This window comes from Triticum aestivum, chromosome 5A (genome assembly GCF_018294505.1).
Source record: "Triticum aestivum cultivar Chinese Spring chromosome 5A, IWGSC CS RefSeq v2.1, whole genome shotgun sequence".
In the NCBI taxonomy this organism is placed as follows: domain Eukaryota; kingdom Viridiplantae; phylum Streptophyta; class Magnoliopsida; order Poales; family Poaceae; genus Triticum; species Triticum aestivum.
Genome location: NC_057806.1, coordinates 43,752,344 through 43,824,432, shown reverse-complemented (window position 1 = coordinate 43,824,432; position 72,089 = coordinate 43,752,344). Strand labels below are relative to the sequence as shown.

The window sequence follows — 72,089 nt, the reverse complement described above, 5'->3', positions numbered from 1 at the left end:
CGCAGGAGGAGGAAGCTGTCTGGCATCATGGTGGCGTTGATAGGCCTGGCAAGGTCGGTGCATCAGTTCTGCTCTGAGGATGGACAGAGGGAAGATGGAGGTGGCGGCCCTTGTAGCGTGCGGTGCTCACTGGGAGTGTGTCAGACCGGTGTGGGACCCAATCCAGATAGTGGCTTCGATGGGACACCCGGTTTTAAATGTTAGGGCATCTCCACTCGTTGCGCCCCCCAGGAGGCGTTTTTTCGCCGTCCTGGGGTTGCCCCGGCAACAGTTTTTACTCTGGGGGGCAAACTCTCCCAGCCATCCCCCCAGGCGATAGCCTTTTTTCCTTTCTTTTGGTCTTCTCTTGCCTGTCATTCAACCAAACAGGTTGTGGGCGTGGTGGTGCTTCAACGATGGTCGAGCTGGACGGTCGCCGGCGAGGAGAGCAGCGGCGGAAGTGCGAGGATCCGCCGGCGGGAGCACGGTGGCCCTGATCTACGCGACGGCCTCCTCCCTGGTCGCACATAGAGGAGCTTCTGGTGGCGCATCACGCGGTCGTCTGATGCCCACAGCATGAACTCCGCGAGCTTGTGCAGGTCCGCGCAAGCGCCGGAGCGCCCCGTTCGCCGTTGGCGAAGGGCCACGGCTGTAGGCAGTGTCGGAGGCGACGTCGTCGACGTCGACCAAGAGGAAGAGCCACCGCTGGAGCTGCACCTGCGTGCTTCTCCTGCTCTCCGCGTGGCCCAGCTCCCCCTGCTGCAGCTTGCAGGAGGCCGTCCTCTGGCGTGTTCGCGCAGCCTAGTGGTGGCTCCACGGCAGGGCCGACGAGGAGCTCGTCCAGCGCCGGTGGAGACACCACGGCCTTCACCGGCACCGGCACCGGCACCTGCATTTGCCCGAGGTGGAGGCCGCGGAGCTGCTCGGCCAGCGCGACGGTGAAGGCCTGGTTGCCGCCGAGCATGGCGAAGCGGCCGGCGAGGTCGTTGTTGACGTTGCGGAGCTCGGAGTTCTCGAGGCGGAACGCGGCGGCCTCGCCCGCCGCATCGGTGCGGTGGCTGAGGCAGAGCTCGCCGGCGTCCTGGTACTGGAGCGCGGCGTCCTGGTACTGCAGCGCGGACGGGGGAGCGGAGGAGGCTGCCCGCAGCGAGCACGCTATTCCGCCAGCGTCCATCCGGCCCGGCCGTGGCCAGCTGCATCTTCGACTGCAGCACTGCCCCGGCTCCGCGGCTGCATCTCCGTGGCCTCCGCGCCCGGTGCCGGGGCCGCACGTGGCCTCCGCGCCCGGTGCCGAGGCCGCACGTAGAATGGGACTTGTCACGGCGGCGGATCGACGACGGGTGGCTCTGCTCCTTCCTCGTGCGGCCATGCTTGCTTGTTTCTCCACCCCCTGATGTTCTTGGCCGCCGAGTGCACGTGGTGGGCCTGTGAGGAAAAGAGGAGAGGGAGTGAGGACAGAGGCCGACATGTGGGGTTTTGCATGCAAAAAATAGTGCCGGCGCCCCCGGCTGACCCCAGCTTTTTGGGTTTCTCTTGCGAGCGCCGGCTATAGTTTTCGCTAATACCAGCGCAAGACGAGCCCGTGGGGGTGTGGCTGGGACCGCTTTTGACCGCCGGCGCTGAAAAAAAGCTCCTGGGGGTCTTCTTGGGGGCCTAGTGTGATGTCTATTTGGTATTACGCCCGGACATTCGGCACGCCTTCATTAAAGGGGATAGAAGTAGCAATAGCGTTGCCAAGATGGTGGCTTCAGACTTATTGATGTATCACCTTGTATGGTCTTTATGAATAATTAATAATAGTAGTCGATAACCCGTGCATTTGCACGGCTAGATTATTTTCTGGTTTTAATTCATAACATTTGTACTAATCATAATTCGTAGAGGCGTGGAATTAGAAAGGAAAAATGTAGTGGTATATGCCCTATTCTTTTAAATAAGCTGCATGAATGTTGCGATGTTGAATGAGAATGGATTGTTATGATGTAAAAACGGTACGCATCATATATAGGATTCAGAAAACAGAAAGCTCAAGAAAATATTCCGGCAATGAACTCATGACTTTACATAGATGCTTAATTACTGATTTATATGACACAGCTGGCTGTATCAAACAACGTAAAAATAATCTTCTATAAGTACATCAAATGACTGTAGCTTGGAAAGATGAAGCAACACAAAACCCATATAAGGAAAAATTGCCTTTTGCAGAACAAAGAACTGATTATTTGCAGATATTGTACCTTTGCAGAACATATCGGAAAGACACAACCAAACCTGAGTATACATACAGATTTCTTAGGACTCAAAAACTCATCAATCCATTTTATATGGATCAAAAACCATTAGGGCTTGCTGAACCTAAAAAAGTGGATGGTTGGGCTGGCAATTAGAGACCTAATTTAAAATACCGCAACAGTGTGACTTTAGATGTCGAGTCATCAAATGTTTTGAAAAACTATCATCAGATAATAAAGAGTGATCTAAATTTGCCACCTACGGAACCTTACAAACTTTAAAATTGGTTGTAACGTTATTTTATCTTTGATCATAATGATAGCATTATTCAGTGCGACGTTGGTAATCTTCTTGAAAACTACCTTACAGATATTCCGAATAAAGTCAAAATGGCAAATTAATAAGTAATATATAAACACACAAAAATCTCATTTGTAAGAAAGAGACCAATAATTTTAGTGTGCATAATAGGACGTCAAATTCAAGAATCATGAGATGCAATCAGACTTTGAGTGGCTCCATGGTCAAACTAATGTACGATATATGCTCATGGGTGAAGCAAGACAACACAAAGGTAAGAGGAAACAATAATCAGAGCTCAAAAGAAGTGGTAATAATATGTAGGTTAGGATCCAAGCTGATGAATTGTGTATTATGTTGCACTCGCAACCTGGTTTTATGAAGCACAACGTGCCATCGACAGTGCATCAGCTAAATAAATATCCATAACTTATGAAGATGTAGAGCATCTCTAGCAAATACCTGAATTTAGCGACACAAAACTCAATGTAATAGCAAAAACTATGGTATTTTTTTCTATCAATATGCCTGCAGAAACGTCGAGCTAATTATATATTTTTGGACAAAAAGAGCTACTCATAATTACTGTTAGTTTGGTAAGGTATATATACTTAAAGCTCATCTCCCATGTGACCATCCCTCCATATTTCTTAGACTTATGGTTCTTCTTTGTAAAATTAACCTGTTTGCAAAAGTGAAGGAAATGCAAAATCATGAACTGAACTGGAGGTCTAGAATATTTAGAAAAATATATATGATAACGAAAGCATGAGCCAAAAATGCTTCTAAGGCCCTCTCATGAAAATATAAACACATAGTTGATATCTAAAGATCACTAATCTGAATGGTAGCTCCGAACTATGACGACCAACGCATCAGATACAAATGCTTTTAAGGTGCTTATTACATTGTAGCACTACGAAATTATTATAAAGTACAGTGCCACTTTTATTTGCTTTGCAGCAGCTTTGAGGTCACAAACACCCGTATTAGAGTGTGGATAACTTAACAGAAACGTTGACCAAAATACCAGTTGGGCTGACCAGACCAGGCCATATGGAAAGGAGTAATTTCTTCTGAAACTTGCACTTGGCAACATGCATGGGCAGACTACAGCACTACCCCTCATGGTTTTTGGACAAATGAACCTGTGAGTCTGGTCTCTGGTGATCATGGTGTACGCCTGCTGTAATTATAAAAGCAGCACCAGTCTTGTCTCCATGTAATCAACGACCAATTCAAAAATCATAGTTATAATCGGCTCTGCCTTTTCATGAACAGAAAAAACATACAAATATTTTATATGAGAAAGAAGGGAGTAGGAAACATGATTAGATTGTGAGAGGTAATGCTTAGATTGAATCCTGCACATCAATCTACGTACAATCAAATTCATGTACATCAGTGCAGATGACCCATACCTCCACATGTATGTACAATAATCATGACTTGCATTCCGTAATGAACTGGATGGAAGCAGGTTGTGCAAACCATCATGTACGACAGCACTGACTGAAGCTATCCCAGGTTTTCATCATGGTCATGGTGTCGACTGTCGTCAAGACCGCCTTGCCGCTGGAAGCTTGTTGTATTACTTCCTTGGGGCCTAACTCTTCATCTGGCCTAAACTGCAGCATGGACTGGTACAAAAAATTTACTGCTGATGCATTAGTGTGTGCCTTATGGCCATCCATGCTGGCAATTCCGCGCCTGCGCTTCCAACTTCAATCTGATATGCCGACAACAGTGTCCGACACGACTGCATGCATACCCATGACATTGATCATGGCTGGGCACATCATTGAAAAAGAGAGGGAACAGGAGGGCGGCTAGGACATGTAAAACGAAAAATATTAATCAATGGCATTGCATGGCGCCATGGCCGTCCGCCGTTGTAATTCGCCGTCGCATGTTGCAGAGCGCTTGGAGGCAGCAGATGGAATACTACATCGATGGTGTTCTTTTCAACCTGCCTTTTCCTGGACAAAATCAGAACACACAAAGATGCTAACGAACAGCCTTGCCATGGCATAACAGGAATCGACCAGAGGAGGATCAACGAACAGCCTTGCCATGACAAAACAGGAATCGACCGGAGGAGGATCTGAGAGACGTGATTCGCCGCCAGATCAAAATCAGAACACACGGGGAGGCAAACAATCAGCCTTGTCTTGCCATAACAGGAACTGACTGGAGGAGGATTTAGGAGGCAAGATTCGCCGCCCATTGTGAGAGGTAACGCTTAGATTGCATCCTGTAGTGGTGGAATTGACAGAAGAAAATACTGGGGCCAAGGGAAGAGAGGTGATTTGTGGCTACCAAATCAAATTTGAAGGCTAAATTTAGTTTCCTTTGCTGAGTCCTGAGATATTAGAAGAGGGGCTGCCTATGGTAATTTAGTTTCCTTTGCTGAGTCCTGAGATATTAGAAGAGGGGCTGCCTATAGTTCTTGAGAACATGAGATTTTTCTGTTAGGTTAACGAAGATGAAGGAGAGTCGTGCGAGGCTAGGACGCAGGCAAAGAGCATCTTCGATCTGCTTTTTCTAATAGTTATAACGATCTTCAGTTTTTTCTTTTGATAAACTAACAATCTTCAGTTTTTTTATAAACTAAATCTTCAGATCTGCTACATCACACGGCTCATAATTTGGAGTTTATTTTTTTTCAACGTGGGTACTTTGAAGGAGTCATCGAAAGATCTAGACTGTAATAATTTGGCCCCACCAGATTAACGGCTCCTAATTACTGATTAACGTGAGAATTTCTTGGGAGTCTGTAATTAGTAGAGGTATAGATATAAATAGATATAGATAGATAGATAGATAGATAGATAGATAGATATAGATATAGATAGATAGATAGATAGATATAGATGGCTGCATGCATCATCTAGATACATAGGCCGGAGGTACATCCTCCTTTTTTTAAAAATAAAAAAATGTTTGGGCTTTTGTTTAAGATCCGGGGAGCGTCGCGGGCTCAGGGCTGAGGAGTGTGACGCTGCTCGCGAGGGTAATGAATACCACTTAAAAAAAGGGCTTGGTGAATCACTAAAGACACACATATTAATTCGGTCTAATCTGTCCGTGCCTATGCAAACGGCAGGCTCTAGCTGTCCTCAGTCTGCCACCTCCTGCTACTTCAGCCCCTTCTTGTCGTCAGTGGCATTGATGCAGATGATTGAGCCTTGACACGCTTCTCCATTGACCAACATGTCCACAAGAACTCTCGTCACATTCTTCTTCATCCACCTCTTAATAGGCCTTGCGCCATACACCTGCAATACATAGCCCATGCATGCATCGTAAGCGGGACATACAAACGACTAAGCAAATTTGTATGATTTGATTTGGTAAAAATAACATGTACTTACCGTATCGTGAGATTCTGACCAAATGATGTCCAAGGCGGCATCTGTTGCAAACAGAGAGATGCCTTTCTTAGCGGCCATAGCAACGACACTCTTCATCTGGATTTTCACGATCTCCCTCAGTTCGTCATGAGAAAGTGCCTCAAATATCACAATTTCACTCAGTTTGTTGATAAAATCAGGCTTAAGGCGTTTCTCAACCTGTTTCATGAGAAGATCCCACTGGTAAATATGTTGGTCGTGCCCACAGGTACTTTACAAGGGACAGTTTGGGATACACATACCTGTTTCATGAGAAGATCCCGTGCAGTGGCTATGTTTTCTCCAGCCGTTCCAGCTGATAGGTTCTCGGCTCCAAGATTAGAGCTCATGATTATGATAGTGTCCTTGAAATATACGTTCCGATCCTTTCCATCAATCAACGTGCCATCATCGAGGAGTTGAATGAGAACCTTGAAAATTGAGGGATGTGCCTTATCCACCTCGTCAAAAAGAACGACACTATATGGTTGTCTCCTGACTTTCTCGGTAAGTTGTCCATCTTCCTCATAGCTTCAGAAAGTCAAATAGAAAAGTGAGGCACAACAAGGAAGTTTGGGAAAGAAATACAAGTGCAAAGAGTGTACAAGTTAAACCTTCCAAGTCCTCCAACGAGACGCGACACGGATCCACTATCAGCATATTCTGACATGTCAAAGCGGACTAACGTCTTCTCGTTGTCAAAAAGCTTCTCGGCGAGTGCTTTTGCAAGCTCTGTCTTTCCAACACCAATCGGGCCCAAAAAGAGGAATGCACCAATTGGTTGGCCAGATTCGTCAAAGCCGACCCTGGAACGTAGAACTTCTTGCGCAACTAAATTAACTGCTTCATATTGTCCAACAACTCTCTCATGCAATCTGTCTACTAGGTGGCTGAACTTCTCCTCCTCGCGGCCAAGTGCAGTGATCGGAATTTTAGTCCATCAGCCCACAACCTTCATATAACAATAGAACATGTCATGAACCAAATGAAACTTACTCACATGGATACGGTTTGCAAAGAATGCTAATTTACCTGTGCAATATGACATGGACCAACGGTTATCTCCTCCACTGCATTTATAGTGCTAGTTTTCTTATTTTTCACCTTTTTTGGTTGATGCAACTTCACAGCAGTGCATGCCTCGTCCATTAGATCAATTGCTTTGTCAGGAAATTGGCGGCCTGATAACAATAAAAATCCACGATCTCTTCAATATGCAGAAACCTATAGGGAAGTAAATCGAACTAGTTATGAATCACATGACGAACATACCTGTAATATAACGGTCAGCGAGCTGGGCAGCAGAAACAAGAGCGTCGTCCTGAATTATCAGGCCATGGTGATCTTGGTACCGCTGCTTCAACCCCTGCAGGATGGCAAGGGTCGCCTGGACGCTCGGCTCATCGACGTCAACCCTTTGGAACCGTCGCTCCAGTGCCACATCCCTTTCTATGTATTTTCGGTACTCTTTCGACGTGGTAGCACCTATGCAACGGATGCGACCACGGGCCAACGCCAGCTTGAGGATGTTGGCAGCGTCCACAGTGCCGCCTCTGTCACCAGCACCAACAAGCATGTGCATCTCGTCTATGAAGAGGATCAGTTTTCCGGCCGCATCCTCCGCCTACTTGATGGCATTCTTCAAGCGCTGCTCGAACATGCCGCGCCACTGGGTCCCCGCGACCATCGCCCCGACATCGAGCTCCACCACGCGGGCCCCGGCGAGCGCGTCGGGACCATCCCAGCAGCGATGCGCTGGGCCAGGCCTTCGACGATGGCCGTCTTGCCGACACCGGCCGCTCCGACGAGCGCTGCGCAGTTCTTGGTCCGGCGGCAGAGGATGCAGATGATGCGGTCAATCTCGTCGTCGCGGCCGATGACAGGATCAGACGCGCCGGCGGCCAAGGTCTTGAGGGTGCCCGTCTTCGTGGAGGAGGGCTTCATCTCTCTCTCGTACAGCTTCCATGCTGTCCAGGACAAACCAACACTAGTGAGGGCCGATACGCCGATTAGGGCCAGCTCCACCATCCCTTTTATCAAGGCCATGTTTGTCATGGCTTTCGATCGATAAGCTACGTATTCGAAGAAGAGCGGCCTGGTTTGAGCTGGCCTGGCTTTGATCGATTTCTTGCTTTGTTTCTCATGGGGACGGGGGTACACGTATATTTATACAGAGCTGGCGCACCTGGTAAACTACCACTTTTAGTGACTAGTCATACTTGGACACACCTCATGGTGATTGTTCCTAATATAACCGATAACAATGTCGGAGTAGTAGCCAAAATAACAGGAATTGCTATATTTCTCAACCTATCTATCATCTTAAAAGGAAATTTTTATATGGAGCATACATGTGCAAGGAAGTCTTGCCTTGCTGCTACGCCCCAATGGGTTTTCCATTTATAGCAAAAGCACACGCAAGGAGGTGCTGCAGGGGAGCATACCGGCGACGCGCTAGGTTTCCCAAGTAGCCCAAGCAGAGGGACGAGGGGGTTTGAGTGGGCGTCGAGGCTCCGAGTTTCATGATTACGTATTGATGAAAACCACATCAGAATTCATAGAATGACTCACTCCTCGGTCGCTCCCGCAGGTGGCCAGGAGCGAACCCTAGCTGCCGCCAGAGCCACACCCGGTCATCGCCCACCCCCTCGCTGCTGTCGGTAGGACTCGCCGGGCAAAACCCATGTGGCTCGGCGGCGGCGGGGTCCTTTCCGCTCAGGGTGGTGTGGCGCAAGCCGCTCTGGAGGGAGCTCGGGCGCGCTGGTGCTTGGACGGAGCTTGAAAGTACAAATGCAACGAAATGAATGTCTTCCTTGAAGAAGCAACATAGCATTTGACAGTCTGCCTAATTATAATGGTATACTAGGAGTTAATTTGCTTATCCCTAAAAAAGAAAGGTCCATTTGTTAAAATTAGTTGTTGTATAGGGATAGAATTCTCTTTAAATTGTAAACCTATTCTATCTCTTCTTCTGTTTCAACCTCTCCCGAATATCTCTCTGTAAACCGATCGATCTAGTCTCGATCCAAACTTGTAAGCCACGGCATATGTTCCATATAATGCAGTGCGGCCCGAGCAAAGGGTTCTACGCTTCCCATAATATTTGACATGGTAACAGAGCCTCTTCCTCAACAAAAACGCATCTAGCTACCTTCCTCCATCGAGAGCATGTCTACCACCTCCGCCGCCATGTTGCCCAGCACCATGGGTGCACTTTCCACCACCTCCTCCACCACCTTCGCCTCCTCATCCACCACCACCACCGCATCCCTTGGACCACCACCACAGGAGAAGCTGACGAGGGGGAATTTTCTTCTCTGGAAGGCCGTCGTGCTGCCGCAGATCAAAGGAGCACAGATGGAGCATCACCTCGACGAGAAGAGCCCGGCACCGCCGCCCACCCTCACCATCACCAAGGACGGCAAAGAAGAGCAGATCGCCAACTTTGCAAGAACCCTCTGGTATGCACAACAGCAGCAACTTCAAGGATATTTGATGGGCTCTCTTTCCCGCGATATCCTTGCACAGGTCGCCACGTTCCAGACGCCGGCCGAAGTTTGGCGTGCCATTCATGCCATGTTTGCTGCTCAGAGTCAAGCTCAAGCCATAAACACCCGCATCGAGCTGACCAATCTTCAGAAAGGTAATATGACAATGGCTGAGTACCTTGGCAAGATTAAAAGTCTTACAGATGAAGTTGCCTGCACCGCCGCCGCGCTCTCCGATCCGGGGATCATCTCCAAAATTCTCGCCGGACTGGACATGGAATATAATCCCGTCGTCTCGGCGCTTGCTGCTCGGGTGGAACCGATCACGGTTCAGGAGCTCTACAGCCAGCTCCTGAGCTTTGATGCCCGCCTCAGTCTTCTTCACGGCACCAACCTTCGCCAATCTTCTGCCAATGCTGTCTCTCATGGTCGCGGCCGTGGGCGCGGTCACCAGGGGCAGCCCCGCACCGGTGGGCGCGGGCGTGGCCACTTTCAGGGAGATGGCGGCTACAACAGCTCTGGTGGCGGCGGCTACAATAACTCCAGCAACTACACCAACAAACCAGCAGGCGGCGGCTTCAACAACAACTCCGGCCGCCGCTCCTCTTCCTCCCGGGGGCGCCCTCAGTGCCAACTCTGCAAAAAGGCAGGACATGAAGTTCTGGATTGCTGGCATAGGTGTGATGAGGATTTTGTCCCCGACGCACGTCTTGTTGCTGCAGCTATGCGCGAGCAAGGGGGCGATGGTGTGTGGTACGTAGACTCTGGTGCAACCGACCACGTTACTGCTGAACTAGAGCAACTCGCTCTCCGGGAGAAATACCTTGGCAACGATCAGATTCACACTGCAAGTGGTGGAGGTATGGATATTCAACACATCGGTCAAGCTTTTATTAATTCTCCTACTCTTAAACGTGATCTTGTTCTAAACGATGTTCTTCATGTTCCACAAGCTGATAAAAACCTTGCCTCTATGTCTCGCTTAGCCACTGATAATAATGTCTTCTTTGAAACTCACCCTCGTTACTTTTTTATAAAGGATCGGGCAACGAGGGAACTTCTACATCATGATAGATGCATTGGAGGGCTCTACCCCATCTCATCCGGAGTTTTCAACCACAGGCGTCGTCATGCTTATTCTGTCATCAAGCCCTCTTTGGCACGGTGTCATCAAAGATTAGGACACCCATCATCAATCATAGTCAAACAAGTAGTTAATAGAGGCAATTTGCCCTTGTCATATAGTCAATCCAGTGAGTCCATTTGTGAAGCTTGTCAGTGTGCCAAGAGTCATCAACTCCCTTATCCTAGGTCAAACAGTGTGTCTCATGCTCCTTTAGAGCTTATTTACAGTGATGTATGGGGTCATGCTAGAGATTCTTTTGGAAGAAAAAAATATTATGTCAGTTTCATTGATGATTTTAGCAAGTTTACTTGGATTTACTTGTTAAAGCACAAATCTGAAGTTTTTTCTGTGTTTCAAGAATTCCAAAAGCTTGTTGAAAGGCACTTTAACAGGAAAATTTTGGCAGTCCAAAGTGACTGGGGAGGGGAGTATGAAAAGCTCAACTCTTTCTTCCGTAGCATAGGCATTGAACATCATGTCTCTTTCCCTCATGCTCATCAGCAAAACGGCTCTGCTGAGAGAAAACATTGCCACATTGTTGAAGTTGGTCTTTCCCTCCTTGCACATGCCTCCATGCCTCTCAAATATTGGGATGAAGCATTTATCGCAGCCACCTATCTTATCAATCGTCTTCCGAGTAAGGTCATTGGTAATTCCACTCCATTAGAGCGATTATATCATCAAACACCTGATTATAACTCTCTTAAATTTTTGGGTGTGCTTGCTACCCAAATTTGCGTCCATATAATCGCCACAAGCTCGAGTTTCGATCCACCCAATGTGTTTTTCTTGGCTATAGTAATCTCCACAAAGGGTACAAATGCTTAGAGATTGCAACTGGCCGTATCTATATCTCTAGAGACGTTGTTTTTGATGAAACCCTTTTTCCGTTTGCCAAACTTCACCCAAATGCTGGAGCTCTCCTACGTGCTGAAATAGCCCTTCTTCCAGATCACGGGGGAGAATTATATAAAGCTGATCCTGTGAAGAATTCCATAAAAAATTCAGATTCTAGTGATATTTGTGCATATTCGGGTCATGATTTCATGTATGCAGAAACAGACAAAGAAGGCACTGGATCCCATGCAGATTCAGGTGGCAGCGGCGCAGATTTGGGTGGCAACGGCGTTCGATCCGAGGCAGATCCCTGCGCCAGTCCCGCTATCTCCAGCGCCGCGCGATCCAAGGACGATCGCGGGCATCCGCATGCAGCCAATCGCGTTGGGGCGGCTGACAGGCCCGTCCGCGTGGAGCCCACCATCTCAGCCGCGCTGGTGGCCGACAGCCCGCATGCAGCGGGGCCCGATGCTGAGCCCACCTCGTCAGGAGCGGACGGGGGCGAATCCCCTCGCGCCACCAGCCCGTGGGCCGACCCAGGAGCCGACAGTAGGATGCCTGACACGCCTGCATCGCGATCCACCTCGAATCGGGAGCCGGATCGGGAACCTGCGGCTGGCGCGGTTGCAGCTGATCTTGCAGGATCTTCTGTGGCGCAACCAACAGCGACTGCCACACCGGGATCTTCTGTGGTAAGCTTCACCAGCAGCAGCTCCGCGACGCCATACACGATCTCAGTCAGGTATTATCAAGGCAAAAGAATATACTGATGGTACTGTAAGGTATGACAGGGTCAAAAGAGCTTTCCTTAGTAGTTTTTGTGAACCAACCCACTTGCATGATGCACTTAATCATAAAGAATGGAAGGAGGCTATGGATAGTGAATACAATGCACTCATGAAAAACAAAACTTGGCACTTAGTACCACCAAGGAAGGGAAATAATGTTATAGATTGTAAATGGGTATACAAGATCAAGTGAAAATATGATGGAAGTATAGACATGTACAAGGCTAGATTAGTTACTAAAGGATTTAAACAAAGGTTTGGCATTGATTATGAAGATACCTTTAGTCATGTTGTTAAGGAAGCTACTTTTCGGCTTGTGTTGTCTATTGCTATTTCCAGAGGTTGGAGCCTACGGCAGCTAGACGTTCAGAACGCGTTTCTTCATGGTGTTCTTGAGGAAGAAGTGTTCATGCGGCAACCACCGGGATATGAGAATCAAAGCACACCACATTATGTCTGTAAGTTGGATAAAGCTTTATATGGTTTGAAACAGGCCCCTAGAGCTTGGTACTCAAGATTGAGCATGCAGTTACAACAACTTGGGTTTACACCATCAAAAGCAGATACCTCTTTGTTCTTTTACAATAAAGGCAATATCACCATATTTGTGCTTGTTTATGTTGATGATATAATTGTTGCTAGTTCAAGTTCATATGCCACCACCTGTTTGCTTAAGGATCTGAAATTGGAGTTTGCTCTTAAGGATCTAGGTGATCTTCACTATTTCTTGGTATAGAGGTTAAACAGGTAAAGGATGGCATACTTCTCACACAGGACAAATATACTACTGATATTCTCAGGAGAGTGGGATTGGAACATTGTAAACCTGTGAGTACACCAATCTCAACCTCAGAAAAACTTACAGTTGAAAGTGGAGAAGTGCTTGGACCAGAGGATGCAACAAATTACAGAAGTGTTGTAGGTGCTTTACAATATTTAACTCTTACACGTCCTGACATTTCTTACTCTGTGAACAAAGTATGTCAATATTTACATGCACCTAGAACTACTCATTGGACTGCAGTCAAGAGAATTTTGAGATATCTTAAGTTTTCAGAGGGACTTGGGCTTCATATTACCAGGTCTTCATCCATGCTTGTTACTGCATATTATGATGCAGACTGGGCAGGTTGTCCTGATGACAGAAGGTCCACAGGTGGTTTTGCTGTGTTTCTGGGAACAAACCTTGTATCATGGAGTGCAAGGAAACATGCTACAGTTTCAAGGTCTAGCACTGAGGCTGAGTATAAAGCTTTGGCTAATGCAACAGCTGAAGTAATGTGGATACAGACTTTACTTTATGAGCTTGGAATTAAAGCTCCACAAGCTGCTAGGTTATGGTGTGATAACATTGGTGCCACCTATCTTTCAGCTAATCCTATTTTCCATGCACGAACCAAACATATTGAAGTTGATTTTCACTTTGTCAGAGAAAGAGTAGCTCGAAAGCTACTTAACATTCGGTTCATACCCACAGGAGATCAACTTCCTGTTGGCTTTACAAAACCACTCACCGTGAGACGGCTAGATGAGTTCAAGTACAATCTTAACCTTGGCAAAGCTTCATGAGGTTTAGATTGAGGGGGAGTGTTAGAATTAGTTGCTGTATAGGGATAGAATTCTCTTTAAATTGTAAACCTATTCTACCTCTTCTTCTGTTTCAACCTCTCCCGAATATCTCTCTATAAACCGATCGATCTAGCCTCGATCCAAACTTGTAAGCCACGGCATATGTTCCATATAATGCAATGCGGCCTGAGCAAAGGGTTCTACGCTTCCCATAATATTTGACACCATTTACTTGTCAAATTTCAAAACAAAACCAAATAGCCAATCGGGATAGTAAAAAGATCATGATAAAGGGCATCCATATTAAAGACTAAAACCACTGACCTAGTTTTCTCATGGGTGTGCATTTCTCGTGAAAATTGGAGGAAGCAAAGAGGAGAGGAACAAACCTCGAACGAAGCCTCGACCACAGCGGTCGGCAACTGGTGGTCCTGCTACTTGTAGCCATGGTTGCCTCCTCCCCTCCTAGGGCATCGTCTCCTCCAGTGCTCGCGGGTGAGTGCCTTGGGGCCCTCATCTGGATCATCGCAGGTACATGTTGCCATGGTTCGCCGGAACTCTAGGGTTTCAAAGGGAGGAGAGAGGGGTGCTGTGTGTGGACTTCCTCTTCTGTCAAGCGGAGGTTGATCGTAGGATGGGTGGCAACTAAGGCATTGAGATCAGAGGAGCGGTGATGCAGCAGCGTCCTCCTTGTTGGTGGTGGAGTGATGGACATGAATGAATACCTGGCATTGGGGAATGACTCCGATATGCAAGCAGCGAAGGTGGTGGCGCGCACACTGATCCTCACCATCGCATTGGATCAAAAGGGCCTGGTCCTCCACGCTGCTGCAGAGTAGGCATGGGTCGCCATGGGGGTCGCTCGCCATCCATGGTGGAAGAAGGGCCAGCCACGGGTAGTCCTGGAGGAAGGGGAAAGGGGATGGGGAATTGAGCGGCAGCACGCAACCTCTATCAGGAGGAGAGCTGGCCAAACGGGCCGGCACGACACAACACAACCCGACACGTGCTAATCGTGCATGGCATGGCACGGCCCACTGGGTCACGATTAGTAAATGGTCCATGTTTTGTTGGCCCACGTGCTGCGCCGAGGCACGGCCCCTCGGCAAATCTGGCTAGCCCGCCGGCCCACCAGGCACGATAGGCCCACATGTTGTTTGGCCTGCTAGGCTATTTTTTTGGCCTATTGGGCTGTTTAATTCCATATATATAAAGATAAAATAAATAAACGGGTCATATGTCGTGCCGGCCCATGTGCTCAACCTTGTGGCCTAAGCACGGTGCACCGCGTGACTAGCACGGCCCGATTAGCCCGTGCTGGGCCTGGCCCGTCATGTATCGTGCCAGCGTGCTCGCGGGCTGGCATGCTAGGCACGGCCCGTTTGGCCAGCTCTGATCCCAAGGAACCCTGCGTGAGGGGAAATCGAGCACCAAGAGATGCAGATGAGGAGGGGAGCGGTTCGTGCAGCGTCGGATGGCTGTCTCGGGATAGAAAGAATCGGTAAAAACTAGTGCAAGAGTGAATTACGTAAGAAAAAATCGGCGGGTTGTTCCTTCGATGGATGGGAGGCTGTGTCAATGAATGACTACGTACACATTCACCTTTAATAGTACATGTATGAACTTAATTTATTCCCTTTTGTGGGTGAACTTAATTTTGAACACAATGTGAAATATTCAGATACAACATAGCATAAACTCCAAACACACATTACCAAACATGACTGCATGACTGGGTGAACTTGTTTTAGCGAAACAAACATAAATAAAACTATGTAATCGAACGTAAATCGACAAATACATGGAAGAAACTAATTCTCCCGCGCCTTCAACTCGAACTGAGCGTAGTACCTCCTGATCTCCTCGATAGTGCACGGTTCAATCACATTTGCTATCGACTACCTCCCTCTCTACCCTCTGGGGATCCTGAATGTATAATTGGGGTCGTTGGCAACTTGGCATCATCGCAATTATCAGAGGAAATCAACATGGCAGCCTTGACTTTCTCCTCGGCCACGACAACCAGCTCCTCAGTAATCTCGACCTCTATCTCGGCCAAGGCCTCCTCCGCACCCATCCTTCTTTCCTTGGCACCAACCCTTGCAGTTTCCTCAGCCAAGGAGGCAACAATGGCGGTGTTTGTTTGTAATCCAAATTCAGATAAGGCTAACTTCTGACGGAGCAGAGCGGAGGCCTGTTGTCAGGAGGCTTGGGCCATAGCAGATCAGTGTGTGTGTGTATCCTTTGTAAGCCGCCACATGTGATAAGATCATCGTTGTAAATCCCTCGTGTTTGTAATGTCTCCCGATATAGTGAAGTTTCACTGGCTACGCTGTGGTTTTTACCCTTCTCATTGGGGGGGGGGGGGGGGGGTCTTGCATCCGGGTTCTGATCTTTCAGGTACACCACTGCCACCCCCCTGAAATACAATGTTAAAACACCTAGGTGCAATGTCACATCTGACCACGCCCACGGCCATATCCTTCATGACTAGTGCATCTACATCCTCCTAGAAGCCATCATTAGATCCCCAACCTCCTCCAAACTCCTCCAAAACTATGACCACTACCCCTGTCGGGACCTCTACCTCGTCCTCCATCGGCTAAAATAAAGTCACCCTATTCAAGTTTTGATTCATCATGAATTCCATCACCACATTCCTGGTGCCAGTGTCCCATCAATTCACAATCACCATAGAAGATTGGCAATTTCTCATACTTAACATGGTACCACTCCTTCTCCCCTCCATTTGTAATGTACGCAAACCTAGTGATTATTTTGTTAACATTCATCTTTACACGAAGGCAAAAGTCTCCTACGAAACCAGACGACAACATATGTTCTACATATGCCACATATGTTCTTTCCATGGATGAAATTATTCAGCAACATATGCACTTGCGCCCAGACAAATATCTTGTCAAGGACTATCGATCTAGGATTCCGAAAATCCGTCATACTCTTCAATCAATAGAGCTTGGTTTTAAAGAGCCAGGGACCCATGAACATAGCTTTGTTCCAGTCCCCTAAACACTTGGATTTAATCGTAAAGAGGTTATCTTCAATCCTTCTCCAAATTACATCTTATGCATGATTCCAAGCCAATCTTATGTTGAAGAACAGCGCACTAGGCTAAACCCCTCGTGTCGTGTGCACTATCATGATCGCCAGCCACTTGGCCTGTTGCGGGAGTTCCATGACTTCATCTTCCCACACAACGTGATTATTGTTCTCCTCGTGCAGATGGAATCGGCCCAATAGATCATCAACACAGCTCTTGCTTGTTCTCCATGGACGGAACAAACCGCGGATCTTAGGAAGAGAGATCGACAATCAACGGGGACAATCTCACAGTCGACTGAGGAAACTCTTGGCGACGTACGCGCACTGACAAAGGACAAAGAAACCCTATGTTTTTTGCTAGGGAAAAGAATCGGTATATGCTAAATGTAGTTTTTGCTAGTTTCTATCAGAGGACAGCCTCATGGCCTTGAATGGAGTTTTCATCTGGTTTTATCAAATTAGCCGAGTAATTTTACCTTCTTAAGGAATGTGGACCATCCATTCTTGTGATCCAAGGGACATGATCCATCAGTGCTAGTGGGCAATCTTTGTGACATTCTTCCATTTAAGGAGCAAAATCAAAGAAGAAATGGGAGACCTAAATAGGCACTCGAGGCCATGGACCTCTCACAGCCTTGGGTCCGTGCCGTCGAGCTTCCACCCCCCCTCGTCGGGTCCTCTCTCCACAACCTCGCTAAGCTCGCTGCCACCATGCACATCGGTCGACATTGATTGAGCGCGAGCTCCGAGGTAAGCAATGTATTGACTGTTCTTCTTCTTCCAACTATTACACCAACATCTCAAAGTCTTATTCAAGTCCGCCACCTCCCCAAGCGAGTTTTTAGAGAGATGGCACAATTACAATGTGCCGCCGATGCATACCACCGACATGGCGGCTGCCAAATCGGGGAAGCATCGGGGGCTCAGGGCTGAGGAGGGCGCGGCTGCTGGAGAGGGAAAATGGGTCACAAAGTCAGCTCAAGCCGAGGCTTAGTTTTCAAGTTGTCAGATGTATGCCCTTTTACGCCGAGTTTGGTATGGTAGTGTGGCTCTCGAGGCCGTTGACCTCTAGCAGCCACAGCTCGTCGCCATCGAGCTTTCACACCCTCGCCGGGTCCTATCTCCGTGACGTCCAAGCTCGATGCTGTCGTTCCCACCGGTCGACATTGATTGGCCACAAGCTCCTAGGTAAGCGATGTACCGACCGTCCTTCTTCTTCAAATATTACAATGGCATCTCAAATTCAGACAGGCTAATTCAAGCCCGCCACCTCCCCGAGCGAGGCCCAATGGCTGGTTGTCAGAGAGATGGCCGATGCGCACCTTTGACAAGGGGGGCACCAGATCGGAGGAGCATCGGTGGCTCCGGCTAAGGAGGGTGCGCCGGCTGAGAGGGAGAAAGGTTTCCACGTAGAAAATCAGAGTCAGCTCAAGCCGAGGCTTAGTTTTCATATAGAAGATCTAAAGTCAGTAGCAGTCAGTCATAGGTTTTCCCTTTCCTCGGTGGGCACATCGTGAAGTACAAGTCCCACCAAGCAAGATTAATTACCCACAAACCTGGAACTTGTACTGACCGTTTTGTTACAGATACAGATATAGCACGCAAAACTAATTGCTGGCCACGTAGATCTGCCACCTCCGGCATGCTACTTCTGTACCTGGTATTTCAGCTCCTTATTATCGTCAGCGGCATCGATGGAGATGGTCGAGCCTTGACATGCTTCTCCATTGACCAGCATGTCCACAAGAACTCTTGTCACATTTTTCTTCATCCACCTTTTAATAGGCCTTGCGCCATACACCTGCAATACATAGTACATGTATGCATAGTAAGCAGGATATGTACAAATAACTACCCAAATAAGTATGATTTCGTTTGGTAAAAATAACATGCACTTACCGTGTCGTGTGCTTCTGACCAAATGACATCCAATGCGGCATCTGTTACAAGCAGAGAGATGCCCTTATAAGCTGCCGTATCAATGACCCTCTTCATCTGGATTCTCGTGATCTTCCTCAGTTCATCGTGTGAAAGCGGCTCAAACATCACAATTTCACTCAGTTTGTTGAGAAATTCAGGCTTAAAGCGTTTCTCGACCTGCATCATCAACAAGTAAATTTGTCAATCAGCAGGGTGCGCACCGGGACTTTACAAGGGACAGTTTGGGATACATATACATGTTTCCTGAGAAGATCTCGTGCAGTTTCTATGTTTTCTCCAGCCATTCTAGCTGACAGGTTCTCTGCTCCTAGAGTTGAGCTCATGATGATGATAGTGTTCTTGAAATTTATGTTGCGTCCTTTCCCATCAACCAGCATGCCATCATCAAGGAGTTGAATGAGAACCTTGAATATCGAAGGATGTGCCTTATCCGCCTCATCAAAAAGAACAACGCTATACGGTTGGCTCCTGACTTTCTCGGTGAGTTGTCCATCTTCTTCGTAGCTTTAGAAAGTCAAATGGAAAAGTGAGACGTGAGTAGGAATTTCAGAAACAAATACAAGTCCAAAGTGTGTACAAGCTAAACCTTCGAGGTCCTCCAATGAGACGTAACACAGAACCACTATCGGCATATTCAGACATGTCAAAGCGGACTAATGCCTTCTCATTGTCAAACAACTTATCGGCAAGTGCTTTCGCAAGCTCTGTCTTTCCAACACCAGCCGGGCCCAAAAAGAGGAAAGAGCCAATTGGTTGGCCAGATTGATCAAACCCGACCCTAGAACGTAGCACTTCTTGGGCAACCAAATTAACCGCTTCATACTGTCCAACAATCCTCTCATGCAATCTGTCTGCTAGGTGGCTCAACTTCTCTTCCTCTCGACCAAGTGTGGTGATCGGAATTTTAGTCCATCGGCTCACAACCTTCATATAACAATAGAATATGGCATGAACATCACACGGAAACAAATGAAAACTACTCACACTGATACGATTAGCAAGGAATGTTAATTTACCTGGGCAATATGGCATGGACCAACGGTTAACTCTTCCGGTGCATTTATAGTGTTAGTATCCTTATTTTGAACTTCTTTTTGCTTATGCAACTTCACGGTAGTGCATGCCTCGTCCATCAAATCAATTGCTTTATCAGGAAACTGGCGACCTGACAACAGCAAAATCCACAATTTCTTCAAGATGCACAAACCTACGAAAGTGAACTGAATTAGCTCTCAACCATATGACGAACTTACCGGTAATATAGCGGCCAGCGAGCTGCGCAGCAGCAGCAAGAGCATCGTCGCGAATTGTCAGTCCATGGTGGTCTTGGTACCGGTGCTTCAACCCCTGCAGGATGGCAACGGTCGCCGGCACGCTCGGCTCCTCGACATCAACCCTTTGGAACCGCCGATCGAGCGCCGCATCCTTCTGGATGTATCTGCGGTACTCTTCGGATGTGGTAGCGCCTATGCAACGGATGCGGCCACGGGCCAACGCCGGCTTGAGGATGTTGGCGGCGTCCCCGGTGCCATCTCGGTCGCCAGCACCAACAATCATGTGCATCTCGTCTATGAAGAGGATGAGCTTGCCACGGGCATCCTCCACCAGCTTGATGGCATCCTTCAAGCGCTGCTCAAACATGCCGCGCCACTGAGTCCCCGCGACCATCGCCCCGACGTCGAGCTCCGCCACGCGGGCCCCGGCGAGCGCGGCGGGGACCGCCCCAGCTGCGATGCGCTGGGCGAGGCCCTCGACGATGGCCGTCTTGCCGACGCCGGCCGCCCCGACAAGCGCGGCGCAGTTCTTGGTCCGGCCACAGAGGATGCAGATGACGCGGTCGATCTCGTCGTCGCGGCCGATGACCGGATCAGCCCCGGCGGGGTCCAAGGTCTTGAGGAAGGCCGGCCTGGAGGTGAAGAGGGACCTGAGCTCTTCCTCGTACAGCCTCAACGCTGTACAGGCCAATCCAACGGCAGTGACGGACAATACTCTGATCATGGCCTTCTCCCCCTCCCCCATCCCGTTTGATCGATAACATAACGTGATCGAAGACCAGGAGCGACCTGGTTTTGAAGCTGGCTGGGTAGATTCTCTCGGAGGCTAGCCATAGCTACTACGGCAACCAATAAAAGGCTGGATTTGATCGATTTCTTGAGCAGCACGCCACGCTGAATCCCCGTGGATGGTCCCACCTAATTCTGTATAGTCAAATAATATGGCTAAAATTAAATTTCAAAAAACAAATATGGCTAGTACCTCGGTCGACCGGTCCCGCTCCCAGATCAGTCGACTCGCCATCTGTTTGATGTGAGGCACAACGGCCGTTTGATCTCCTTTACACGTCATCGTCTTCCCCGGCAAGCACAGGAAAAAGGGCCCTCAGCTAGCCCTGTGGTCGCAACATCGTCACCTGCCGGTTCCAGCACTGTGCGCTCGCGGATGCAACATCCCTACTGGCCGGCTCCAGCATGCAGCAGATTCTGGAGACGGGAGACAGCTCTGGAGACACAAATGTGGGTGGGGCCCATATGGGACATGTCGATTGCGGGAGGTGGCCGGCGCGAGGCTTGATCGGTCGCCGATTCTCAAGGTTTTCCAAATAATATGGCCAACGCTAGGCATCAACCCGATTATCCCAACGCAAGGATTTGTCACCTTGCTAGCCGCCCAATTAGCATGTTCGGGACCGTTAGATGAAATCCTCAGTCGTCCTTATCGCGTCATCGCCCGATCATCTTGGAGGCCCGCAAGAGGCCATCTCCCCCGCACCATGTAGCATCGCCGGCTGCCATCACAGCACTATCAATCTCATTGCAACTCAAAGCACCCTCAACGGCCTTTTCAGCACGGTGCTTCCTTCACAACACCGGCTTGCAGCACACCACCGCAACACTCCCTTGTCATACCCATCTCTGGCCTCACAGCACCGGTGGACACAGTTGCAGCATCGCACTCGCAGAAAATCCTGTCAGCATCACACCACAATCGTGCCCCCTCGCCGTACTCATTCCTGGCCTTCCAACAATGGTTACCACTGTTGCAGCATCGCTTGCTTGTTTGGCACTCTGCTTGTAGCTTGCCACAGCGCCGCTAGCATCCCTGGAAGACCTTTGCAGGAGCGAGCAAGCACACTGTCGCTTGAAAGAAAAAGAATTGTGGAAGCGTATGCAGTTCGGCAAGGACGCGTAAGTGTTATATAGAGATGACAGATTACAAGAGGAGGCGCAGGTTGTTACTAGGCTTGGCCTCTACTCCAAGCTACACAAAGATAAACCTTTCCTAGCTAACAACCTGCCGCCCAAGATTACACGCACGTATACACAAGACGTGACAACATGTCACAAAATACTAGCCTATACAATTTCTACAAGCCTATCATTTAACATCCTCCCTCAAACTTAACTCATCAAGGTTCAGATTGTTCTTGAAGGCTTGAAACTGTCGAACTTGTAGAGGCTTAGTAAACCCATCAGCAACTAGATCTCCTGTTGGGATGAACTGTATTTCTAGTAGCTTCTGTGCTGCTCTTTCACGAACAAAGTGATAATCAATTTCTATGTGTTTTGTTCTGGCATGAAATACAGGATTTGCAGAGAGATACGTTGCACCCAAGTTGTCACACCATAGTTGTGACACATGTGATCTTCCAATTCCTAGTTCATCAAGTAGAGTTTCTATCCACTTTACCTCAGCAGTTACATTTGTCAGAGACTTATATTCTGCTTCAGTACTGGAACGTGATATTGTTGCTTGTTTCTTTGCATTCCAAGATATAAGATTAGACCCAAGGAAAACAGCAAAACCTCCAGTAGATCTCCTGTCATCTGGACACCCAGCCCAATCCGCATCAGAGAATGCACTTATTGCAGTTGATGGAGACCTACATATAGCTTAAGTCCTATGTAAAGAAGTAGGTGTTGGGGAACGTAGTAATTTCAAAAAAAATCCTACAAACACGCAAGATCATGATGATGCATAGCAACGAGAGGGGAGAGTGTGTCCACGTACCCTCGTAGACCGAAAGCGGAAGCGTTAGAACAACGCGGTTGATGTAGTCCTACGTCTTCACGATCCGACCGATCCAAGTACCGAACGCACGGCACCTCCGAGTTCAGCACACATTCAACTTGATGACGTCCCACGAACTCCGATCCAGCAGAGCTTCGAGGGACAGTTCCGTCAACATGATGGCGTGATGACGGTGATGATGATGCTACCGACGCAGGGCTTCGCCTAAGCATCGCTACGATATGACCGAGGTGGATTATGGTGGAGGAGGCACCGCACACGGCTAAAAGATCAATGATCAATTGTTGTGTCTCCAAGGGGTGCCTCCCTCCCCGTATATAAAGGAGTAGAGGAGGGGGAGGGCCGGCCCTCTCTAGGGCGCGCCATAGGGGAGTCCTACTCCCACCGGGAGTAGGATTCCCCCCTTCCAAGTTGGAGTAGGAGAGGTGGGAAAGAGGAGGGAGAGGAGAAGGAAAGGGGGGTCGGGCCCCTCACCCAATTCGGATTGGGCTTGGGGGGCGCCCCCCCCCCCCTCCTATGCTTCCTCCTCCTCTATTCCACTAAGGCCCATACACTTACTGGGCGGTTCCGGTAACCTCCCGGTACTCCGGTAAATTCCCGAATTCACCCGGAACCATTCCGATGTCCAAATATAGTCATCCAATATATGGATCTTTACGTCTCGACCATTTCGAGACTCCTCGTCATGTCCATGATCATATCCGGGACTCCGAACTACCTTCGGTACATCAAAACATATAAACTCGTAATATCGATCTTCACAAAACTTTAAGCGTGCGGACCCTACGGGTTCGAGAACTATGTAGACATGACCGAGACATGTCTCCGGTCAATAACCAATAGCGGAACCTGGATGCTCATATTGGTTCCTACATATTCTACGAAGATCTTTATCGGTCAAACCGCATAACGGCATACTTGTTCCCTTTGTCATCGGTATGTTACTTGCCCGAGATTCGATCGTCGGTATCTCAATACCTAGCTCAATCTCATTACCGGCAAGTCTCTTTACTCGTTCCGTAGTGCATCATCTCGTAACTAACTCATTAGTCACATTGCTTGCAAGGCTTATAGTGATGTGCATTACCGAGAGGGCCCAGAGATACCTCTCCGATAATTGGAGTGACAAATCCTAATCTCGATCTATGCCAACTCAACAAGTACCATCGGAGACACCTGTAGAGCACCTTTATAATCACCCAGTTACGTTGTGACGTTTGGTAGCACACAAAGTGTTTCCTCTGGTAATCGGGAGTTGCATAATCTCTTAGTCATAGGAACATGTATAAGTCATGGAGAAAGCAATAGCAGTAAACTAAACGATCAAGTGCTAAGCTAACGGAATGGGTCAAGTCAATCACATCATTCTCCTAATGATGTGATCCCATTTATCAAATGACAAATCATGTCTATGGTTAGGAAACTCAACCATCTTTGATTAACGAGCTAGTCAAGTAGAGGCATACTAGTGACACTATGTTTGTCTATGTATTCACACATGTATTATGTTTCCGGTTAATACAATTCTAGCATGAATAATAAACATTTATCATGAAATAAGGAAATAAATAATAACTTTATTATTGCCTCTAGGGCATATTTCCTTCAGTCTCCCACTTGCACTAGAGTCAGTAATCTAGATTACACAGTAATGATTCTAACACCCATGGAGTCTTGGTGTTGATCATGTTTTGCTCGTGGAAGAGGCTTAGTCAACGGGTCTGCAACATTCAGATCCGTATGTATCTTGCAAATATCTATGTCTCCCACCTGGACTTGATCCCAGATGGAATTGAAGCGTCTCTTGATGTGCTTGGTTCTCTTGTGAAATCTGGATTCCTTTGCCAAGGCAATGGCACCAGTATTGTCACAAAAGATTTTCATTGGACCCGATGCACTAGGTATGACACCTAGATCGGATATGAACTCCTTCATCCAAACTCCTTCATTTGCTGCTTCCGAAGTAGCTATGTACTCTGCTTCACACGTAGATCCCGCCACGACGCTTTGTTTAGAACTGCACCATTGACAGCTCCACCGTTCAATATAAACATGTATCCGGTTTGCGATTTAGAATCGTCCAGATCAGTGTCAAAGCTCGCATCGACATAACCATATACGACGACCTCTTTGTCACCTCCATAAACGAGAAACATATCCTTAGTACTTTTCAGGTATTTCAGGATGTTCTTGACCGCTGTCGAGTGATCCACTCCTGGATTACTTTGGTACCTCCCTGCTAAACTAATAGCAAGGCACACATCAGGTCTGGTACACATCATTGCATACATGATAGAGCCTATGGCTGAAGCATAGGGAACATCTTTCATTTTTCTCTCTATCTTCTGGAGTAGTCGGGCATTGAGTCTGACTCAACTTCACACCTTGTAACACAGGCAAGAACCCTTTCTTTGCTTGATCCATTTTGAACTTCTTCAAAACTTTATCAAGGTATGTGCTTTGTGAAAGTCCAATTAACCGTCTTGATCTATCTCTATAGATCTTGATGCCCAATATATAAGCAGCTTCACCGAGGTCTTTCATTGAAAAACTCTTATTCAAGTATCCTTTTATGCTATTAAGAAATTCTATATCATTTCCAATCAACAATATGTCATCCACATATAATATTAGAAATGCTACAGAGCTCCAACTCACTTTCTTGTAAATACAGACTTCTCCAAAAGTCTGTATAAAACCATATGCTTTGATCACACTATCAAAATGTTTATTCCAACTCCGAGAGGCTTGCACCAGTCCATAAATGGATCGCTGGAGCTTGCACACTTTGTTAGCTCCCTTTGGATCGACAAAATCTTATGGTTGCATCATATACAACTCTTCTTCCAGAAATCCATTCAGGAATGCAGTTTTGACATCCATTTGCCAAATTTCATAATCATAAAATGCGGCAATTGCTAACATGATTCGGACAGGCTTAAGCATCGCTACGGGTGAGAAAGTCTCATCGTAGTCAACCCCTTGAACTTGTCAAAAACCTTTCGCAACAAGTCGAGCTTTGTAGACAGTAACATTACCGTCAACATCAGTCTTCTTCTTGAAGATCCATTTATTCTCTATGGCTTGCCGATCATCGGGCAAATCAACCAAAGTCCACACTTTGTTCTCATACATGGATCCCATCTAAGATTTCATGGCCTCGAGCCATTCTGCGGAATCTGGGCTCACCATCGCTTCTTCATAGTTCGTAGGTTCGCCTTGGTCAAGTAACATGACCTCCAGAATAGGATTACCGTACCACTCTGGTGCGGATCTTACTCTGGTTGACCTACGAGGTTCGGTAGTAACTTGATATGAAGTTTCATGATCAATATCATTAGCTTCCTCACTAATTGGTGTAGGTGTCACAGGAACCGGTTTCTGTCGTGAACTACTTTCCAATAAGGGAGCAGGTACAGTTACCTCATCAAGTTCTACTTTCCTCCCACTCACTTCTTTCGAGAGAAACTCCTTCTTTAGAAAGGATCCATTCTTAGCAACAAATGTCTTTCCTTCAGATATGTGATAGAAAGTGTACCCAATAGTTTCCTTTGGGTATCCTATGAAGACACATTTCTCCGATTTGAGTTCGAGCTTATCAGGTTGAAGCTTTTTCACATAAGCATCGCAGCCCCAAACTTTAAGAAACGACAACTTTGGTTTCTTGCCAAACCAATGTTCATAAGGCGTCGTCTCAACGAATTTCGATGGTGCCCTATTTAACGTGTATGCAGCCGTCTCTAAAGCATAACCCCAAAACGATAGCGGTAAAGCAGTAAGAGACATCATAGATCGCACCATATATAGTAAAGTACGATTACGACATTCGGACACAACATTACGCTATGGTGTTCTGGGTGGCGTGAGTTGCGAAACTATTCCACATTATTTCAAATGTCGACCAAATTCGTAACTCAAATATTCTCCTCCACGATCAGATCGTAGAAACTTTATTTTCTTGTTACGATGATTTTCCACTTCACTCTGAAATTCTTTGAACTTTTCAAATGTTTCAGACCTCTGTTTCATTAAGTAGATATACCCATATCTTCTCAAATCATCTGTGAAGGTGAGAAAATAACGATACCCACCGCGAGCCTCAATATTCATCTGACCACATGCATCAGTATGTATGATTTCCAATAAATCTGTTGCTCGCTCCATTGTTCCAGAGAACGGCGTTCTAGTCATCTTGCCCATGAGGCATGGTTCGCAAGTACCAAGAGATTCATAATCAAATGATTCCAGAAGTCCATCAGTATGGAGTTTCTTCATGCGCTTTACACCAATATGACCCAAACGGCAGTGCCACAAACAAGTTGCACTATCATTATCAACTCTGCATCTTTTGGCTTCAACATTATGAATATGTGTATCACTACTATTGAGATTCAGCACAAATAGACCACTCTTCAAGGGTGCATGACCATAAAATATATTACTCATATAAATAGAACAACCATTATTCTCAGATTTATCGCATCAAACAAGATCCAGATATAATGTTCATGCTTAACGCTGGCACCAAATAACAATTATTCAGGTCTAAAACTAATCCCGAAGGTAGATGTAGATCAGGTAGCGTGTCGACGGCAATCACATCGACTTTGGAACCATTTCCCACGCGCATCGTCACCTCGTCCTTAGCCAGTCTTCCTTTATTCGTAGTCCTTGTTTTGAGTTGCAAATGTTAGCAATAGAACCAGTATCAAATACCCAGGTGCTACTGCGAGCTCTAGTAAGGTACACATCAATAACATGTATATCACATATACCTTTGTTCACCTTGTCATCCTTCTTATCCGCCAAATACTTGGGGCAGTTCCGCTTCCAGTGACCAGTCTGTTTGCAGTAGAAGCACTCAGTCTCAGGCTTAGGTCCAGACTTAGGTTTCTTCTCTTGAGCAGCAACTTGTTTGTCGTTCTTCTTGAAGTTCCCCTTCTTCTTCCTTTTACCATTTTTCATGAAACTGGTGGTCTTGTTGACCATCAACACTTGATGCTCCTTCTTGATTTCTACCTCCGCAGCCTTTAGCATTGCGAAGAGTTCGGGAATTGTCTTATCCATCCCTTGCATATTATAGTTCATCACGAAGCTCTTGTAGCTTGGTGGCAGTGATTGAAGAATTCTGTCAATGACACTATCATCCAGAATATTAACTCCCAGTTGAATCAAGTGATTGTTATACCCAGACATTTTGAGTATATGTTCACTGACAGAACTATTCTCCTCCATCTTGCAGCTGTAAAACTTATTGGACACTTCATATCTCTCAATTCGGGCATTTGCTTGAAATATTAACTTCAACTCCTGGAACATCTCATATGCTTCATGACGTTCAAAACGTCGTTGAAGTCCCGGTTCTAAGCTGTAAAGTATGGCACACTGAACTATCGAGTAGTCATCGGCTTTGCTTTGCCAGACGTTCTTAACGTCGTCAGTTGCGTCTGCAGCAGGCCTGGCACCCAATGGTGCTTCCGGGACGCAATTCTTCTGTGCAGCAATGAGGATAATCCTCAAGTTATGGACCCAGTCCATGTAATTGCTACCATCATCTTTCAACTTTGCTTTCTCAAGGAACGCATTAAAATTCAACGAAACAACAGCACGGGCCATCTATCTACAACAACATAGACAAGCAAAATACTATCAGGTACTAAGTTCATGATAAATTTAAGTTCAATTAATCATATTACTTAAGAACTCCCACTTAGATAGGCATCCATCTAATCATCTAAGTGATCACGCGATCCATATCAACTAAACCATTACCGATCATCACGTGAGATGGAGTAGTTTTCAATGGTGAACATCACTATGTTGATCATATCTACTATATGATTCACGCTCGACCTTCGGTCTCAGTGTTTCAAGGCCATATCTGCATATGTTAGGCTCGTCAAGTTTAACCCGAGTATTCTGCATGTGCAAAACTGTCTTACACCCGTTGTAGATGAACGTTGAGCTTATCACACCCGATCGTCACGTGGTGTCTCGGCACGATGAACTTTGGCAACGGTGCATACTCAGGGAGAACACTTTTACCTTGAAATTTAGTGAGAGATCATCTTATAATGCTACCGTCAATCAAAGCAGAATAAGATGCATAAAGGATAAAGATCACATGCAATCAATATAAGTGATATGATATGACCATCATCATCTTGTGCCTTTGATCTCCATCTCCAAAGCACCGTCATGATCACCATCGTCACCGGCGCGACACCTTGATCTCCATTGTAGCATCGTTATCGTCTCGCCAACTATTGCTTCTACGACTATCGCTACCGCTTAGTGATAAAGTAAAGCAATTACAGGACGATTGCATTGCATACAATAAAGCGACAACCATATGTCTCCTGCGAGTTGTCGATAACTCTATTACAAAACATGATCATCTCATACAATAAAATATAGCATCATACCTTGACCATATCACATTACAGCATGCCCTGCAAAAACAAGTTAGACGTCCTCTACTTTATTGTTGCAAGTTTTACGTGGCTGCTACGGGTGAGCAAGAACCGTTCTGACCTACACATCAAAACCACAACGATATTTCGTCAAGTTAGTGTTGTTTTAACCTTCACAAGGACCGGGCGTAGCCACACTCGGTTCAACTAAAGTTGGAGAAACAGACACCCGCCAGCCACATGTGTGCAAAGCACGTCGGTAGAACCAGTCTTGCGTAAGCGTACGCGTAATGTCGGTCCGGGCCGCTTCATCCAACAATACCGCCGAACAAAGTATGACATGCTGGTAAGCAGTATGACTTGTATCGCCCACAACTCACTTGTGTTCTACTCCTGCATATAACATCTACGCATAAACCTGGCTCTGATACCACTGTTGGGGAACGTAGTAATTTCAAAAAAAAATCCTACAAACACGCAAGATCATGGTGATGCATAGCAACGAGAGGGGAGAGTGTGTCCACGTATCCTCGTAGACCGAAAGCGGAAGCGTTATAACAACGCAGTTGATATAGTCATGCGTCTTCATGATCCAACTGATCCAAGTACCGAACGTGCGGCACCTCCGAGTTCAGCACACGTTCAGCTTGATGACGTCCCACGAACTCCGATCTAGCAGCGCTTCGAGGGAGAGTTCCGTCAGCACAACGGCGTGATGACGGTGATGATGATGCTACTGACGGAGGGCTTCGCCTAAGCACCGCTACGATATGACCGAGGTGGATTATGGTGGAGGGGGGCACCGCACACGGCTAAAAGATCAATGATCAATTGTTGTGTCTCCAAGGGGTGCCTCCCTCCCCGTATATAAAGGAGTAGAGGAGGGGGAGGGCCGGCCCTCTCTAGGGCGCGCCATAGGGGAGTCGTACTCCCACCGGGAGTAGGATTCCCCCCCTTCCAAGTTGGAGTAGGAGAGGTGGGGAAGAGGAGGGGGAGAAGAAGGAAAGGGGGGCCAGCCCCCTCACCCAATTCGGATTGGGCTTGGGAGGGGGGCGCCCCCTCCTATGCTTCCTCCTCCTCTATTCCAGTAAGGCCCTGATACGTCTCCAACGTATCTATAATTTATGAAGTATTCATGCTATTATATTATTCTTCTAGGATGTTTTATATGCATTTATATGATTTTTGGGACTAACCTATTAACCTAGAGCCCAGTGCCAGTTTTTGTTTTTTCCTTGTTTTTGAGTTTTACAGAAAAGGAATACCAAACGGAGTCCAATTGACGTGCCAATTTTTGATGATATTTTATGGACCAAAAGAAGCCCCCGAAGTAAAAGAGTTGGGCCAGAAGAGTCCCGAGCTGTCCACGAGGGTGGAGGGCCCCCCTGGGCGTGGGCCCCTGCCTCGTGGATGACCCGGAGACTCCCCTGGCGTGAAACCGACGCCAAAAATTCCTATAAATACAGAAACCCCCAGAAGATAACCTAGATCGGGAGTTCCGCCGCCGCAAACCTCCAGAGCCACGAAAAACCAATCGGGACCCTGTTCCGGCACCCTGCCGGAGGGGGGATCCATCACCGGTGGCCATCTTCATCATCCCGGCGCTCTCCATGATGAGGAGGGAGTAGTTCACCCTCGGGGCTGAGGGTATGTACCAGTAGCTATGTGTTTGATCTCTCTCTCTCTCTCTCTCGTGTTCTTGATTTGGCACGATCTTGATGTACCACGAGCTTTGCTATTATAGTTGGATCTTATGATGTTTCTCCCCTTCTACTCTCTTGTAATGGATTGAGTTTTCCCTTTGAAGTTATCTTATCGGATTGAGTCTTTAAGGATTTGAGAACACTTGATGTATGTCTTGCCGTGCTTATCTGTGGTGACAATGGGATATCACGTGATCCACTTGATGTATGTTTTGGTGATCAACTTGAAGGTTCCGCCCATGAACCTATGCATAGGGGTTGGCACACGTTTTCGTCTTGAATCTCCGGTAGAAACTTTAGGGCACTCTTTGAAGTACTTTGTGTTGGTTGAATAGATGAATCTGAGATTGTGTGATGCATATCGTGTAATCATACCCACGGATACTTGAGGTGACATTGGAGTATCTAGGTGACATTAGGTGTTATTCTAGTACGAACTCTATGATAGATTGAACGGAAAGAATAGCTTCGTGTTATTTTACTACGGACTCTTGAATAGATCGATCAGAAAGGATAACTTTAAGGTGGTTTCATACCCTACAATAATCTCTTCGTTTGTTCTCCGCTATTTGTGACTTTGGAGTGACTCTTTGTTGCATGTTGAGGGATAGTTAAATGATCCAATTATGTTATTATTGTTGAGAGAACTTGCACTAGTGAAAGTATGAACCTTAGGACTTGTTTCCTAGCATTGCAATACCGTTTACGCTCACTTTTACCACTTGTTACCTTGCTGTTTTTATATTTTCAGATTACAAAAACCTATATCTACCATCCATATTGCACTTGTATCATCATCTCTTCGCCGAACTAGTGCACCTATACAATTTACCATTGTATTGGGTGTGTTGGGGACACAAGAGACTCTTTGTTATTTGGTTCCAGGGTTGCTCGAGAGAGACCATCTTCAACCTACGCCTCCCATGAATTGATAAAACTTAGGACATCCACTTGAGGGAAATTTGCTACTGTCCTACAAACCTCTGCACTTGGAGGCCCAACAACGTCTACAAGAAGAAGGTTGCGTAGTAGACATCAGGCCCAATAAGGCCCATACACTTACCGAGGGGTTCCGGTAACCTCCCGGTACTCCGGTAAATTTACGAATTCACCCGGAACCATTCTGATGTCCAAATACAGTCGTCCAATATATCGATCTTTACGTCTCGACCATTTTGAAACTCCTTGTCATGTCTGTGATCATATCCGGGACTCCGAACTACCTTCGGTACATCAAAACATATAAACTCATAATACCGATCGTCACCGAACTTTAAGCGTGCGGACCCTACGGGTTCGAGACCTATGTAGACATGACCGAGACACGTCTCCAGTCAATAACCAATAGCAGAACCTGGATGCTCATATTGGTTACTACATATTCTACGAATATCTTTATCGGTCAAACCGCATAACAACATATGTTGTTCCCTTTGTCATCGGTATGTTACTTGCCCAAGATTCGATCGTCGGTATCTCAATACCTAGCTCAATCTCGTTACCGGTAAGTCTCTTTACTCGTTCCGTAGTGCATCATCCCGTAACTAACTCATTAGTCACATTGCTTGCAAGGCTTATAGTGATGTGCATTACCGAGAGGGCCCAGAGATACCTCTCTGACAATCGGAGTGACAAATCCTAATCTCAATCTATGCCAACTCAACAAGTACCATCAGAGACACCTGTAGAGCACCTTTATAATCACTCAGTTATGTTGTGACATTTGGTAGCACACAAAGTGTTTCCTCCGGTAATCGGGAGTTGCATAATCTCTTAGTCATAGGAACATGTATAAGTCATGGAGAAAGCAATAGCGGTAAACTAAACGATCAAGTGCTAAGCTAACGGAATGGGTCAAGTCAATCACATCATTCTCCTAATGATGTGATCCCGTTAATCAAATGACAACTCATGTCTATGGTTAGGAAACTCAACCATCTTTGATTAACGAGCTTGTCAAGTAGAGGCATACTAGTGACACTATGTTTGTCTATGTATTCACACATGTATTATGTTTCTGGTTAATACAATTCTAGCATGAAAAATAAACATTTATCATGAAATAAGGAAATAAATAATAACTTTATTATTGCCTCTAGGGCATATTTCTTTCAGTAGGAACATGCAATAATTGACAGACCTTATTTACATGAAATGATATGTCAGGTCTAGTCAAAGTTAAGTACTGAAGTGCACCAACTATGCTTCTGTACTTTGTTCCCTCTTCTATGCTTAATGCTTTCCCTTCATGCAATGACAGCTTATCAGTAGTAGACATAGGTGTATTGGAAGGTTTATAGTCCTTCATGCCTACCCGTTTAATTATGTCTCTGGCATACTTTTCTTGAGTTAACATAATACCATCATGCATTTTTTAACTTCAATGCCTAGGAAATAATGCAATTCTCCCAAGTCTTTGAGTGCAAACTCACTTCTCAAATTCTTTAGCAGAGCTGAGGTAGCATCTTGTGATGAACTAGCAACAATTATATCATCAACATAAATTAACATAAAGATGATCACCTTCCCTTTCTTGAAGAAGAACAAAGAAGTATCTCCCTTTGAAGCTCGAAAGCCCAGTTGCTGCAGTTTCGTACTCAGTCTTGAATACCAGGCTCTGGGGGCCTGCTTTAGACCATACAAGGCCTTGTCCAACTTACATACATGATGCGGTTTCAAGCCATCCTCAAATCCAGGCAGCTACCACATATAAACCTCTTCCTCGAGAACGCCATGTAGAAACGCATTATGTACATCCAATTGACGAAGGATCCAACCCATGGAAACAGCAATAGACAGAACAAGTCTAATAGTAGCAGCTTTAACAACTAGGCTAAACGTGTCCTCATAATCAATACCATAGCGCTGCTTAAAGCCTTTAGCCACTAGTCTAGCCTTGTATCTGTCTATTGTGCCATCATACTTTCTTTTGATCTTGTATACCCACTTACAATCGATTACATTCCTCCCTTGCTTAGGAGAAACCAAATGCCAAGTCTGATTTTCCATGAGAGCTTCATATTCTATATTCATAGCTTTTTGCCAATTATCATTACTTAGTGCCTCTGCTAAACTTTGAGGTTCACCTGTGGATGCAAAGTTTGCAAACTTGAAATTCTTTTCATACCTGACTGTCCCATCCTTGAACTTTGATGGCTTTAAAATACCTTTTTGTGCACGTGTAGTGATTCGTAATGGTGTATGATCATGTACCGAGTCAGCAGCCACAGAAGATCCGAGCCCATCACCTCGTACCCGATCCGAGCGAGTAGGTATGGACGAATCTCCCTCGACCGCCGCGCTCCTGACTGGGCTTGGATCCCGTGCGGGTGCGCCATGCGACGCACTGCCTGGGCTCGGGTCCTGTGCGCGTGGGCCAGGCGACGCACCACCCACGCCATGTGATGACGAAAATGCGCCGAGCCCTCCTGTACGGGAGCCTGACGCGTGGCGCGTACCAGACGAAGGCGAGGGGGGATCGGGTCCACCCGACCAATCACCACCGGACCCGCCCGACCAACCTCCAGGGGAATCAGGTGGCGACAGGAGATCTGTCTGGGGATCCGCATGCGCGCCAGCCGGCCCATTGGCACCAAATCTCGCGGGATCAGCGCCCGCAGGCGCATCTGCCTCGTGTTTCACACTAGGCGTTCTCTGTTGCTGCATAAAATCATGATTTGGAGTGCTGTTTTTTTTTCACTGTTGTCTCCATTAGGGTTAGGATTATTAAACGAATGATCATCAACAATATGTTCACCCCCTTGATCAGTAGGATTTAATAAATCTGGAGAGAGCAAAAGGATCTCAGCACGTAGACGAGCACCGGCGTTAGGATGGAGTGTAGAGAAGGGGAATACGTTTTCATCAAACACAACATCCCTGAAAATATAGACACGCCCGGTGGAAATATCAAGGCACTTGAAGGCTTTGTGAAGATTGCTATACCCGAGAAAAGCACATTGCTTGGAGCGAAATTTAAGCTTGTGATTATTGTAAGGTCGGCGACTGGGCCAGCAGGCACACCCAAAAATTCTTAGGATGGAATAGTTGGGTTTTTCATGAAAGAGACGTTCAAACGGTGTTTCAAAGTTGATTACTTTGCTAGGAATCCGATTTATCAAGTAGGTTGCGGCAATGAAAGCTTCATCCCAGAACTTCAAGGGCATAGAAGCTTGAGCAAGAAGAGACAGACCTACTTCAACGATATGACGATGTTTCCTCTCAGCTGAACCATTCTGTTGGTGAGCATGAGGACAAGAGACATGGTGAGATATACCTATTTTGGTAAAGGAGTTTAGTTTAACATACTCCCCTCCCCAATTTGTTTGGGGAGCAAGAATTTTGCGATCAAATTGTCGTTCTACAAGAGTCTGAAAATCATGAAATTTTTGAAACACCTCAGACTTGTGTTTGATAAGATAGATCCATGTAAATTTATTGAAATCATCTATGAAACTCACATAATATTGCTTTCTTCCTACTGTTTCAACAGCAGGACCCCAAACGACAGAGAACACAAGCTCTAAGGGGTTGTTTGGTTAGCGAGCTTTTAGAGAACCAGTTAGCTATAAATGTGTTTTAGATTCTAACCAACTAAAACTTTGTTTGGCTTATCTAACTAATTCTTGGATAAGGAAAATTTGGTTCTCGTAATACCCAAAATTTGCGTTTTTAGAAAAACGGCTCTGAGACGTTTTTGCGCAAACGCGTTTTAGAAAAACCAGCTCAAAGCTCAGCGTGTGGCATCGAGTTGCATGAAGAATGTCTTCCGCCATGACAAACCATGACGGGCGGCGACAATCACGACGTGTACGACTCGATGGATGGAGGCCTGACCTGCCACAACCACGACCGTCGGTGCTGGCGGCCGGCGGCCGGATGGATCGCTGGCGACTGCGCCGTGTACGGCTACACTGACGGCGACCTCCTGGTCCTCGCCGACGGCGCAACGCTGCCCATGTCCTTCAAAAAACTGGAGCGTCACGTCTCGGCGCTCGTTATTTAGCCCCAGCGTGGCCTCCGCCGTGTGTTTGACTGCAATGCATAGTTGCGTATGCACGACACCACGACGGCAGAGTACTACTGTGACACCGACGTGCAGCAGCCCGAGGGAGAGGTTGCGCGGGACCGACGACCTCCTCGCCGGGAGAAACGCCCTGCCACGGCGACGGCGGCATAGCCGCACGCGGAGTCCGGTTGGCCAGATGGAACGTGAGCAGCGGCCAGGGTAGATTCTATGCCGAGGGCGATGACCAGACAGAATCGTTGTGGCCGGAGGGTACACGGTCAGTAACGACGGAGGAGTCCTAGATCGGAGTTTGAAGGTTCGTCAATGGTGGCCGAGCGGTCAAATTAGTAAGAGGTCAAGCGTGAGCTTATGATAGACTAGTTACTATCCAAACAAAGAACTATACAGCCGTGATTTATTACTTTCCTAACCCAAACATAATTTTGCATAAACTCATAATCGATAAAATATATTCTAAAACGGGTTTTGCTAAGAATCAGCTAAAAACTGATTTTCTATATACTCGGGGCCAACGCTCCATATCCAAACAACCCCTAAGGGAAACTTTGACTCACTTATTGAATTTGGATAAGGAAGTTGGTGACTTTTGCCTTTTTGATAGGCATCATATACATACTCTTTATTGAAATAACTGGCCCACGGCAGATTATTTTGACTAATGACTTTGCTAACAATAACAGGAGAAGGATGCCCTAAACATCAGTGCCACCTATCCAGAGATAGCTTGGTGGCACTTAGCACCTGCTTCTTGACGTTGGTGCTCGTGTGCCTAATTGGGTAGAGACCTCTTCTACCCTTGTCTTGAAGGAGTACCTTCCTCGTTCCCCGTTCTTTAACAGAAAAAGAATAAGGACGAATTTCAACAAAGGAATTATTGTCAATGGCAAGACGACTAGCAGAGATGAGACTTTTGTTGGCTTCGGGTACATGAAGAATATTGTTTAAGTGAAGATCACGATCTAGGGCATGAATAGCTGAATGGCCAATATGTTTAATATCCATACCTGAACCACTTGTAGTATGTATCTGCTCGTTGCCGTTGTAGCGGTCGCGTACGGTTAGCTTCTCCAGGTCGCCCGTGATGTGATCGGTGGCACCACTGTCAAGGTACCAGTTGGTGTCCACACCGTACTGCGGAGCTGCAAGATTGGCCGATTTCTCCTCCATACCTTGGTAGGAGTCGTCATAACGTTTGCAGCACTTCCATGCCGGATGGCCCATCTTCCCGCAGATCTGGCATTGTACCCTAGGAGCAGAGGCATGGTTGTTGTAGTTGCCCCCGCTACCGCCGCCGTTGTTGCCCCGTGACCGCCACCGCCACGGCCTCCTGGCTTGGAATAGCCACGGCCGCCGCGATCACCACCATTGCCAGCTTGCCTGCGGCCGCGGTCACCACCTCCACCGCCTTGCTTGCGGCCTCGGGTGGCACTGTTGGCGAAGGACTGCGACCCGCCGCCACGAAGATTTAGCCTTGTCTCGAAGCGGAGCAGCTGCGAGAAAAGCTCGGCTGCAGTAACCGGCTCCACCCTGGAGCACATGGCAGAGACCACCGGATCGAAATCTTCATCGAGTCCGGCTAGGATGTGGGAGACAATGTCTTCCTTGTCCACCCTCTTCCCCGCGGCGATCAGCTCGTCGCAGAGGGTTCTGACCTTCCCGACGTAGTCGGTGATGGATAGGTTGCCCTTCTGCAGATTGGCGAGGGCGATGCGGACATTGGTGGTCTGCGATCGAGTGCGAGATGCAAGCATCCCTTCGACCATGTTCCAGAGCTCCGCCGAGGTGTGACAAGATGCAACCTGGATGGCTATCTCACGAGGAAGGGTCGTCAGAAAATAGGAGAAGACTTGTTGGTCTTGCGCATACCAGGTTTGGAAGTCAGGGTTCGGCGCCTTCGTCGTGGTCTTGCCGTCGAAGGAGGTCACATCGATCTGCATGGGTGGTGGTGGCTATTCAACGTCGAGGTACTTCGCCATCTGGGCTCCCCGGATGGCGGAGAGCACGGTCGCTCGCCACAGGGCCTGGTTGCCCTTGGTAAGCTTCGTTGTGGCGGCGTGAGCGAATGGCGAGGAGAGGAAGGAACTTGAAGACGTCGCCATGGATGAGCTCGAGGATTGCTCTCATTACCGTGAAAGAAAGAGGATTGTGGAAGCGTATGCAGTTCAGCAGGGACGCGTACGTGTTATATAGAGATGGCAGATTACAAGAGGAGGCGCAGGTTGTTACTAGGCTTGGCCTCTACTCCAAGCTACACAAAGATAAACCTATCCTAGCTAACAACCTGCCGCCCAAGATTACACGCACGTATACACAAGACGTGACAACATGTCACAAAATACTAGCCTATACAATTTCTACAAGCCTATCATTTAACACCGCTAGGCCTCGCAATAGCCCCAGCTGCCGGCCTAGAGGAACGCTTGCCTTGTTGCAGCAGCGTGCACTTGCCCGCCTAGCGCAACACCTGCCTTGTTGCAGCATCGTGCATTTGCAGCACAGGCATACGGGATTTTTTTTTTAGAATCATCATCAAGCTTTATAATCACCCTACACCTGGGATTTCATCGGATATTACATGCAGAATGCAGTCAGGCGGTTCGCTAGGCCAAAAACTACAAAGTTCCTTACTAACTCTTTTTCTAGCTAACAAATGAGCTCCTTGGTTCCCTGATCTTCTAACCCAGGAAGCTTTAAAACCTTGAAGAGACCTTCCCAGCAGCTTAATTTCTTCAACGAACAGTCCTGCCGCACTTATGTTTTTTGCCTGGTCATTCAACATGGCCGTCACTCCCTTGCTGTCGACTTCAACGTGCACCCTGGTAGCTCCAGCATGGATCGCCAGCTGCAGGCGCCCCCTCTAAATGCTCCGGCATGGTCTCGAAGAACCACTCCACCTCCACGATCACACAGCTTACACAGAACTCCGTCTGAGTTTGCCTTGAGCCACCCTTGCTCCGGTGCTGGAGAGGAGCACCTCGGTTGCTTTGTATGAATGGCTGTCCATTCTATGATATGCTGATATTCTCTGCAACCACCCTAGGGTCCACAGTCTTTTTCCATCCCTCGCTTCATTCCTTGCGAGCCAAAGACCGTACGCAGCCTGAACCATTAACTCCCGCTCCTGGTCACCGGCATCAACAAACCATCGCAGCAGCCACAAGGCAAGCTCTCCATGGGGTCCGTCAGACACCGGCGGGATCGCCACCGGATTCCCTTTCTCCGAGCTTAACACCTTCCAGAACATAGCTGAATGCGGACACGCCCAGAAGCGATGCAGGACTGTTTCTTCTCAGCACAGGCATACGTTGCAGGGTGCTATGTTATGCAATGGTGGGCGGGGTAGCAGAGCATCGATGCTGAGAGTCAGATGCGCGCGACCGCATAAAACCAGGGGTTGGACGGCAATGGTTGCGAGCTGTGGGAGAGAGAGATTATGGGGTAAGACGCTGCGTTCAGGAGGCAGGCAGATGCGTGAAGGATATTGCTCATGCAGAAAATGAAGATAACAACGGCCAAGACCAGGACTGTCAAAGAGGGGCTTGGCATTGAGAAGGCGGAATTACAATCCTTTTACAGGGTAAAGATCAGGAAACAAAAGGCTAAACAATCGAACCAGCCAAGATAAGATGGCACTTCGCTGTACAATGACCTAAATTAGCTCTGGCAAGCATCTTAAAGAAGAGCGACGTCGCTTCGGACAAGTTCAGCAGCTCCGAGTGATGTGGTGCTCTATTTTCCTTCAAAGAGCCTCCCGTCTCGCTCTTTCGAAATATTACAGGCAACAACCATATAACTAAGTGACAGCCTGAGTCTTTTTTCCTAGTTTTCCTCGCCATGTGAGCAGAGTAGCTTCACCATTTCTTCACGGATGTGCATGGCCTGCAACGCAATGTTGGACATGGAGTAACCGGGGTCAGAAAGATGATTCCGCTTTCACACCTCTTTGGCAAAAGGGCAATGTAGTGTGTGAGATGGGCAGCCGTTTCGACTGGACTGATCACAGAGGACGCAGTTGCCATCATGGGGCCATCTGTTTTTACGTCTATCTGCAGTCCAGTTACGGTTTTAGATTGACAGCCAAGTATAGAATTGCACTTTTGGTTCAGCTTTAAGGTTTTTGACATGCTGTCCCAAATGAGATTTTGACATGAATAATAATTGAATTTTCCTGACAAAGAGCATCTCAAAACTGTAACTATTTTCTTGATAGGAGAAGCACCATGGCTGCACAACATGCATGTCAGAACAAATGTGGTCAAGCTATGAAGGCGACCATTCCGTTCAGTGAATTTATACATACCTAGAGTCCAACTGTTTTTGAAGCGGAATGAGGTGTCTCCTATCCACCCTGAACAAAGAAAACAAAGGCTAAATCTCTTGAGCATCCGTAATCCAACACGCAGATGAGACAGAGCATAGGGCATCACATTGACAAGAAAGGAGCCAAATCTTTACCTTAGGAGGTGGTGTCGTGGTCAGACCCGGAGTGGGGATGTCTTCAGTTTTCTGAACAGCAGCAAGTCCATGTGAAGGCGACATATCTCCTTGCAAAGTATCACTGACATCATCAGCTAGAAGAGAAACAACACAGCTACATGAACCACTCCTGGATGCTGCTGGACTATGATAGAAAACAGACAAATGAGGCTGCTGGACTTCGCTAGAAAACAGATGAATGAGGCTGTAGGCCTAGAAGTGCATCAATCATGTGAACCTGGAAGGACGGTACCTCTTGCTCGTTTAGATAACACTTATTGGGGATCAACACGACAAAGCAATACTGGACCGTGTCGAAGAGAACAAACTTGGCCTCGGAACCATCATCATGGACCGGGTAGCATATATCCGGTACCTGCAACGCTAGAGTGGATGAGCACAAAAGAGAGGGACCCAAGGGCAGCAAGGAGACAAAAATGTCAGTATAGGCATACCTAGGAACGCATCCATCCCATTGCAGTCAGGGTCTGAGCACTTATACGCAGCTGCACAAGGCGCTGACGACTTATGGCATGCTGCAAAAACAGAACCACCATCACTGGGTAGCTAGGACTAAGCCCCATAACGATGAAAGTGCAGAAGAAGTGGACATCCTGTCAACGTAGACAAGACACAAGCATGTATGAGCAATAGGAGCAACAGTCTCATATCCTGGCAACATCCAACATGAGTAAGGCATGTGATTACCTGGTCTTCAAACAAATCGAGGTCAAGCAATTCCTGAACTGGTTTTGTTTGTAAATTGACTTGTGCGTCGACCTTGGCAGCAGCCCCTGCCCTAGAAAATGGGTTCGTTCTATTACCAGTGGGGCACCATGTAAACCGGATAATAGTAGAAACGAGCCACATCAGTGTTAAGGAGTATTAGTATTGGTCTAGGAGTCCTTATTAGTCTATGTTTAGTTTCCTTACACCTCAAGTCATGTGTAATATATATATGCCCCTTGGGCCTTCAATAAAGATAAGTTGCTTTCCTAACATGGTATTAGAGCCTAGGTTATTTTTTTCTCGCACGCCGCAACTCGTGCTCGTACTGATCGGTTCCGTATCGATCTCGTATTTTTCCTCGATCCTATCTCCTTGCTGACGTGATCTGCTCATGTCTGGCTGCTGCTAGCTTTTATGCTGCTCATCTCCTTCTGGTCGCGCCGATCTGCTGTCCTCCAGCCGAATCCCGCCGCCGGCCGCAGTCTGTCGTGATCTCCAGTCGGATTCCGCCGCCGGCTGCCGTTGTTCCGCCGTTAGCAGATCGCGGTGCCTCGTCTTCTACAGGATTAGGTAGTGGACGAGGATCTCCCATTGGTTGACTGCCTCCATTGACTTTGTTGGCTGGCTAGTACGGGTGCTACGAGCCACGTTCACGTGAGGGCCCTGATCTCGTGTGCGTGTTCGTCTCTTGCGCCTGCAGCTAGCTTTCCTACTGCTGCTGTTAGGTTGCTCCTACAAACCACGTGAGGGTCTGTTCTGCTTGTTCGTCTGCATATTCCGCCGCCGGCCGCGGTGTTGCTTCCATCTAAGGCTGGTTTGCTTTGAGTAAAAAAAAAAGTACGATGTCATCAGGCTATGTCGTCGTTCCCCGTTGCCCGGTGGTTTTTGATGGTACAAACTACAGTGAGTTTGTTGGCTTCTTCCGCATTCATATGCGTGGTATTCGTCTCTGGGGTGTTCTGTCTGGCGAGGTCTCTTGTCCGCCGCGCCCGGTTCCTCCCGTGGCTCCTACTCCGCCGACGCCATCGTCCCTTGCTGCGGATGCTCCTCAGGCTGCTAAGGATGCTGCTAAGCTTGCTGATGAGTCTGCAACTCGTGCCTATGAGCAACAGGTTTTGACCTATGAGGAGGCCCTTCACTTTTACCGTGATGCTCTAGCTGGTTACACTCAGTGGTCTGATGATGATGCTCGTGCTGCAGCTGTTCTCACTTCCAGTGTTTTGCCTCAGTTTGCCTCTGACTTTATGGGCCTCGCTACCGCCTTTGCAATGTGGACATATTTTTGTCAGCGCTATCAACCCTCCGGTGATGCCTTGTATCTATCTGTGGTTCGCCAGGAGCATGCTCTTCAGCAGGGTGACTCCACTGTTGATGATTTCTACACACAGAGTTCTGCCATTTGGCGCCAGCTTGACTCCCTTCGCACTGCTGGTTGTCGTACTTGTCAGTGTTGCCAAGCTGTGCGGGCCGACTTGGAGTTTCATCGCGTCTATGAGTTCTTGTCTCGACTTAGTCCAGAATTTGAGCCACGGCGTGCTCAGTTGTTTGCCCATGGTCGTATTACTCTTATGGAGGCGCTTTCTGAGATTCGGGCTGAAGAGACTCGCCTACGTGGTGCCGGTTTACTTGAGGTTCCCTCTGTGCTTGCTGCTCGAGCTTCTACTACACCGCCTCTTTCACGCTCCAGTGCTCTGCCACTCCTGCCCACTTCTCCTAGTGGTGAGGGCCGCTCTCGTTCTCATTGCGACTACTACAACAAGGATGGTCATCCCGAGTCTGAGTGCTTTCTGAAGAAGCGGCACATGCGCCAGGGGCGCATATCTTCTTCAGGGACTTGTGCTTCTATTCCGACCCCTTCAGCAGTGTCCCTGACTGAGCAGGATATTGTGCGACTTAAGCGTCTACTTGCAGCTTCGGGTTCTTCTTCACCAGGTTCTGCTGGTCTTGTTGTTGACTCTTCTAGCTCAGAGAGACCACCCTCTTCACAGTCAGGAGCACAACACGGGAGCTCTGCTTGGCCCTCTTCACAGTCAGGAACACAACACGGGAGCTCTGCTTGGCCCTCTTCACAGTCAGGAGCGCAACACGGGAGCTCTGCTTGGTCTTGGCCCTCGGCACCATGATTTTTTCTTTCGCTGCCATCGTATCTACTTCATGTGTTTTTTTTATCTTCCTAGTTTTCTATAGTTTCCGCTGCGTCCACCAAATCCGTTGATATTTTGTGTTTTCTCATGTCATGTGAGTCCACCATACCTATGTCTGTCAGCCTTTTTTTTTCTGGTCATTGTCCTCTGTATAGGATTTCTGTGGCCTCTCTTTGCATTGTCGATCTAAGCTCATTCTCTTGCCGCCGAGCTTCTTTCGCCGTCGGTTTTCATGGGCCATGATTCTTTAAGCAATGCTTCATTCTCTTGATGTGCCATCTTCTTTTGACAACCCATCTTCTCTTGATACTTCTCTTGTATCTTCTATCGATGTGGTGTCTTTCTTTGATGTGCCATCTCTTCGTTATCCCCTTTGGCGACTCGACAGGTTTTGAAGACTCTTCATACTACGACGACACTCTCAAGATGCGGATTTGGATTATCATTTTTTTTTAGTATTACACTTCTTCAAATGCAATGCTATTGCATACGCTTGCATTTGAGGGGGGGTGTTAAGGAGTATTAGTATTGGTCTAGGAGTCCTTATTAGTCTATGTTTAGTTCCTTACACCTCAAGTCATGTGTAATATATATATGCCCCTTCGGCCTTCAATAAAGATAAGTTGCTTTCCTAACAATCAGCAGGTGTCACCCGCAAAAAAAAAAAAAATCAGCAGGTGTCAGGAAGACGGGCAAGAGAAGGACAAACAGTGCAAAGGAACATACCTTCTGCTGAACAATCTTATGTCTGCAAATCTTCATTAATGTACCAGCGACACGCAGCACTTCCAGTTACACCTCTACGACCTAGAAAAGCAAGCTTTAGACTTTAATTCCTGGACTAAACAGGCAGGAAGAATGCAACCGTACAAATGGCCTTACCTTCCTATTTCTTGAACAGCGTCCCAACAAACATAGCAATGACCGGTTCTTTCTTGCCCAGTTCAATAACTTCATCAGCAGCAAACTTCAAGGCCATATGACCACCACACTGGTTTGCTTGCCTCTATAAACAGCAAAGTAAATAAAATTGTTATGATAAAGGAAAAGTGATACAGTCATAGATATCAGTACACGTATGTGAGGTCCTTGAGATATATGAGCCTCTTAGTCGATGGCTCAGCCCTGCTTGCACTATGGTACTGAGCGAGCAGCCTCTGATACACCATAAATGAGCCCAAACACGTTTACACGAATAAACCCAAAAAAAACAATTACTATATATGGTAAACAGCAGAACAGAAAGGCATAGGCAGATGGACGGGTAGTAGTGAAATACCTGTGAACTTTTCAGGCATGTCAGTTGGACCAGGGAGCTGAGCCGGCGGAGTTAAAGCGTACAGAACAGGAAGTCTGGCTCAATGCCAGGCCTTGTGAAAGCAGTAGTGAACGAAGTGATCTTGATCATGCAAGATCCCCTCAAGAGGCCTGAATAGATACTTCCTTGAGAGCACAAAGAACTTCCTAAGCTCATATACCATGATTCCTTAAATAAGATCTATGAACTGGTGGACAACCTTCTCTGAAAACTCTGCATAGATGTGGTTTCCCTGTATGTATGGAGAACACAATTTCTGTCAACTGGCATGAGGCACATGTAATATGCAATAGAAGAACTGCCAAGCAAAGGAAAATAAGTAATACCATATTGTCAAGCAAGACCATTCAGTATGTTTAATAGGACCAGTATCTGTTGCACCGCGATGGTGCCACAGTCGTGAAACATAGGCACAGACAATGCAACAAGCGGTGCCAACTTTAAGCTCAGAGAGAGCGTTGAATTCCATCTGGCAGAGAAAGAGCAACCATGAGACTTAGAAAAGCAACCCAAACAGCAGCCAACAGTACCGTAGGGAGAAGAAAACAGCAGCAGTCAGAATATGAACCAGATAACCGGTGATTACCCAAGGAGGAAAATCCAATGAGAATAGACAGTCCAATGAGTGACATAAAGGTGATGTAATGGACTGTCGCACAAACCGCCACAATGACGAGCGTGTGATAGTTGCATCGACTATCAGTGATTATGTCCCGATAACAGACAATATTTGTCAGGTCCTTACCGAAAACTACAACCCATACCACCAAATGGAATATTCGCAAGGCAAAGGACTATCATCAGATAGTACACCACGTAAAGTTCTACCCAAAGCCTCAAAACACCTATTCATTATTAGAGCCTCATCCCAAATGATAAGGGAAGTTTCTTTGGAAAGATTGCTGAGATATGTACCTATCTTTTATGTCACAAACTAATAGCCAGCGGTATCCTGAACCTTGAGTGCACAGTCCTTCCGTCATGCAGAAAGAGCGAAACGGCACCTGAAGACGCAACAGTAAGAACGATTTTCTCGCCCCCTCTAAGGAAATTAACAATAAAGGTCTTTCCAGTAACACCATACCCAGAAACATAGAAAAAAGGCAGAATTTAAGTATACAATCTGTAACAATCTTATAAGCATAATGCTGATCAACATTAAGCATGTTATTAACTGAACAACTGCCTGGATAGAGAGTTCATCAGAATTAGATGACATCTAATCATGGATTAGTCTATCGGCATGAAACATGCCCCCCCCCCCCTAAGTTGCTTTTTGCCGGCAGGTTATAATCAGTTGTTGGCATGAAACGTCTCAACCATCTGTGAAGGACTAACCTGTCCATTCATCGTAACGAAATTTCTGGTCAAGTTTACCAATACATGGCTAACAAACATGCTCTTGATTGAGTTGCTTCAGTCAACAGATACTACTTTAATTCTCCCAGCACCTCAATTATTAGGTCCCTGCCCTAGCAGAAGAAGGAATGGCGACGCCCAACTCAACCTATCCATATATTCAACAGAACAGAGCGAGATGAAGAGGGGGGCTCGGCGGGTACCTGGTCTCCTTGAGGAAGGAAGGGAGGAGATGATCCTGCTCGAGGCGAAGCTTGTATGCCACGATCATGTCGAGGTCGTGGCGGCCCTTGGCCTTGTACACCGCCCGGCGTGGACGTCGGGGCGGTCCGGCCGTGAAGGAATCCGCAGGGAGAGGAGGGCCGCCGCCGCCCTGCGCCTCCACCGGCGAGCCTCAGCGGCCGAGGCGCCCCCAAGCCGCCTCGCTTGGCCGAGGAGCCAGCGCGGGCTGTCGACCGACCATGGCCGCGCCGTTCCCGGTCGTGGAGCCGAGACGAGCCATCCTGGGGACTCGGGGGAGTGGATGGAGAGATTCTCGCGGCGGCGGCGGCGCCGGGATTTGGGGGAAGTGGTTGGAGACGGAGCCGGTCAGGGCAAAGTGGGGTTTCAATCCAAAAATGTTATTCTGATTTATGTTTTCTTCTAATTGCAAGGAACAACAGGCAGAACAACAATGTACCCAAAAAGAATACCAGATACCGTCCGGTCTCGAAGCTTTAAGCGGGGCGATATACGGAGGGTTGGTGATGGCACACAAATCGATTTGTGAAGTGATAACTTTTTTTCTAGACCGATAATTGGTTACCAACACATCCTGATCTACGAGTTTTAACCCCTGAAGGTGGAAACTTAGTGTGAAAAGTATGTGATCTAATCAATCCAGTCTTGGGTCACTGGGGTGAGGGGCTCGTCAGGGATATTTTTTGGCCGATTCGGTGCTGAATCCATATTGTCAATTCCGCTAATGGATGACGGTGAGGACTTTGTTGCATGGCACAATTCAAAAGAGGGCATATTTTCGGTAAAATTAGACTACTATGGCGAGTGGAATCATAAGTTCAGAAGAAGTTATGTCAATGATCATGACACTGAACAAGCAGGAGATAGAGGCTTGGAAAGATTTATGAAAATCTAATGTCACACCAAAAGTTAAAGTTTTCGGTTAGAGAACACTGAAAGAATCGATCCCGCGTGTGAGTATATTAGCACGTATACACGTCGATCATTCGGACCAATGCCCTTTGTGTCCACAGGGATAGAATATTTGAAACATATGTTGTTTACTTGTACTTGCGCAAAGTAAATTTGGACAACAATTTTCTTCGACAACAACGCATTCAGAAAGAGAACGACGCTCAAGCGTCATCGTCATCGGATCTTGCCATCAAAGGTCAGATTCTAGGTTTTCACTCGGAAGAATAAGTCCAAGCATGCCTTCAACAAGATAATGATATAAACACATCATCATTGCCAGGTATAACCAAATTGGGTCTGACCTAGGTTTTTCACCTCAGAGCTCGGGACTGGGTACTGAAGAAGCACCACCAAATTGAAGTCAAACATGTGTTGTCACCACCACTTTTGCACGCCCCCATTAGCTATATGCACTCGGCTAAAAATCCCACCGCCGCCACCGAACAACCATACCCTCTGCGTCAAGTCATCATCCATAGATTACATCTTATCATCGTCCACATTGCAACCGATTTCCATACCCCCCCCCCATTGGGTATCATCTAATAAGTAGGAAAAAATAGCTCCAAGGCCTCGAGTGGGATGACATAAACTCCCTGAAGAGGTGTACATGGTGAATGTGGATGCTTCTTTCAATTCTGAAACCCTCCCATGTGCTAGCTTTAGGATGGTGATTCTAATGGAGGATTGTCGGTGCTTCAGAATTGATGGAGCAACGGATGTGCTTATGGCTAAAGCTCCTAGCGCTCGAGATGGCGTATGGTTTGTTCAACACATGGGGCATTACGGGGCTATTCTCCAGTCTGATAACGAGCAGGTGATTTCCACTCTTAACTCGAGGGGTTTTTCTGCACCTGCAAGTTCGGCAATTTTTTATGACTCCATGCTGCATGCAAAGTGCCTTTGATGATGTTTCCTGTGGGTTGTGCCCTAGGGAAGCAAATGTTGCAGCACATGAGATAGCTAGATCTTTTTTTGTTTTGCTCCGATTTTTGCACCTGGGTTGATGAAACCACTGGCTTTCCCACGCAGTCGCTTATAAATGATGTAACGATCTTTGATAATGAATAAATGCCCCAAGGCTTCTTACAAGAAAAAGATATCGTTGTCAGAAATTATGGGATGTAAATCGTCACGGGGATACTACTAAGAGCACCTAACATCAGTTAAATAATTTGGTAACTAAAAACTGGTTTGAGAGAGAGAGAGAAAGTTTTTTTGTCACCATAAAGTTTTATTCTTTTCGAGCAGATTCAAAAAACCGCGACCAAAAAATTTGAAAATGAAACATGAAACATGAACAAAAGCACATATTAATTGAACAATCTAAATTCTAGGATGAAATGTTGCACAATGAACATATAGCAACATAAAATTAAACACTACTACGATCATCATCCATAGATTCCTAACACTACATTGTGATAGACCTGGCTGTAATTCTAAATTGGCAGTAGACCTACTCCACGGCTTCACCTCTTCCTCCCTACCGAAGAGCTAGGCCCTGAGCTGGTCGAATATCTCGTCAATCACGGTGCCCTCTTGCGCTTATCCTCAAGCTCCCGCTCCCTTTTGCGCTTTGCCTCCTTGGACTCGAAAAACGCTTGGTTCTCGACATGGAGCTGCAGATTCTCCTTGACAAGCTTCGCCACATAGGCGTCATTGTTGGCTTCGGCCCGGCGGTACTCCTTCTCGCCATCATAGGATACGACATGAACGGCTGGGCCAAGGAAGGCCACATAGGGGGCAACATCATGGAAATTGATCTTCGCTCGGCTCCCAAAATAGTGGAGCGTTGTAGTGTCCACACGGGCCGTACGTCTCATCCGTCGTGTTGAAGGTGACAAGCCACGCTCGCATGCTCGTGCCCAGGTCGTGGAACTCCGCCGCGTAGTGGCCCGACAAACGGAGCATCACTCCGCGGTACGGTGAAGAGGAGCTCGGGGTGGTCGGCGCCATGAGGGATGCGATAGCCGGAATCAAGGCGGGAGGGGGAGGGCTGTGGAGGCTGGACAGCAACAATGCGCTGCACAAATTCACCGACACGGCAAATATGCACACTACACAGCCCCCTCCACTTGTGATGAACTTTGAGGACAGCTTCAACCAACAAGTAAGCAGCGGAATAACACAAACAACATGCACATGTGACACAGGATTTAACGTGAAAAAACCTCCTCAACTTGAGGAGTAAAAAACCACGGTTGTGGACCGACCGGTCCACACAACTTCACTATGAGAATGATGAGTACAAAGTCTTCTCTAGAACCTCTAGAGAGATTTACAACACACTCTCCATGTTGCCAACCGGCAACAGCAACAACAACCACAAGAGACAAGGTTTCAGCAAAGCTGAGTTTACACAGCTTCTGTACCCTCCGGTGTTTTGCAAACTGCTCTTAAACCACTAAACCAAACAGCACCAAATTTGGCAGACAAGTAGACACACGAGTTCTTGAGATCCCCTCCAAATTTCAGCTCAATCGGACATCGTTTGCCTACCCAAACTGTTCGTCTCCCAAAACTACTCTGTTTTGAAACTGCAACAGTCAGAGCTGACAAAACCACTCTCAAATCTGATGCTCCACTGACCCAATCCTCAAAACAGCTAATCAGATCGAAGTACTCAAAGTAAGGAACGGGCTCACCAAGTTTGGGGTCGATCCAAGCACGTTTGAGCCTCCAATCACCAGCTTGAACATTGTCTAGTCAGATGCAGCAAATCTGGACAGAACCTCTGCTTCTTCTTCCTCTCTCTCTCAGGTTGTGGTTTCTCTTGTGTGTTCTCTCTCACACTCTCACGAATGGCAGCCACACCCAGCAAGGGGTGGGGTGGCTAGGGTTTTCTCCTTGCTTCCTTCACCAGGAAACACTCACAACCGTTGGATGCAGAACAGATCAACGGTTCATATGTGTTGGACTTGTGTGGGCTGATGTTGGGCTGCCAACACACCTCCTTGTGAAGGGACTTAGCCCAACAAACTCCCCCTCCCGACATCATGGAGGGTCTCACTGCCTTCCGACAGCCATGCCAGCGAGCCGACGGCATACTTCGAGCTTCTTCCTTGTCACCACTTTAGTCAACATATCAGCCATATTGTCATCAGTGTGAACCTTCTCAAGTTGCATTTTCTTGGAATACAACACATCTCGAATCCAATGATAACGGACTTCTATATGCTTAGACCTTGAATGAAAACTTGCATTCTTACTCAAGTGGATAGCACTTTGGTTGTCACAAAACAACACATACTTGTCTTGCTTAAAACCAAGCTCACAAGCCAACCGTTTCAGCCACAATAGCTCTTTGCTCGCCTCTGTTACAGCATTGAATTCAGCTTCAGTTGTATTCAATGCCACACACTTCTGCAGCCTGCTTTGCCATGACACCGCTCCCCCTGCATAGGTAACCAAGTAACCTGAAGTAGACTTTCTTCTGTCAACATCTCCAGCCATGTCAGAATCTGAAAAAAGCAATCAGCTTGGCCTCACCATCACCAAAGCAAAGTTTCAGATTTGTGCTGCCCCGGAGATATCTCAAAATCCACTTCGCGGCTTCCCAATGAGGTCTTCCTGGATTGGACATAAATCTGCTCACAGTACTAACCGCATGAGCAATGTCAGGCCTTGTACACACCATAGCATACATCAAACTCCCAACCGCTGAAGCATAAGGAACATGATGCATTTCCTTTTTCTGCTCATCAGTGGTAGGACATTGCTTTTTGCTCAACTTGAAATGGGTTGCTAGTGGACAACTCACAACTTTAGCATTTTCCATCCTGAACTTCTGAAGTACCTTCTCAATATATTTCTCTTGAGACAAGTACAACTTGTTGCAATTTCTGTCTCGCTCAATTCTCATTCCGAGAATGTTCTTTGCTGGACCTAAGTCTTTCATGGCAAAACATTTGCTCAACTCCTTCTTCAACTTAGCAATCCTAGAGACATTCTTGCCAACAATCAGGATATCATCAACATAGAGCAATAATATGATGAAATCATCACCTGAGAACCTCTGAATAAACACACAATGGTCTGAGCTACACTTCTTGTAGCCTTGCTCCCCCATGACAGTTTCAAACTTCATGTACCATTGTCTTGGTGCTTGTTTCAGGCCATAGAGACTTTTCTTCAGCTTGCACACATAGTCTTCTTTGCCTTTCACAAGAAACCCCTCAGGTTGCTCCATGTATATTTCTTCCTCCAACTCACCATGGAGGAATGCAGTCTTCACATCCATTTGCTCAACCTCCAAGTTGAGACTTGCTGCCATGCCAAGGATTACTCTTATGGATGTCATCTTCACAACCGGAGAAAATATCTCATCATAGTCAATGCCTTTTCTCTGGCCGAATCCTTTTACAACTAGCCTGGCCTTGTACCTTGGATGTGATGTGTGCTCTTCTTGATTGATTCTGTAGACCCACTTGTTCTTCAAAATTTTCTTGCCCTTGGGCAACTTCACCAACTCATAAGTATGATTCTTATGCAAGGAATCCATCTCTTCTTGCATAGCATTTTTCCACTCCTTCTTGTGCTCATCTTCCATTGCATCTGCAAAGCATTCAGGTTCTGAACCGTCACATAATAACACCACATATTGATCTGAGGGATACCTGCTGGAAGAAATTCGACCCCTGTTGGATCTTCTGAGTGGAGCAGCTGGTGGACTTTCTGGTGTCGGTGCTTCCTGCTGATCCGGATCATCAACTTCAGCATCATACTCTTGCTGCTGCTGTTGGGGAGCTTCGTCTTCACCTGCACCACCATGTACAACACCATGTACATCTTCTGCATCTGCTTCAACTTGCACAGGAGATGGAGCTGCAGGAACTGGGTCAGAATCAATCATGTCTTGCTGCTGCTGAGGAGGAACTGTTGGGTTTCGTAGTAATTTCAAAAAAATTCCTACGCACACGCAAGATCATGTGATGCATAGCAACGAGGGGGAGAGTGTTGTCTACGTACCCAACGCAGACCGACTGCGGAAGCGATGACACGACGTAGAGGAAGTAGTCGTACGTCTTCACGATCCAACCGATCAAGCACCGAAACTACAGCACCTCCGAGTTCGAGCACACGTTCAGCTCGATGACGATCCCCGGACTCCGATCCAGCAAAGTGTCGGGGAAGAGTTCCGTCAGCACGACGGCGTGGTGACGATCTTGATGTACTACAGCAGCAGGGCTTCGCCTAAACTCCGCTATAGTATTATCGAGGTATATGGTGGCAGGGGCACCGCACACGGCTAAGGAATAGATCTCAAGGATCAACTTGTGTGTCTAGAGGTGTCCCCTGCCTCCGTATATAAAGGAGTAGAGGGGGGAGGCTGGCCGGCCAAGGAGGGAGGCGCAGGAAGAGTCCTACTCCTTCCGGGAGTAGGACTCCCCTCCAATCCTATTCCAACTAGGATTCCCCAAAGGGGGAAAGAGGGAGAGGGGGGCCAACCACCTTCTCCTAGTCCTAATAGGACTAGGGGAGGGGGAAGTGGCGCAGCCACCTTGGGCTGCCCCTTTCTCCTTTCCACTAAGGCCCATGAAGGCCCATATGGCTCCCGGGGGGTTCCGGTAACCTCCCGGTAACCCGGTAAAATCCCGATTTCACTCGGAACACTTCCGATGTCCAAACATAGGCTTCCAATATATCAATCGTTACGTCTCGGCCATTTCGAGACTCCTCGTCATGTCCGTGATCACATCCGGGACTCCGAACAACCTTCGGTACATCAAAATGCATAAACTCATAATGAAACTGTCATCATAACCTTAAGCGTGTGGACCCTACGGGTTCGAGAACAATGTAGACATGACCGAGACATGTCTTCGGTCAATAACCAATAGCGGGACCTGGATGCCCATATTGGCTCCTACATATTCTACGAAGATCTTTATCGGTCAGACCGCATAACAACATACGTTGTTCCCTTTGTCATCGGTATGTTACTTGCCCGAGATTCGATCATCGGTATCCAATACCTAGTTCAATCTCGTTACCGGCAAGTCTCTTTACTCGTTCCGTAATACATCATCTCACAACTAACATATTAGTTGTAATGCTTGCAAGGCTTATGTGATGTGTATTACCGAGAGGGCCCAGAGATACCTCTCCGACAATCGGAGTGACAAATCCTAATCTCGAAATACGCCAACCCAACATCTACCTTTGGAGACACCTGTAATGCTCCTTTATAATCACCCAGTTACGTTGTGACGTTTGGTAGCACCCAAAGTGTTCCTCCGGCAAACGGGAGTTGCATAATCTCATAGTCATAGGAACATGTATAAGTCATGAAGAAAAGCAATAGCAACATACTAAACGATCGGGTGCTAAGCTAATGGAATGGGTCATGTCAATCAGATCATTCAACTAATGATGTGACCTCGTTAATCAAATAACAACTCTTTGTCTATGGTTAGGAAACATAACCATCTTTGATTAACGAGCTAGTCAAGTAGAGGCATACTAGTGACACTTTGTTTGTCTATGTATTCACACATGTATTATGTTTCCGGTTAATACAATTCTAGCATGAATAATAAACATTTATCATGATTATAAGGAAATAAATAATAACTTTATTATTGCCTCTAGGGCATATTTCCTTCAGTCTCCCACTTGCACTAGAGTCAATAATCTAGATTACACTGTAATGATTCTAACACCCATGGAGCCTTGGTGTTGATCATGTTTAGCTCGTGGAAGAGGCTTAGTCAACGGGTCTGCAACATTCAGATCCGTATGTATCTTGCAAATCTCTATGTCTCCCACCTGGACTAGATCCCGGATGGAATTGAAGCGTCTCTTGATGTGTTTGGTCCTTTTGTGAAATCTGGATTCCTTTGCCAAGGCAATTGCACCAGTATTGTCACAAAAGATTTTCATTGGACCCGATGCACTAGGTATGACACCTAGATCGGATATGAACTCCTTCATCCAGACTCCTTCGTTCGCTGCTTCCGAAGCAGCTATGTACTCCGCTTCACATGTAGATCCCGCTACGACGCTTTGTTTAGAACTGCACCAACTGACAGCTCCACCGTTTAATGTAAACACGTATCCGGTATGCGATTTAGAATCGTCCGGATCAGTGTCAAAGCTTGCATCAACGTAACCTTTTACGGTGATCTCTTTGTCACCTCCATATACGAGAAACATATCCTTAGTCCTTTTCAGGTATTTCAGGATGTTCTTGACCGCTGTCCAGTGATCCACTCCTGGATTACTTTGGTACCTCCCTGCTAAACTTATAGCAAGACACACATCAGGTCTGGTACACAGCATTGCATACATGATAGATCCTATGGCTGATGCATAGGGAACATCTTTCATATTCTCTCTATCTTTTGCAGTGGTCGGGCATTGAGTCTTACTCAACTTCACACCTTGTAACACAGGCAAGAATCCTTTCTTTGCTTGATCCATTTTGAATTTCTTCAAAATCTTGTCAAGGTATGTGCTTTGTGAAAGTCCAATTAAGCGTCTTGATCTATCTCTATAGATCTTAATGCCTAATATGTAAGCAGCTTCACCGAGGTCTTTCATTGAAAAACTTTTATTCAAGTATCCTTTTATGCTATCCAGAAATTCTATATCATTTCCAATCAGCAATATGTCATCCACATATAATATTAGAAATGCTACAGAGCTCCCACTCACTTTCTTGTAAATACAGGCTTCTCCGAAAGTCTGTATAAAACCAAATGCTTTGATCACACTATCAAAGCGTTTATTCCAACTCCGAGAGGCTTGCACCAGTCCATAAATAGATCGCTGGAGCTTGCACACTTTGTTAGCTCCCTTTGGATCGACAAAACCTTCCGGTTGCATCATATACAACTCTTCTTCCAGAAATCCATTCAGGAATGCAGTTTTCACATCCATCTGCCAAATTTCATAATCATAAAATGCGGCAATCACTAACATGATTCGGACGACTTAAGCATCGCTACGGGTGAGAAGGTCTCATCGTAGTCAATCCCTTGAACTTGTCGAAAACCTTTTGCGACAAGTCGAGCTTTGTAGACAGTAACATTACCATCAGCGTCAGTCTTCTTCTTAAAGATCCATTTATTCTCAATTGCTTGCCGATCATCGGGCAAGTCAACCAAAGTCCATACTTTGTTCTCATACATGGATCCCATCTCAGATTTCATGGCTTCAAGCCACTTTGCGGAATCTGGGCTCACCATCGCTTCTTCATAGTTCGTAGGTTCATCATGATCTAGTAGCATGACTTCCAGAACTGGATTACCGTACCACTCTGGTGCGGATCTTACTCTGGTTGATCTACGAGGTTCAGTAGTATCTTGTTCTGAAGTTTCATGATCATTATCATTAGCTTCCTCACTTATTGGTGTAGGTGTCGCAGAAACAGTTTTCTGTGATGTACTACTTTCCAACAAGGGAGCAGGTACAGTTACCTCGTCAAGTTCTACTTTTCTCCCACTCACTTCTTTCGGGAGAAACTCCTTCTCAAGAAAGTTTCCGAATTTAGCAACAAAAGTCTTGCCTTCGGATCTGTGATAGAAGGTGTATCCAATAGTTTCTTTTGGATATCCTATGAAGACACATTTCTCCGATTTGGGTTCGAGCTTATCAGGTTGAAGCTTTTTCACATAAGCATGGCAGCCCGAGACTTTCAGAAATGACAACTTTGGTTTCTTGCCAAACCATAGTTCATAAGGCGTCGTCTCAACAGATTTTGATGGTGCCCTGTTTAACGTGAATGCGGCCGTCTCTAGAGCGTATCCCCAAAATGATAGCGGTAAATCAGTAAGAGACATCATAGATCGCACCATATCTAGTAAAGTACGATTACGACATTCGGACACACCATTACGCTGTGGTGTTCTGGGTGGCGTGAGTTGTGAAACTATTCCACAGTTTTTCAAATGTACACCAAACTCATAACTCAAATATTCTCCTCCACGATCAGATCGTAGAAACTTTATTTTCTTGTTATGATGATTTTCAACTTCACTCTGAAATTCTTTGAACTTTTCAAATGTTTCAGACTTATGTTTCATTAAGTAGATATATCCATATCTGCTTAAATCATCTGTGAAGGTGAGAAAATAACGATATCCGCCACGAGCCTCAATATTCATCGGACCACATACATCGGTATGTATGATTTCCAACAAATCTGTTGCTCTCTCCATAGTACCGGAGAACGGTGTTTTAGTCATCTTGCCCATGAGGCACGGTTCACAAGTACCAAGTGATTCATAATCAAGTGGTTCCAAAAGTCCATCAGTATGGAGTTTCTTCATGCGCTTTACACCGATATGACCTAAACGACAGTGCCACAAATAAGTTGCACTTTCATTATCAACTCTGCATCTTTTGGCTTCAACATTATGAATATGTGTATTACTACTATCAAGATTCAATAAAAATAGACCTCTCTTCAAGGGTGCATGACCATAAAAGATATTACTCATATAAATAGAACAACCATTATTCTCTGATTTAAATGAATAACCGTCTCGCATTAAACAAGATCCGGATATAATGTTCATGCTCAACGCTGGCACCAAATAACAATTATTTAGGCCTAATATTAATCCCGAAGGTAGATGTAGAGGTAGCGTGCCGACCGCGATCACATCGACTTTGGAACCGTTTCCCACGCGCATCGTCACCTCGTCCTTAGCCAATCTTCGCTCAATCCGTAGCCCCTGTTTCGAGTTGCAAATATTAGCAACAGAACCAGTATCAAATACCCAGGTGCTACTGCGATCATTAGTAAGGTACACATCAATAACATGTATATCACATATACCTTTGTTCACCTTGCCATCCTTCTTATCCGCCAAATACTTGGGGCAGTTCCGCTTCCAGTGACCAGTCTGCTTGCAGTAGAAGCACTCAGTTTCAGGCTTAGGTCCAGACTTGGGTTTCTTCTCTTGAGCAGCAACTTGCTTGCCGTTCTTCTTGAAGTTCACCTTATTCTTCCCTTTGCCCTTTTTCTTGAAACTAGTGGTTTTGTTAACCATCAACACTTGATGCTCCTTTTTGATTTCTACCTCCGCAGCTTTCAGCATTGCGAAGAGCTCGGGAATAGTCTTGTTCATCCCTTGCATATTATAGTTCATCACGAAGCTCTTGTAGCTTGGTGGCAGTGATTGGAGAATTCTGTCAATGACGCAATCATCTGGAAGATTAACTCCCAATTGAATCAAGTGATTATTATACCCAGACATTTTGAGTATATGCTCACTGACAGAACTGTTCTCCTCCATCTTGCAGCTATAGAACTTATTGGAGACTTCATATCTCTCAATCCGGGCATTTGCTTGAAATATCAACTTCAACTCCTGGAACATCTCATATGCTCCATGACGTTCAAAACGTCGTTGAAGTCCCGATTCTAAGCCGTAAAGCATGGCACACTGAACTTATCGAGTAGTCATCAGCTTTGCTCTGCCAGACGTTCATAACATCTGGTGTTGCTCCAGCAGCAGGCCTGGCACCCAGCGGTGCTTCCAGGACGTAATTCTTCTGTGCAGCAATGAGGATAATCCACAAGTTACGGACCCAGTCCGTGTAATTGCTACCATCATCTTTCAACTTTGCTTTCTCAAGGAACGCATTAAAATTTAACGGAACAACAGCACGAGCCATCTATCTACAATCAACATAAACAAGCAAGATACTATCAGGTACTAAGTTCATGATAAATTTAAGTTCAATTAATCATATTACTGAAGAACTCCCACTTAGATAGACATCCCTCTAATCCTCTAAGTGATCACGTGATCCGAATCAACTAAACCATGTCCGATCATCACGTGAGATGGAGTAGTTTCATCGGTGAACATCATTATGTTGATCATATCTACTATATGATTCACGCTCGACCTTTCGGTCTCCGTGTTCCGAGGCCATATCTGTATATGCTTGGCTCGTCAAGTATAACCTGAGTATTCCGTGTGTGCAACTGTTTTGCACCCGTTGTATTTGAACGTAGAGCCTATCACACCTGATCATCACGTGGTGTCTCAGCACGAAGAACTTTCGCAACGGTGCATACTCAGGGAGAACACTTCTTGATAATTTAGTGAGAGATCATCTTATAATGCTATCGTCAATCAACGCAAGATAAGATGCATAAAAAGATAAACATCACATGCAATCAATATAAGTGATATGATATGGCCATCATCATCTTGTGCTTGTGATCTCCATCTCCGAAGCACCGTCATGATCACCATCGTCACCGGCGTGACACCTTGATCTCCATCGTAGCATCGTTGTCGTCTCGCCAATCTTATGCTTCCACGACTATCACTACCGTTTAGTAATAAAGTAAAGCATTACATCGCGATTGCATTGCATACAATAAAGCGACAACCATATGGCTCCTGCCAGTTGCCGATAACTCGGTTACAAAACATGATCATCTCATACAATAAAATTCAGCATCATGCTTTGACCATATCACATCACAACATGCCCTGCAAAAACAAGTTAGACGTCCTCTACTTTGTTGTTGCAAGTTTTACGTGGCTTCTACGTGCTTAAGTAAGAACCGTTCTCACCTACGCATCAAAACCACAACGATAGTTTGTCAAATAGACTCCGTTTTAACCTTCCCAAGGACCGGGCGTAGCCATACTTGGTTCAACTAAAGTTGGAGAGATAGTCACCCGCAAGCCATCTCTGTGCAAAGCACGTCGAGGGAACCGGTCTTGCGTAAGCGTACGCGTAAGGTTGGTCCGGGTCGTCTCGTCCAACAATACCGCCGAACCAAAGTATGACATGCTGGTAGGCAGTATGACTTGTATCGTCCACAACTCACTTATGTTCTACTCGTGCATATAACATCAACATAAATAACCTAGGCTCGGATGCCAATGTTGGGTTTCATAGTAATTTCAAAAAAATTCCTACGCACACGCAAGATCATGTGATGCATAGCAACGAGGGGGAGAGTGTTGTCTACGTACCCAACGCAGACCGACTGCGGAAGCGATGACACGACGTAGAGGAAGTAGTCGTACGTCTTCACGATCCAACCGATCAAGCACCGAAACTACGACACCTCCGAGGTCGAGCACACGTTCAGCTCGATGACGATCCCCGGACTCCGATCCAGCAAAGTGTCGGGGAAGAGTTCCGTCAGCACGACGGCGTGGTGACGATCTTGATGTACTACAGCAGCAGGAGTAGAGGGGGGGAGGCTGGCCGGCCAAGGTGGCCGGCCCCAGCCACCTTGGGCTGCCCCTTTCTCCTTTCCACTAAGGCCCATGAAGGCCCATATGGCTCCCGGGGGGTTCCGGTAACCTCCCGGTAACCCAGTAAAATCCCGATTTCACCTGGAACACTTCCGATGTCCAAACATAGGCTTCCAATATATCAATCTTTACGTCTCGACCATTTCGAGACTCCTCGTCATGCCCGTGGTCACATCCGGGACTCCGAACAACCTTTGGTACATCAAAATGCATAAACTCATAATGAAACTGTCATCGTAACCTTAAGCGTGCGGACCCTACGGGTTCGAGAACAATGTAGACATGACCGAGACATGTCTCCGGTCAATAACCAATAGCGGGACCTGGATGCCCATATTGGCTCCTACATATTCTACGAAGATCTTTATCGGTCAGACCACATAACAACATACGTTGTTCCCTTTGTCATCGGTATGTTACTTGCCCGAGATTCGATCGTCGGTATCCAATACCTAGTTCAATCTCGTTACCGGCAAGTCTCTTTACTTGTTCCGTAATACATCATCTCACAACTAACATATTAGTTGTAATGCTTGCAAGGCTTATGTGATGTGTATTACCGAGAGGGCCCAGAGATACCTCTCCGACAATCGGAGTGACAAATCCTAATCTCGAAATACGCCAACCCAACATCTACCTTTGGAGACACCTGTAATGCTCCTTTATAATCACCCAGTTACGTTGTGACGTTTGGTAGCACCCAAAGTGTTCCTCCGGCAAAAGGGAGTTGCATAATCTCATAGTCATAGGAACATGTATAAGTCATGAAGAAAAGCAATAGCAACATACTAAACGATCGGGTGCTAAGCTAATGGAATGGGTCATGTCAATTAGATCATTCAACTAATGATGTGACCTCGTTAATCAAATAACAACTCTTTGTCTATGGTTAGGAAACATAACCATCTTTGATTAACGAGCTAGTCAAGTAGAGGCATACTAGTGACACTCTGTTTGTCTATGTATTCACACATGTATTATGTTTCCGGTTAATACAATTCTAGCATGAATAATAAACATTTATCATGATTATAAGGAAATAAATAATAACTTTATTATTGCCTCTAGGGCATATTTCCTTCAGGAACCTGCCCCTTTGTCTTCACAATATCCTCAATTGTTTGGTCTTCAACAAACACAACATCACGACTTCTTACAACTTTCCTTGTTATAGGGTCAAACAGCTTGTAGCCAAACTCATCACCACCATAACCAAGAAAGATACACTGTTGTGTCTTCGAATCAAGCTTTGATCTTTCATCTTGAGGAATATGAACAAAGGCCTTGCACCCAAAAACCTTCAGGTGGTCATATGAGACGTCCTTGTCACACCAGACCCTATTAGGAACATCTCCCTGCAAAGGATAACTTGGTGAGAGATTAATAAGATAAACTGCAGTCATCAAAGCCTCACCCCAAAAGTGTTTGCGTAGCTTTGCACTTGACAACAAGCATCTAACTCTCTCCACAATTGTCCTGTTCATCCTCTCAGCAAGACCATTCAGCTGTGGTGTCTTCGAGGGAGTAAATTGATGCCTAATACCCTGCTGCTTGCAATATGCATCAAATGGCCCAATATACTCTCCTCCATTATCAGTGCGAATGCACTTGATCTTCTTCTCAGTTTCTCTCTCAACCGAGGCTTGGAATTGCTTGAATACACCTAGTACTTGATCTTTGGTCCTCAAAGTGAAGGCCCAAACTTTCCTGGAAAAGTCATCAATAAAAGTTACAAAGTACTTAGCGCCACCAAGCGATCTTACCAACATTTTGCAAACATCGGAATGTATCAAGTCCAGCTTCTCGGGCTTCTTGTGAGGAGGTAGAGTCTTGAAGGCAACTCGGTGTTGCTTCCCTGCTAGACAATCTGAACATTTCTTGATGTGAACTCCTTTCACACCCTTCAACAATTTTTTCTTCACTAGCACTGTCATCCCCTTCTCACTCATGTGCCCAAGTCTCTTGTGCCATAAAGCACAATTATCATCCTTCTCTAGTGCATTGACGGAAGCACTAAAGAGCTTAGCATGAACATGATACAACACTGAGACCATTTTACCTCTTGCAACAATCATGTTGCCTTTGGTGAGCTTGTACTGCCCTTTTCTAAAACTGCTCAAGTAATCATCTCCATCAAGCAAACCAACTGAAATAATATTGAGACGAAGTGCCTCAACATGCCTCACAGTTTTGAGGACTAACATTGTACCATTTGCGGTCTCCAAATGCACATCTCATTTTCCAATGATGGCTGCTCTATCATTGTTCCCCATCTTCACAACACCAAAATCACCTGAGATATAGTTAGTGAAGAGCTCTCTGCGAGATGTAGCATGAATGGTAGCACCGCTGTCCGGTATCCAAATCATCTCGTCACCATCCACAAGGTTGACGGTTTCATCAGAAACAACAGTGATCCTCTCCTCAACAGTGGAACCAAATCTGCCCTCATTTTCTTCATGCATAACAAGCATGATGTCCTCTTCTACTGCAGTAACTCGGTTGCCCTCTGTGTCACTATCACTGTCAACTTGCTTCTGATCTTGCTTCTTCTTTTTCTTTATGTCTTTCTTCCACTTGTCACATTGCCACTTAATGTGGCCCTTCTGATGGTAGTGATGGCACTCATAATCAGCATACTTACTTTTTGATTTGCTCCTACCTCTTTCTGCCCCTTTACCTGGACCTCTGCTCTTGCTTCTCCCCTGGACTGAGTGACTAGCACCTCTGAATATGAGGAAGAACTAGCTTCAGCCACCTTTCTGGACTCTTCATTTAGTACCCTGGTTTTCACAAGATTCCAAGTGACAACTCCATTAGGTGCTAAATTGCAAACCGTGACCTTAAAGGTCTCCCAACTGTCCGGTAATGAGCCTAGTAGCAGCAAAGCTCTCACTTCATCTTCAAATGTTATTCCCATTGAAGAAAGCTGATTTATAATACCTTGGAATGTATTCACATGATCTGCAATTAGAGTGCCCTCTTTGTACCTCAAGCACATCAATTGTTTGATCAAGAACATCTTGTTTGTACCTTCTTTCCGGGCAAACAACTCTTCCAATTTCTGCCATAAGGTGTGTGCATGTGTCTCATCAATGATATGGTTCAAAACATTATCATCGACCCATTGCCGAATGAACCCACAAGCTTGGCGATGAAGTACCTTCCACTGACCTTCCTCAATGCCCTCCGGCATCTCAGTGGAGAACACTGGCTTCCAGTATTCTTTCACATACAACAAGTCCTCCATCTTGCCCTTCCATGCTTGATAATTTGTACCATTCAAAGATATCATCCTACTGGTATTCACTTCCATCTTTCACCACAAGAAACTCAGCAATTTGCACAAGCAAACCAAGGCTCTGATACCACTTTGTGGAGGCTGGACAGCAACAATGCGCTGCACAAATTCACTGACACGGCAAATATGCACACTACACAGCCCCCTCCACTTGTGATGAACTTTGAGGACAGCTTCAACCAACAAGTAAGCAGCGGAATAACACAAACAACATGCACATGTGACACAGGATTTAACGTGAAAAAACCTCCTCAACTTCAGGAGTAAAAAACCACGGCTATGGACCGACCGGTCCACACAACTTCACTATGAGAATGATGAGTACAAAGTCTTCTCTAGAACCTCTAGAGAGATTTACAACATACTCTCCATGTTGCCAACCGGCAACAGCAACAACAACCACAAGAGACAAGGTTTCAGCAAAGCAGAGTTTACACAGCTTCTGTACCCTCCAGTGTTTTGCAAACTGCTCTTAAACCACTAAACCAAACAGCACCAAATTTGGCAGACAAGTAGACACACGAGTTCTTGAGATCCCCTCCAAATTTCAGCTCAATCGGACATCGTTTGCCTACCCAAACTATTCGTCTCCCAAAACTACTCTGTTCTGAAACTGCAGCAGTCAGAGCTGACAAAACCACTCTCAAATCTGATGCTCCACTGACCCAATCCTCAAACCAGCTAACCAGATCGAAGTACTCAAAGTAAGGAACGGGCTCACCAAGTTTGGGGTCGATCCAAGCACGTTTGAGCCTCCAATCACCAGCTTGAACACTATCTAGTCAGATGCAACAAATCTGGATAGAACCTCTGCTTCTTCTTCCTCTCTCTCTCAGGTTGTGGTTTCTCTTGTGTGTTCTCTCTCACACTCTCACGAATGGCAGCCACGCCCAGTAAGGGGTGGGGTGGCTAGTGTTGGGTTTCGTAGTAATTTCAAAATTTTCCTACGCACACGCAAGATCATGGTGATGCATAGCAACGAGAGGGGAAGAGTGTGATCTACGTACCCTTGTAGATCGACAACGGAAGCGTTAACTTGGTTGATGTAGTCGTACGTCTTCACGGCCCAACCGATCAAGCACTAAAACTACGGCACCTCCGAGTTCTAGCACACGTTCAGCTCGATGACGATCCCCGGACTCCGATCCAGCAAAGTGTCGGGGAAGAGTTCCGTCAGCACGACGGCGTGGTGACGATCTTGATGTGCTACCGTCGCAGGGCTTCGCCTAAGCACCGCTACAATATTATCGAGGACTATGGTGGAAGGGGGCACTGCACACGGCTAAGAATATGATCACGTGGATCAACTTGTGTGTCTAGGGGTGCCCCTTGCCTCCGTATATAAAGGCTCAAAGGGGGGGGCGGCCGGCCAAGAGGAGGCGCGCCAGGAGGAGTCCTACTCCCTCCGGGAGTAGGACTCCCCCCCTTTCCTAGTTGGAATAGGATTCGCGGAGGGGGGAAAGAGGAGAGAGAGGAGGAAGGGGGGCCGGCCCCCTCTCCTTGTCCTATTCGGACCAAGGGGGGAGGGGCGCGCGGCCCATCTCTGGCCACCTCTCCTCTCTTCCACTAAGGCCCACTAAGGCCCATATACCTCCCGGGGGGTTCCGGTAACCTCCCGGTACTGCGGTAAAATCCCGATTTCACCCGGAACACTTCCGATATCCAAACATAGGCTTCCAATATATCAATCTTTATGTCTCGACCATTTCGAGACTCCTCGTCATGTCCGTGATCACATCCGGGACTCCGAACAAACTTCGGTACATCAAAATGCATAAACTCATAATATAACTGTCATCATAACCTTAAGCGTGCGGACCCTACGGGTTCGAGAACAATGTAGACATGACCGAGACACGTCTCCGGTCAATAACCAATAGTGGAACCTGGATGCTCATATTGGCTCCTACATATTCTACGAAGATCTTTTATCGGTCAGACCGCATAACAACATACGTTGTTCCTTTTGTCATCGGTATGTTACTTGCTCGAGATTCGATCGTCGGTATCCCATACCTAGTTCAATCTCGTTACCGGCAAGTCTCTTTACTCGTTCCGTAATACATTATCCCGCAACTAACTCATTAGTTGCAATGCTTGCAAGGCTTCAGTGATGTGCATTACCGAGAGGGCCCAGAGATACCTCTCCGACGATCGAAGTGACAAATCCTAATCTCGAAATACGCCAACCCAACATGTACCTTTGGAGACACCTGTAGAGCTCCTTTATAATCACCCAGTTACGTTGTGACGTTTGGTAGCACACAAAGTGTTCCTCCGGCAAACGGGAGTTGCATAATCTCATAGTCATAGGAACATGTATAAGTCATGAAGAAAGCAATAGCAACATACTAAACGATCGGGTGCTAAGGTAATGGAATGGGTCATGTCAATCAGATCATTCAACTAATGATGTGATCCCGTTAATCAAATGACAACTCTTTGTCCATGGTTAGGAAACATAACCATCTTTGATTAACGAGCTAGTCAAGTAGAGGCATACTAGTGACACTCTGTTTGTCTATGTATTCACACATGTATTATGTTTCCGGTTAATACAATTCTAGCATGAATAATAAACTTTTATCATGATATAAGGAAATAAATAATAACTTTATTATTGCCTCTAGGGCATATTTCCTTCAGTCTCTCACTTGCACTAGAGTCAATAATCTAGATTATACTGTAATGATTCTAACACCCATGGAGCCTTGGTGCTGATCATGTTTTGCTCGTGGAAGAGGCTTAGTCAACGGGTCTGCTACATTCAGATCCGTATGTATCTTGCAAATCTCTATGTCTCCCACCGGGACTAGACCGTGGATGGAATTGAAGCGTATTTTGATGTGCTTGGTTCTTTTGTGAAATCTGGATTCCTTCGCCAAGGCAATTGCACCAGTATTGTCACAAAAGATTTTCATTGGACCCGATGCACTAGGTATGACACCTAGATCGGATATGAATTCCTTCATCCAGACTCCTTCGTTTGCTGCTTCCGAAGCAGCTATGTACTCCGCTTCACATGTAGATCCCGCCACGACGCTTTGTTTAGAACTGCACCAACTGACAGCTCCACCGTTTAATGTAAACACGTATCTGGTTTGCGATTTAGAATCGTCCGGATCAGTGTCAAAGCTTGCATCAACGTAACCGTTTACGATGAGCTCTTTGTCACCTCCATATACGAGAAACATATCCTTAGTCCTTTTAAGGTACTTCAGGATGTTCTTGACCGTTGTCCAGTGATCCACTCCTGGATTACTTTGGTACCTCCCTGCTAGACTTATAGCAAGGCACACATCAGGTCTGGTACACAGCATTGCATACATGATAGAGCCTATGGCTGAAGCATAGGGAACATCTTTCATTTTCTCTCTATCTTCTGCAGTGGTCGGGCATTGAGTCTGACTCAACTTCACACCTTGTAACACAGGAAAGAACCCTTTCTTTGCTTGATCCATTTTGAACTTCTTCAAAACTTTGTCAAGGTATGTGCTTTGTGAAAGTCCAATTAAGCGTCTTGATCTATCTCTATAGATCTTAATGCCTAATATGTAAGCAGCTTCACCGAGGTCTTTCATTGAAAAACTCTTATTCAAGTATCCCTTTATGCTATCCAGAAATTCGATATCATTTCCAATCAGTAATATGTCATCCACATATAATATCAGAAATGCTACTGAGCTCCCACTCACTTTCTTGTAAATACAGGCTTCTCCGAAAGTCTGTATAAAACCAAATGCTTTGATCACACTATCAAAGCGTTTATTCCAACTCCGAGAGGCTTGCACCGATCCATAAATGGATCGCTGGAGCTTGCACACTTTGTTAGCTCCCTTTGGATCGACAAAACCCTCTGGTTGCATCATATACAACTCTTCTTCCAGAAATCCATTCAGGAATGCAGTTTTGACATCCATCTGCCAAATTTCATAATCATAAAATGCGGCAATTGCTAACATGATTCGGACAGACTTAAGCATCGCTACGGGTGAGAAGGTCTCATCGTAGTCAATCCCTTGAACTTGCCGAAACCCTTTTGCGACAAGTCGAGCTTTGTAGACAGTAATATTACCGTCGGCGTCAATCTTCTTCTTGAAGATCCATTTATTCTCAATTGCTTGCCGATCATTGGGCAAGTCAACCAAAGTCCACATTTTGTTCTCATACATGGATCCCATCTCAGATTTCATGGCTTCAAACCATTTTGCGGAATCTGGGCTCACCATCGCTTCTTCATAGTTCATAGGTTCATCATGATCTAGTTGCATGACTTCCAGAACAGGATTACCGTACCACTCTGGCGCGGATCTCACTCTGGTTGATCTACGAGGTTCAGTAGTATCTTGTTCTGAAGTTTCATGATCATTATCATTAGCTTCCTCACTAATTGGTGTAGGTGTCACAGAAACAGTTTTCGGTGATGCACTACTTTCCAATAAGGGAGCAGGTACAGTTACCTCGTCAAGTTCTACTTTCCTCCCACTCACTTCTTTCGAGAGAAACTCCTTCTCCAGAAAGTTTCCGAATTTAGCAACAAAAGTCTTGCCTTCGGATCTGTGATAGAAGGTGTATCCAATAGTCTCCTTTGGATATCCTATGAAGACACATTTCTCCGATTTGGGTTCGAGCTTATCAGGTTGAAGCTTTTTCACATAAGCATCGGAGCCTCAAACTTTCAGAAACGACAACTTTGGTTTCTTGCCAAACCATAGTTCATAAGGTGTCGTCTCAACGGATTTTGATGGTGCCCTATTTAACATGAATGCGGTCGTCTCCAAAGCATAACCCCAAAACGATAGCGGTAAATCAGTAAGAGACATCATAGATCGCACCATATCTAGTAAAGTATGATTACGACGTTCGGACACACCATTACGTTGTGGTGTTCCGGGTGGCGTGAGTTGCGAAACTATTCCGCATTGTTTCAAATGTACACCAAACTCATAACTCAAATATTCTCCTCCACGATCAGATTGTAGAAACTTTATTTTCTTGTTACGATGATTTTCAACTTCACTCTGAAATTCTTTGAACTTTTCAAACGTTTCAGACTTATGTTTCATTAAGTAGATATACCCATATCTGCTTAAGTCATCTGTGAAGGTGAGAAAATAACGATATCCGCCACGAGCCTCAATATTCATCAGACCACATACATCTGTATGTATGATTTCCAACAAATCTGTTGCTCTCTCCATAGTACCGAAGAACGGAGCTTTAGCCATCTTGCCCATGAGGCAGGGTTCGCAAGTACCAAGTGATTCATAATCAAGTGGTTCCAAAAGTCCATCAGTATGGAGTTTCTTCATGCGCTTTACACCGATATGACCTAAACGGCAGTGCCACAAATAAGTTGCACTATCATTATCAACTCTGCATCTTTTGGCTTCAACATTATGAATATGTGTGTCACTACTATCGAGATTCAATAAGAATAGACCATTCTTCAAGGATGCATGACCATAAAAGATATTACTCATATAAATAGAACAACCATTATTCTCTGATTTAAATGAATAACCGTCTGGCATCAAACAAGATCCAGATATAATGTTCATGCTTAACGCTGGCACCAAATAACAATTATTTAGGTCTAATATTAATCCCAAAGGTAGATGTAGAGGTAGCGCGCCGACCGCGATCACATCGACTTTGGAACCGTTTCCCACGCGCATCGTCACCTCGTCCTTAGCCAATCTTCGCTTAATCCGTAGTCCCTGTTTCGAGTTGCAAATATTAGCAACAGAACCAGTATCAAATACCCAGGTGCTACTGCGAGCATTAGTAAGTACACATCAATAACATGTATATCACATATACCTTTGTTCACCTTGCCATCCTTCTTATCCGCCAAATACTTGGGGCAGTTCCGCTTCCAGTGACCAGTCTGCTTGCAGTAGAAGCACTCAGTTTCAGGCTTAGGTCCAAACTTGGGTTTCTTCTCTTGAGCAGCAACTTGCTTGCTGTTCTTCTTGAAGTTCCCCTTCTTCTTCCCTTTGCCCTTTTTCTTGAAACTAGTGGTCTTGTTGACCATCAACACTTGATGCTCCTTCTTGATTTCTATCTCCGCAGCTTTCAGCATTGCGAAGAGCTCGGGAATAGTCTTATTCATCCCTTGCATATTATAGTTCATCACGAAGCTCTTGTAGCTTGGTGGAAGTGATTGGAGAATTCTGTCAATGACGCTATCATCCGGAAGATTAACTCCCAATTGAATCAAGTGATTACAATACCCAGACATCTTGAGTATATGCTCACTGACAGAACTGTTCTCCTCCATCTTGCATCTATAGAACTTATTGGAGACTTCATATCTCTCAATCCGGGCATTTGCTTAAAATATTAACTTCAACTCCTGGAACATCTCATATGCCCCATGACGTTCAAAACGTCGTTGAAGTCCCGGTTCTAAGCCGTAAAGCATGGCACATTGAACTATCGAGTAGTCACCAGCTTTGCTCTGCCAGACGTTCATAACATCTGGTGTTGCTCCAGCAGCAGGCCTGGCACCCAGCGGTGCTTCCAGGACGTAATTCTTCTGTGCAGCAACGAGGATAATCCTCAAGTTACGGACCCAGTCCGTGTAATTGCTACCATCATCTTTCAACTTTGCTTTCTCAAGGAACGCATTAAAATTCAACGGAACAACAGCACGGGCCATCTATCTACAATCAAACATACATAAGCAAGATACTATCAGGTACTAAGTTCATGATAAATTTAGGTTCAATTAATCATATTACTTAAAGAACTCCCACTTAGATAGACATCCCTCTAATCCTCTAAGTGATTACGTGATCCAAGTCAACTAAACCATGTCCGATCATCACGTGAGATGGAGTAGTTTCATTGGTGAACATCACTATGTTGATCATATCTACTATATGATTCACGCTCGACCTTTCGATCTCCGTGTTCCGAGGCCATATCTGTATATGCTTGGCTCGTCAAGTATAACCTGAGTATTCTGCGTGTGCAACTGTTTTGCACCCGTTGTATTTGAACGTAGAGCCTATCACACCCGATCATCACATGGTGTCTCAGCACGAAGAACTTTCGCAACGGTGCATACTCAGGGAGAACACTTCTTGATAATTAGTGAGAGATCATCTTATAATGCTACCGTCAATCAAAGCAAGATAAGATGCATAAAAGATAAACATCACATGCAATCAATATAAGTGATATGATATGGCCATCATCATCTTGTGCTTGTGATCTCCATCCTCGAAGCACCGTCGTGATCACCATCGTCACTGGTGCGACACCTTGATCTCCATCATAACATCGTCGTCTCGCCAATCTCATGCTTCCACGACTATCACTACCGCTTAGTGATAAAGTAAAGCATTACAGCGCGATTGCATTGCATACAATAAAGCGACAACCATATGGCTCCTGCCAGTTGCCGATAACTCGGTTACAAAACATGATCATCTTATACAATAAAATTTAGCATCATGTCTTGACAATATCACATCACAACATGCCCTGCAAAAACAAGTTAGACGTCCTCTACTTTGTTGTTGCAAGTTTTACGTGGCTGCTACGGGCTTAAGCAAGAACCAATCTTACCTACGCATCAAAAACCACAACGATAGTTTGTCAAGTTGGTGCTGTTTTAACCTTCGCAAGGACCGGGCGTAGCCACACTCGGTTCAACTAAAGTTCGAGAAACTGTCACCCGCTAGCCACCTTTGTGCAAAGCACGTCGGGAGAACCGGTCTCGCGTAAGCGTACGCGTAATGTCGGTCCGGGCCGCTTCGTCCAACAATACCGCCGAACCAAAGTATGACATGCTGGTAAGCAGTATGACTTATATCGCCCACAACTCACTTGTGTTCTACTCATGCATATAACATCAACACACAAAACCTAGGCTCGGATGCCACTGTTGGGTTTCGTAGTAATTTCAAAATTTTCCTACGCACACGCAAGATCATGGTGATGCATAGGAACGAGAGGGGGAGAGCGTGATCTACGTACCCTTGTAGATCGACAACGGAAGCGTTAACTTGGTTGATGTAGTCGTACGTCTTCACGGCCCAACCGATCAAGCACCGAAACTACGGCACCTCCGAGTTCTAGCACACGTTCAGCTCGATGACGATCCCGGACTCCGATCCAGCAAAGTGTCGGGGAAGAGTTCCGTCAGCACGACGGCGTGGTGACGTTCTTGATGTGCTACCGTCGCAGGGCTTTGCCTAAGCACCGCTACAATATTATCGAGGACTATGGTGGAAGGGGGCACCGCACACGGCTAAGAATATGATCACGTGGATCAACTTGTGTGTCTAGGGGTGCCCCTTGCCTCCGTATATAAAGGCTCAAAGGGGGGGCGGCCGGCCAAGAGGAGGCGCGCCAGGAGGAGTCCTACTCCCTTCGGGAGTAGGACTCCCCCCTTTTTAGTTGGAATAGGATTCGCGGAGGGGGGAAAGAGGAGAGAGAGGAGGAAGGGGGCCGGCCCCCTCTCCTTGTCCTATTCGGACCAAGGGGGGAGGGGCGCGCGGCCCATCTCTGGCCACCTCTCCTCTCTTCCACTAAGGTCCACTAAGGCCCATATACCTCCCGGGGGGTTCTGGTAACCTCCCGGTACTGCGGTAAAATCCCGATTTCACCCGGAACACTTTCGATATCCAAAACATAGGCTTCCAATATATCAATCTTTACGTCTCGACCATTTCGAGACTCCTCATCATGTCCGTGATCACATCCGGGACTCCGAACAAACTTCGGTACATCAAAATGCATAAACTCATAATATAACTGTCATCGTAACCTTAAGCGTGCGGACCCTACGGGTTCGAGAACAATGTAGACATGACCGAGACACGTCTCCGGTCAATAACCAATAGAGGAACCTGGATGCTCATATTGGCTCCTACATATTCTATGAAGATCTTTTATCGGTCAGACCGCATAACAACATACGTTTTTCCCTTTGTCATCGGTATGTTACTTGCCCGAGATTCGATCGTCGGTATCCCATACCTAGTACAATCTCGTTACCGGCAAGTCTCTTTACTCGTTCCGTAATACATCATCCCGCAACTAACTCATTAGTTGCAATGCTTGCAAGGCTTCAGTGATGTGCATTACCGAGAGGGCCCAGAGATACCTCTCCGACGATCGAAGTGACAAATCCTAATCTCGAAATACGCCAACCCAACATGTACCTTTGGAGACACCTGTAGAGCTCCTTTATAATCACCCAGTTACGTTGTGACGTTTGGTAGCACACAAAGTGTTCCTCCGGCAAACGGGAGTTGCATAATCTCATAGTCATAGGAACATGTATAAGTCATGAAGAAAGCAATAGCAACATACTAAACGATCGGGTGCTAAGCTAATGGAATGGGTCATGTCAATCAGATCATTCAACTAATGATGTGATCCTGTTAATCAAATGACAACTCTTTGTCCATGGTTAG

At 46.3% G+C, this 72,089-nt stretch overlaps 1 protein-coding gene, 1 long non-coding RNA gene and 2 pseudogenes across 16 annotated transcripts; all 4 read right to left on the bottom strand.

The window, feature by feature from the left end:
• Positions 1–5,558: 5,558 nt before the first annotated feature.
• On the bottom strand, positions 5,559–7,593 carry LOC123106521 (chaperone protein ClpB1-like; annotated as a pseudogene).
• A 10,628-nt stretch (positions 7,594–18,221) lies between these two features.
• On the bottom strand, positions 18,222–21,863 carry LOC123106520 (chaperone protein ClpB1-like). Its single transcript, XM_044528663.1, has 6 exons — positions 19,972–21,863; positions 19,735–19,883; positions 19,305–19,642; positions 18,955–19,222; positions 18,677–18,874; positions 18,222–18,578 (listed from the first exon to the last, which is right to left on the bottom strand). The coding sequence occupies exons 1-6, from the start codon at positions 20,735–20,737 to the stop codon at positions 18,423–18,425; spliced, it is 1,875 nt and encodes a 624-aa protein (XP_044384598.1). The 5' UTR covers positions 20,738–21,863; the 3' UTR covers positions 18,222–18,422.
• A 15,503-nt stretch (positions 21,864–37,366) lies between these two features.
• Positions 37,367–37,505, bottom strand: LOC123109288 (uncharacterized; annotated as a pseudogene).
• A 1,903-nt stretch (positions 37,506–39,408) lies between these two features.
• LOC123102211 (uncharacterized) lies at positions 39,409–46,604 on the bottom strand. 15 transcript variants are annotated; one of them, XR_006448820.1, is made up of 12 exons: positions 46,122–46,588; positions 45,898–46,026; positions 45,475–45,563; positions 44,886–45,028; positions 44,521–44,791; positions 44,124–44,247; positions 43,968–44,048; positions 41,077–41,167; positions 40,824–40,982; positions 40,622–40,744; positions 40,348–40,513; positions 39,409–40,240 (listed from the first exon to the last, which is right to left on the bottom strand). It is a non-coding gene; the product is annotated as an uncharacterized lncRNA (long non-coding RNA). The 15 variants fall into 15 exon arrangements; XR_006448819.1 differs by lacking the exon at positions 45,898–46,026 and having other exon boundaries at positions 39,409–40,116; positions 40,193–40,240; positions 46,122–46,586; XR_006448822.1 differs by lacking the exon at positions 45,898–46,026 and having other exon boundaries at positions 39,409–39,938; positions 40,193–40,240; positions 46,122–46,586.
• Between the last annotated feature and the right edge of the window lie 25,485 nt (positions 46,605–72,089).

Bases quoted from the DNA above. Each gene is read 5' to 3' on its own strand.
- LOC123106520 (XM_044528663.1), bottom strand. From the start codon at position 20,737: ATGGGGGAGGGGGAGAAGGCCATGATCAGAGTATTGTCCGTCACTGCC. The intron at 19,223-19,304 runs GTTTAGCTTGTA...GACTTTCTAAAG, and splicing joins CTCATTGGAGGACCTCGAAG to CTACGAAGAAGATGGACAAC. The intron at 18,875-18,954 runs GTATATGTATCC...TTGATGATGCAG, and splicing joins GAGATCTTCTCAGGAAACAT to GTCGAGAAACGCTTTAAGCC.